General features: G+C 34.5%; 5 protein-coding genes, 1 long non-coding RNA gene, 1 other non-coding gene and 1 pseudogene across 11 annotated transcripts; 5 read left to right on the top strand and 3 right to left on the bottom strand.

The window, feature by feature from the left end:
- Positions 1-19279: 19279 nt before the first annotated feature.
- On the top strand, positions 19280-25483 carry LOC144566255 (DDT domain-containing protein). Of its 3 annotated transcripts, none has more exons than XM_078316228.1 (10): positions 19280-19522; positions 20356-20491; positions 21006-21178; positions 21414-21847; positions 21942-22322; positions 22714-23103; positions 23232-23393; positions 23891-23979; positions 24386-24536; positions 25157-25483. In XM_078316228.1, exons 2-9 carry the CDS (start codon positions 20379-20381, stop codon positions 24534-24536), a joined length of 1893 nt encoding a protein of 630 aa, XP_078172354.1. In that variant the 5' UTR covers positions 19280-19522; positions 20356-20378; the 3' UTR covers positions 25157-25483. The 3 variants fall into 3 exon arrangements, with proteins under 3 accessions (XP_078172354.1, XP_078172356.1, XP_078172353.1); XM_078316230.1 differs by having other exon boundaries at positions 19289-19522; positions 20337-20491; positions 23235-23393; XM_078316227.1 differs by having other exon boundaries at positions 19289-19522; positions 20337-20491.
- A 2484-nt stretch (positions 25484-27967) lies between these two features.
- LOC144566354 (protein THYLAKOID ASSEMBLY 8-like, chloroplastic) lies at positions 27968-29517 on the bottom strand. 2 transcript variants are annotated; one of them, XM_078316372.1, is made up of 2 exons: positions 29130-29517; positions 27968-28531 (listed from the first exon to the last, which is right to left on the bottom strand). In XM_078316372.1, exons 1-2 carry the CDS (start codon positions 29475-29477, stop codon positions 28142-28144), a joined length of 738 nt encoding a protein of 245 aa, XP_078172498.1. In that variant the 5' UTR covers positions 29478-29517; the 3' UTR covers positions 27968-28141. The 2 variants fall into 2 exon arrangements, with proteins under 2 accessions (XP_078172498.1, XP_078172500.1); XM_078316374.1 differs by having other exon boundaries at positions 27968-28510.
- Positions 29518-32513: 2996 nt separating this feature from the next.
- LOC144565961 (proline-rich family protein) lies at positions 32514-34454 on the top strand. The gene is made up of 3 exons (XM_078315815.1): positions 32514-32853; positions 33049-33183; positions 33891-34454. Exons 1-3 carry the CDS (start codon positions 32683-32685, stop codon positions 34242-34244), a joined length of 660 nt encoding a protein of 219 aa, XP_078171941.1. The 5' UTR covers positions 32514-32682; the 3' UTR covers positions 34245-34454.
- A 643-nt stretch (positions 34455-35097) lies between these two features.
- On the bottom strand, positions 35098-41672 carry LOC144565959 (uncharacterized). Its single transcript, XM_078315814.1, has 13 exons — positions 41239-41672; positions 40370-40491; positions 39426-39671; positions 39151-39349; positions 38957-39069; positions 38106-38829; positions 37382-37825; positions 37113-37301; positions 36751-36972; positions 36410-36643; positions 36239-36320; positions 35918-36107; positions 35098-35806 (listed from the first exon to the last, which is right to left on the bottom strand). Exons 1-13 carry the CDS (start codon positions 41425-41427, stop codon positions 35359-35361), a joined length of 3402 nt encoding a protein of 1133 aa, XP_078171940.1. The 5' UTR covers positions 41428-41672; the 3' UTR covers positions 35098-35358.
- Positions 41673-54748: 13076 nt separating this feature from the next.
- On the top strand, positions 54749-55889 carry LOC144566851 (uncharacterized). Its single transcript, XR_013515293.1, has 2 exons — positions 54749-55088; positions 55717-55889. It is a non-coding gene; the product is annotated as an uncharacterized LOC144566851 (long non-coding RNA).
- Positions 55890-61042: 5153 nt separating this feature from the next.
- Positions 61043-61806, top strand: LOC144566419 (uncharacterized). The gene is made up of 2 exons (XM_078316435.1): positions 61043-61416; positions 61573-61806. The coding sequence occupies exons 1-2, from the start codon at positions 61086-61088 to the stop codon at positions 61587-61589; spliced, it is 348 nt and encodes a 115-aa protein (XP_078172561.1). The 5' UTR covers positions 61043-61085; the 3' UTR covers positions 61590-61806.
- A 1141-nt stretch (positions 61807-62947) lies between these two features.
- On the bottom strand, positions 62948-63020 carry TRNAA-UGC (transfer RNA alanine (anticodon UGC)). Its single transcript has one exon. It is a non-coding gene; the product is annotated as a tRNA-Ala (tRNA).
- Positions 63021-63655: 635 nt separating this feature from the next.
- Positions 63656-64590, top strand: LOC144565958 (steroid 5-alpha-reductase DET2 pseudogene; annotated as a pseudogene). Its single transcript, XR_013515081.1, has one exon. The product of XR_013515081.1 is annotated as a steroid 5-alpha-reductase DET2 pseudogene (transcript).
- The last annotated feature ends 7499 nt before the right edge of the window (positions 64591-72089 follow it).

Genomic DNA, 72089 nt, shown 5'->3' with positions numbered 1-72089 from the left:
TGAGGTGCAGTGCTTGTTGGTCAATGGACCAATAAGTTGACTTGTATGTTGTAAATAATTAAATATGGGTTGTTAATTACTTTAAATATTAAATTGTTTTTTTAATCCACTATCTATTTGTGAATCATTATTACAATTTTAAATTTCAGGATAACATTTTTCAAATTTGAAGGTTTTGGAGTGACAAATAATCAATTTTCTCATTTTTTTTTTTAAGTTCCAATAGAGCAGATATTTATAAATAACAAGCTTTGGAAAAATTAATTTGAAAAAAATGGCACTCCAAAGAAGGTTCTGGTAGCCAGTACTGTTATAGAATTTTAGCTGCCTATATTATGGATTATATGAGACACTTTTGTTAAATGATTATGGATATTTACAGATTATATATAATTCTCAAAGCACTCTCAATACAAATATTAAATTTGGAATTTATAACCTTCTACATTAATATTAATATTCTAATCATACTATATTGGAAATAATATTTTAAGCAACAATTTTTTGTTTTCTCTAAATTATAATTAATTTATAGATCATATTGCAATCTCCAGCAACACAAATCATTACACATTTGTGCGCCATAGAGAGACAAAGATTTCATTTTCATCTGGTAGCTAGAGTAACATAGCTCAAAAGAAAATAAGATATTTCATGAGATTGATTAATTATAAAATTAATGACTCTTCAAACTTAATCAACAACATTTTACCTAACATACGTAGTCCAAACTTATTTGACAATAACATGTTCTAGAAACTATTTTAGATTATTTCTCCACATGATTCCGAACACGAGTGGACTGCATTTATGGAATCAAGTATATTATGAAACTAGAGCAAAGCTAGTTTGTAATGTGTTTATCAAGAGAGTTTTGTAAGTACAATTTCAAAAGTATATCAGATCGGCTTTAAACAATGAATTCAAACTGTTGAAATCTATGTAGTTTATGAGTGATATATGTACATGCAAAATTTCAAAAGTTTTGAATTCATTTGCTACAAGGTCAAGCGGTCAAAGAAATAGATCTTTTACAAGTTATTTTATAAGTTGTTTTATATATTCATTTTTCATCATTTCTTTAACTGCTTGACTTTGTAGCAAATAAATTGGAAACATTCAAAATTTTGCATGTAGATGCATCACTCATAAAGTACATGAATTTCAACGATTTGAATTCGTCGTTTGAAGCCAATTTAATATACTTTTGAAGTTGTGCTCACCAAATCTTCTTGATAAACACGCCACACTCTAGCTTTGCTCATGAAACTATATGGCCGGTGTTCTAGAAAATGATATATTAATTGTACTTTTCTGGTGATTTCTACCAAATTAAAGTCATTTGCATGTGTCTTTGTCATCAAGTAAAACAAGCTAAGTTAGGAAGACCACAAATTGACAAATTCATATCCTCTAAAGTAACTCAAAGTTTGAGTTTGGATAAGAATAGTTCGATCAAAATTTACATGAATATTAGAAAGGTCTCGTAAATTTTAATATTATGTCGGTTGATCTGGATCGGACAGTCTGAATATAAATTCAAATTTGAGTTCCTTTATGAGACCCAGATGCCAAATTGATGCTCTATCATGGTGAAAAAAAAGAAAACAAATACATAATATGGTTCTGGCCCTGTAATATTTAGAAGAGTTCAAATATATTTTTTTGAATGAGAGAGTTGGGATCAATCAAATATTCAAATACAAAAAAATTAAAAATATTTGAGTTTGATCATATAATATAAGAGTATCTCTTAGAATATTCTTCACAATTTAATTATTAAAGAAAAGGAAGGGGAAGAGAAAGGGAGATGAATGAGTTGGGACCAAATCTGATTGAAAAACTTGTTCTACAATTGAAAAATTCAAGAGTAAAGACGAGGGGAGAGGAGGGGAGGGGTGGTAAATGCTGTGTAGAAACTCAACAATATAGCTCTCTCAAATTGGAGCGTAGCCGAAGTGAACTCCGCGCAAATGCAATCTCTTTTTTCTTTCTCTGTGCGATAGTTCCGGTCTTCTGGAGCACAGCCTAAGGTTTGACAGTATAGAGTACTCACAGCCGGACCAAAATCGAGTGCATATTTAAAATTATGGAAAACTAGTAACCTTGTTGCGGCTCCGCCGCAACTGTCATTTTTGTTGTTGGTTTTTGTAGGTGGGCTTTTAGGTTTCCTTTATTCTTTTCAGCAATTATATTTTTTTTCAGCAATTGCATTAATCAAGTAAACATAATAGTGATCTTTATAGTAACCTTTATATATGGAAATAAATCTTGCTGTATATTCTTTTTTGCGTGTACGTTGGTATACATAAGGGTATTCTTGTCCCATACTGCAATGACTTGATTATTTTCTGTTGGCTTCACTTCTTTCAATTTGGGAATTTGATCATTCATTAAGTTTAATTATTTTCTAATAGATATAATACATACCAGAACACTATGTCAACTGATTCAACATCCATTTTCTAATCGTCACCCAAAAAAAAAAATAGTACTGATCCAAAATCCATAATATAACCATCATCTCAAAAGTAAATAAAATAAAATGAAAGATAAACTTTCCAGTGGTATGCTCCAAGAGCCCGTCTACATCATGGCTGAGAGTCAAGTAAGAATTTAGATTAGTGTTATGGACTTTCATTTTGACATCCTAGATGAAGCATCTCACCATCTACTAAACATTTACCATTTGCCGGCTTCATCCAAACTTCTTTCCCATTTGAGTTCGAGAACTTCAAATATGATGATGATAAGCCTTCTCATGAAGAATTCATCACCGGCCTCATCAGACCAAACGGTGCCTTATTCCACATGAAACTATATGAAACTATTCTGCCTTCTGTCATCTGCATCATAATTTACAATACATAATTGATTTTGTTTTCTTAATAAAAACAAAAAAGAAAGAATAGTCAATTTTTAATGCCAAGACTATAGGTGAAACTCAAATTTGAATGGTAAAAGAAGCATACTGTATGGGTGCTAACTCGCTTGTTATGAGAAGCATTGTTAATCCCAAGGGTTCTGCCTTGGTCACTCAAGTAAAGAAGTTTCTATCCTAGAACTAAACGTTTGAATGGTATCAAACCATAAAATTTCGTACCAGAAATCAGATCATGCATACCTAATCAGAAAAATGAAAGCATGCAGTCCTATATGACATTCAACTATTTTTGGATAAATGGAGAAGTTACACGACCCGCAATGTCCAGCAAGTTTGTGTGTCTAATAGTAGCCTTCATAGAATTTATTAAGGTTTCGTATGTGACTGCTCAACCCTCTATAATTACCTGGGTAAAGGCAAATGTCACGGCATCCGTTCAGGTGACCTTTGACAGATCCTGACAAGGTAAAGCAAATGCTTTTAAGAACATTTTTGTGGGCAAGTACGCAACTTTCGGGAAAAAAAAACTATCAGAGGATTTGCAAAGGGCAGAAGTTTAATGTTGTGACCTACAACACTCTTGTAGCTAGGCTGTGCAAGAAAGATGAAATTAGGAAAGCATTGTATTTTGTACATGTCATGAGTGACATGAGCCTAATGTAGTAACCTACAATACTCTTAGCTGTGCTGTGCAAGAAAGGTGAAAGTGAGAAATTGGATTTTCTTGATGACATGATTTCCAAAGGGTATGAGCCTAATGCACATACTGATCTAACATGAGGAAAAAGGAAAACAATATAAGCTTCGGAAGTAGTTGCCCGCTACGTCAAAATTGTGTATTCTTCTTTTGCTCACACGTACTCTCTTTGATTTTTTTTTCCCTTTTTGCAATACGAAAGATTATAATGGATAGTTGTTAATTATTTTTTACTATTATTTGATGTTGAAGTCTATGATATCTTTGTAACTGTTGAGAAGTTGGTAACATTATTTATGTGGTCTAGATGCTGCAATGGATATAAAGAAATGTAATTCTTAATTAAGAAAGAAAATTAATGAATTCATATGAATTATATATAGAAATGCTATATTAAATAATAAAAATAATAACAATATTAAACCTGTTGAGATAATAGCTAGAACTGAAGCATTGCTTTGTTCAAGCTCAGTGGCAACTGGATTCATCTCTCGACCAAAACCCTTCATTGTAGGAAGATAAGAAGACAAATGTTAGGCTTGTGTAGTATAAAGAACAACAAATATCCAACCTCCCACCACACCAAATCCATCTCCATCAGTGGCGGAAAGTGTCTTACCATAAATTTTAGTGAACTGTACATATAGAGCTTTTTAGTTTGTTCCTTCTATATCTCAACAGTAGGCCCAGTTCCAACTCCATATAGTTTTTTTTTGAGGGTAAGGTGACAACCTGCCATCTTACAAATTTTGATTGATAAAAAGTTATTTACATGTGCCCAACGGGCATAGTTCTATTACTAATAAGTACACTAATTACACCGCTCAATCTATTCTTTAATGTCCAAAAATCACTCTCTCTCAACAGTTTCTAATCCATTGTTGTATGTCCGACATCACCTCGTTAGTAAGTATTAGGACCGTCTTTGTTTTGTCATTGAAGATCCTATTGTTTCTTTCTCTCCAGATTGACCATAGGCCTGCCGCCCAAGCAATCTCCCACATACGAATTCCTGCTTGATCTCTAATCAACATATTGCTCTTCCATGCTCGAATGTGTGAGTTCATCGCAGGTGTTGGTATTTGACCCCCTAATCTAGATATCAGAGCTAGCCAAAACCCCGCAGTAAAGTTGCATGACCAAAAAAGGTGTACATCTGTTTCCCTCAAATCCGTCCCACACAAAACACATCCAACCGATGTTTGACACCCTCGTCTTTCTAGGACCGCCCTAGTTAGTAGTTTGTTTTTCAATAACACCCATAAAAAAAACCTCACTTTGGGCGGTGCCTTAATTTTCCATAGTCTTTTCTGATATCTACAGATGACACCATTCTGACTGAGCATTTTATAGGCTGAGGAAGTTGAGAACTGGCCCCTTGCCTCCCATCTCCATACCACCTGATTACTGTTATTTGTGACTGTGGAAGCCATGTAGAAATCTTTAAACTCTGTTAGTTCTCTTAAGAACAGTGACTGATCCCCTGAGTTCGCTAGGTCTGTCACCGTTTCTATCTCGTAAAGTAATCTCAAAGTTTGTGCCCAGTTACTCTGTGGTTTTGCTTGCAAAACCCATATCCATTTCGTCAACAGTGCGTTATTCTGTGTCTGTAATTATATGATCCCTAAGCCTCCCTCCTCCTTGAGAGAACAGGTCCTTTCCCAATTAACTAGACAGTTGATTGGCTTACACGTCTTGTGGCCTTTCCATAGGAAATTACGTCTAATCCTGTCTATGTGCTTGAATACCCACTTTGGTATTTTCAGTGCCTGCATGAAGTGTATTGGGATTGCCGAGAGTACCGCCTTGACGAGAGTCAATCTCCCCCCGAATGAAAGAAGTGCAGACTTCCAGCTGGCCACCCTTCTCTCCACTGCCGCAATGAGAGGCAGGTAGTCAGGCTTGGTCAGTCTTTTTGCCGATAAGGGCAAACCCAGGTACGTGATCGGTAGTGTTGTTGGGGGGCATCCCAGAATTCTTTCAATAACTCCAACCAGCGTGTGTCTAACCGCCACCGGTACAAACATGCACTTATTCCTGTTAATTTTAAGACCCGTCAGATTAGCATATATAGAAAGGATCAAAGCCAGTACCTTGAGTGTCCTCGGGTGCGCCTCAGCAATAATAATAGTATCATCCGCATATTGGATTGGCTGCGGTGCAATAAATATTGGCTGATGCGTCGATCTGATTGCATTTTTAATTAGCCAATTTAACGAGTCCGCTACTAATATAAAGAGCATAGGGGACAGGGGGTCCCCTTGTCTCAATCCTCTCTCGTGTTTGAAAAATGCAGTTAAGCTCCCATTGATCCGGACCGTTGAGTATGATGATTTGAGCACCAGCAGTATTGAAGAGGTCCACTTTGGAGGAAAACCTCTTTCAATAAGCAGGTTTGTGAGAAAACACCAACTGACCGTGTCGAAAGCCTTTTCAAAATCCACTTTGTACAAGACCGAAGGAATTTTCCTTTTGGTGCATGATGATAAAAATTCTCTAGCAACTACGAAAGATTCCATAATAGATCTACCCTTTATGAAAGCGGTCTGACTGTTTGAAACCAAGCTCGGTAATACCGACTGCAGCCTCATAGCCATGGCCTTTGTTATAATTTTAGCCGAAGTGTTTATCACACTTATTGGCCTAAAATCTCCTATCATCGTTGCCCGCTCCTTTTTCTGAATAAGCAAAATTGCCGCTCTGTTGATATCGCTCAGGTCCCATCTTCCCGTATGGGTGACCCTGATAATTTTCATAAAATCTTCACCAATAACATCCCAGAATTGCTGATAAAATTCTATTGGGAACCCATCAGGCCCGCTTGCTTTATTCTTTGGCAGCTGCATTATTGCCCTGTGCACTTCCTCATTCATGTAATCATCATCCAGATGCTCTAGCTGGTACCGCATATTTGGCCCGACCCTCCCCGTCAAGTCAAATGGGTTGACATCCGTTGGCTTATCACCCAACAGCTTTTTAAAGTGCACTATAATTTCCTGTTCAATGTTATGTGGCAATATGTCTGTTCCATCCTCCCTTTTGAGTCCCTGAATCGAATTAGAATTTTTCCTGGCGTTAGCCGAGGCATGGAAGAACTTTGTGTTTTTATCCCCGAGTTTTAACCACCTACAACCTGATCTCTGTTTCCATTTAGATTCTAAAACTAGCGCGAGACGAAATATGTGTTCTCTCAGTTTTATTCTAAGTTGAAACTCTAAGTCATTTAGGTTTCTCTTCTCCTCAACTCTATCTAGTTGCTGCACCACCCAATTTGATCTTGTAAGATATGTTTCTTTTTTGCAAAAGGTCACCTGTGCCCACTGATTTAACTTGTGTGCTACTGCTTTCAATTTGTTTGAGAAATCCCTCACTGGTTGGCCTGTTGCCTGCACTTCATTCCAAGCCTCCACTACTACTTCTCGGATATTTGAATGTCTCAGCCAATAAACCTCAAATTTAAATTCCCTCTTCTTTGGGTTAGTATGTGGTTTGACTTTGAAGAGCATCGGCACATGGTCAGAAGCGGTGGCCGGTAGATCGGACAGTGTGTGACTAACCCCCAATGAATTCCAAGTCTCTGAAATGAGTATCCTGTCGAGCCTTGTGAAAGTCGGGTTCGGTCGCTTGCTTGACCAAGTGTACCTGCGGCCTGCTAACGGCACATCAAATAAATTCAAGTCGGATATGAATCTGTTGAAATGAATAACAGGGTTCATGTCTGGATTGGCGCCTGTTGTATCATCCATTGATCTAATGATATTGAAATCACCTAATATTAACCACGGCAAGTTGTTTAAATTTCTTATTGATTTTAACTCATTTAGGAATTCAATTTTATCACTGTTTGATTGCGGCCCATATACACCCGTTATCATCATTGAAAAATTGTCTCTTTTTAAAACCACTGTTATGCTATATTTTTTTGAGTAATTAAATAGGTTCTGGTAGTCATTACTCCACACGAGCAAGACACCTCCTTTACTTCCTATCGCATCCAGTGCCGCAAAATTAATCAAAGCTCCTGGGCATATTTGCCTTACTCGAATTATTGAGTTTTCACTCCACTTTGTCTCTTGAAAACATAATATATCACAATGCGATTCAATCACAACATTTTTAATTACCGCGCATTTTTGCAAATCACCCAATCCCCTAACATTCCAGCATAATAGATTAAAATTAAAATTTAAATTCATTAATTAACTAGGAACGCATAGCTCTTACACAAAAGTCACCAGTAATACAGTGCATAGCCAAGTTGCAGTAGCAAGGCCACAATACTATCCTAAGCATAAAATAAATTACTAGTAGAACCAAAATCATAATCTCCAAATAGATACTAGCATAGTCGAATACTAGCATATCTAAACACATAAGCCTAAACACATAAAGAAAATTAAAAAGCAACAATAGGACATGGTTTATCATCATTAGAACAAAAATTGCACTATCTCTGGTGATTCGCTATGCGGAGCAAAACTGCTCAATCGGATAGGTCCTCTTCCGGCTCCTCTTCCATTGGCTCCACTTCCGGCTCCACCTCCAGTTGCTCATCCTCCATTTCTTCTTCATAATCCGTGAAGTCATCTTCCTCCGGGTTATATTCGAGTGATTTAAGGATTGACTCATCCATATCGAAACCCGCTGTTAGTGCATCCCGCAGTTCCTGATTAGATGCAGCCCCTTCAAGAGGGATTAATCTATCCCCCAAGTGCGTGCCACAGTAGTTACTTACCTCCTGAACCGTTACCTGCTGCAGCGGTACCAACTCGAGTTGTTCTTCTTGCAAGGCGTCAGTAATTTGCGCCACCAGTGCCGGGTTTGCCGGTTGCTTGCCCTTCCCAGATGGGTCCTTTGGTTTCCTTGTTTTCTTCGGCGAGTGTGTTTTAATTGCAGTAGAGGCCCTCTCTGAAATACGACGGCTTCTCCTTGGAGTTGGAGCGTCGCCCTTTGGTAACTTCCTGACCCTCTCGTTGCTATCATCCGAGCTCCCGTCAGCCGACTGTTCATCCTTGTCAGAAAGGTCTGCCATGTTGGTTACCTCTTCATTCACACCCTGGTAATCCATTGCCTCATCACCTAATTCTGATTCTGAGTCGCCTCTATTATCAGGTTGTTCCGTTCCCGTATTAAATTCCAGAGAGTTCGGTCCCTCGTCCGGTTCAGTGGCCGAGCGAACCAGTTTTGCCTTGTACGCCTCTATTTCCTCTTGTGTGTAGATCCATGGATGTGAGAGAGGTGTAGGAGGGAGAGTAAGGTATGGCTGAAGGCAACGGTGGTGCGGTCCGAGATTGGCAGCGAAGTTTGCCGCAATTTGGGGATGAACATCTGCTGGGAGCGATACGACGCCTGTTAATTCTTTTGGATAAAGATCCACCTCAATCAGACCCGTGTAGTTTTGTGGAGGCCTTGGGGGAGGGCTGTCAGCAAAGGATAAGTTTTTTGGGGGTAGTTGATTTTTTTGGGCTATGTTTTGCTCTAATTCTGATTGGGCCTTTGAAGGGCCCGATAAAATAGCTTTTAGAATTTTTGCCCCTGCCGAGTCCACATCTTCTGAGGTAATACAGCCTACTCCAGCTGTTTGTTGAGGAGGCGTGTCGGACTGACCTTGTAGTGTCAGGGCCGTTTGAACAGTGCCTGGGAGAATGTTTTTTCCTCTCGCACGCTGTACGGTTGCAGTGCCGCCATAAATGCTGTTGTGACCTCTTTCATTTACTGGATCCTGTCCATTTTCTTTTGGACCGTTCACCTCCAGTTCACCTGATTGTATGCCTTGCACCATGTCTATGTCCAAGTTTTTAGTGGAGGATGCCATCACCGTTGCCCCCAAGCGAGCTGCAAACAGAGGGCTCTTCTTTAGAATGCCCTCTATTTTACTCTTCTCCGTTCCATCCTCTAGAGTCGGCCATATGGCGAACAACGTATCAAAGTCCACCGTGAGCCTTTCCTGGTTTAGTGCATGCTCTGAAGGTACAGCAGGCAGTGGAGAGAAGCTATGCCTGACTTGCTCAAAGAACTCGTTTGTTGGGGTCGTGTCTGGTGGTGCACTGTTCGGTATCGGTTCTTCGATCCATGCATGTACCGTGACTAGGACCTTTCTCATGATACCTCTTACCCACACTCCTGCATATTCCGGAACTAGTTCAAGGCTCGGAACCGCCACCACTGCACGCATTCTTTCTAAAGACGCTCTATTTGCCATAGGCGCATGTTCTAGCACAATACCGAACGAACCAGCCGCATGCAAGAGGTGCTCAACCGTCCAAGAACAAGGGGACATACCCTTAAGTTCTACCCAGACCTTGTATGTCATTTGTAGAGGGGTGCCATTGACGGATGCACTCCATGGGAAAGCTACATAACCTGTTTCCCTCAAGTTAGCCGAGTGGGCCGTAAGGAAAGCCTCTCTGTTTATGCCGGGTGGAAGTACAAGGAGATATTGTGTGTCATTGGTTTTAGAGATCGGGAATGGGTACGGGGTAGCACTTGTGGCCATTAAAATGGATTGAAGGATGTGAAGGTTATGGTGTTCTCGAAGACGAGCATCTATGACTATGGCTCGAAGCATCTCACAAGCGTCATGTTGCATTTGATTTGTCTCCGGAATGAAGACCATGGTAATTTTAGGTCTGTTTTTGGGCATAGCTGAGTCTCCCATGTTTCCCCGCGGCATCAGGGGATCAAAAGGCGGTAGTTTTGACGAGTGGATAAAGGTGCAGCTTCTAGCCGCATGGCCCGTGTGCCAACACCTAGCGCATACTCTATCACCACCCGTGCATTCGTTTTGGTCATGCCCTATGACGAGGCAGTTGTAGCACCTCCCTCTCCAACGCGGGTGTGTTGGGTCGGGCGGTAAAGGAAGCGGCTCTGGCTGGTCCGAGATAATTTCTGAGGTAGGTAGTGCGTTTGACGGCGAGGCAAAGGTCCATGGATTTGAGTCTAGATAACTCTTCCATATCGGTTGTGGGTAACGGGAAGGGTTTTGGATGAGATGAATGTTATTTGGAGGAGTGTTGGTGTTAGGAAAATTCCTTCCTGGAGTTATCATGGTGTCTGATGTGTTTGTTTGCTTGGCAACTTGGATGTAGGTATGTTTTTTCTTAGTCATGGCTGTTTGAGTGTATGAGGGAGGGGAGTGGATAGTGTGTTCTGTTTGTAAAAGGTTTAGTATTTGTGATTTTGGCAAAGATATTTTGTTGGGTTGAGAGGGATATTGGTATGAGAGCAGAGAGTTTAGATAGCTGGACGTACCGTTAAGATGTGGAGAGACGTTGGTATTATCATATCGTTTGGTAAAGGGAGGTCTGTGCCGGTACTGTTTGTTACCGTTTTTTGGTACCTTGGGAGCATGTGCATTAAATGAATGGTACTTACCTGAGTTCCTTCTCTGATGTTGTACAGTAGCTGTAGGGAGATAGTTCTCTAGGCGAACTATTTTCCTCCAACCATCTCCAGTAGAAATCTCCTTGAATCGTCTTCCCATCGCCTTGTTTTTGCTCTCCGTACACGTCGAGCTCCAACTTTAAGGCCTATTCGAAATTATATATGTCCGACAATGTTCCCAACTCCATATAGTTAGCAAGTGACTTTAGATTGGGCACAATATTACAGAAACAATTACATTTGAGAGCAGTTGAGTTGAAATATTACAAATTAGTTGAGCAACAACTATGCTAGTTTTTCAACATTCGGGCATTAATAATTCAGGATTTTGGTGCTTCTTTCAAAATAATAATTATCTAAGAAAAAAATACCAATAAATCGCCTGTGATAGCCGGTTGAGGCTCTGGTTCTGATTCAGGGGGCTCAACTTCTAATCTGGTTCTTCAGGCAACTCTTCTTTCTCTTCCTGCACAGGTTCCTTGCCTTATTGAGGGGCATCTTCTCCCTCTTGATTGCATGACAACACACAAAACAGTTAAATTATCAAAATTTAGGAAAGATTTACAGTTTGATCAGATATGAATTTAAGGGAAAGGACAATTAGAGTTACAGGAAGTTACAGGAAGTTTTGTACAAACTTTTCTTTGGAGAGCTATTTTCAGCACTTCAAATTTATATGCAGAAGCTCATAATCAAGTTTTTATTACTAATAAACCTTGCCTGAGCTGATATGCAAGTATGATTGGTACTGTCAGATACTGGTAGTAGCTCGGATATAGACTTGACTGTATCCAGAATTTGGGGTTTCAATGGAAACCTCTGAAATTCAAACCCAATAACATTATCAACTTCTCATAATCTCTCAAAATCCAAACCAAGTATTATTGAAAGGGAAGCAAATGCATAGCGGGTTGACTTAAGGGTATCAGCTAACATGTATGGAATAAGGAACTTCATTATTGTCCATGCATATTTGAAATTCATTTTTCTTAAAAATCCAAACTGTTGGCGAAGCCATACTTTTTAGAAAATGTTCAAGGCAATCAACAAAACTAATGGGAAAAAAATGTAAAAAAAATAAAATAATAAGAAGGAAAATAAGGAAAGACGGATTAGAAAATTAAAACCAACTCTCTCTCACCTATGCATAATGATTATAATTCAAGTATTAATTTTACTATAAATGTGAGAAAGATACAAAGAGAAAATAGAAGTTTATCTATTTACCATGTCATCAATTAGCATATCCTTGTCCTCTCTGCTGAGATCTTTAGGCTCGTTGAATTCCAAAAAGTGCTACTCGACAAAAAAATGAAATAATGACCATTATCTTAGTAAAAATGGTTTGGCAATTTATTATATACAAAATGAGAAAAAGATCAGTAGTTTTTTTTTTATCTACCGTAAGTCTGATGTGCTAGTATTGAAGGGAACTTCAATTAATCTGAGTCGGATGCGCTGTCGGAACTATTTCTGCCACCTGTCATTATAATTTACACACACAGTCACGCACCAACCAATACTGGTATGGTCACAATAGGGCATATCTGATAATTCCTGCACTTTGCAGGTTACTGCATGATTTTCCTGTTTTGCACGGATATATGTAAATTCTGGAAATTTTTCGGTACAAATGAAATTGTATTGGGTCAAATTGACTTACTATGAGGTGACGTAACTTGCTAGTTTAGCAAACAACTATGCGGGACAAATATGTAGATGGATAGTAATCCATGAAGAACCTCTCGATAGTGTTAATGACAGAACCACCACTACGTACTGGTACTGGTATACCACGTACCAGTATCGTAAAATGGCGGGGCATGGAGCTGAAATTTGTGAGACAAATTTGGTAGGACTATACAAGGAAACGTTGTTTAAATTTGAAAAGCATGGAGCTGGAAGGGGGGTGAAAATTGAAATCATTACCAAGAATGTCTCCAATTACCGAAACCATTGGGGCCTGTGCAGCAGTATAGTGGAGAAGAACTTACTGATCGACGGAGAGGAAGACCGATGAGGAAGAGAGAAGGAAGGCGGGAGAAAAAACGAATAGAGAAAAGGGGACCAGCTGGAGGTGGGTGGGAGAAGGGAGTTCGATGTGTTGGATGGCGCAAATGAAAGAGGTGGACATGGCGGTGACGGAGGGAGGTAGTACTCAAATGGAAGGGGCACGTGGCGTGAACTGAGAGCCACGCGGCGAAAAAATTTGAAAGAGAACGAAGGTAGTAAATCGAAGGCAGGATGGAACTTGAGATACGAGCAGATTGGAAAAATTTTGCTGGTGACGTAAGATGACATCACAGGAATCAATCTATACCGTAGGATAAGAATCAAAGGGCATAGAATGGGGGTGTCACTGTTCCTAGCTACAGTAACACCCCATTCTCCTTTTATGATTTATGATTTATAATAAGGGGTCCGTTTTGAGATTCGTGTCAGATTAAAATGGACGACTCCTATCTCATTCTACACGGTCAGGCATTGCACTGTATCTGAATTCATATTACATCCCCCTCCAAATATAAATTTTGGGCTTGACGAAAAAAACAACCCACCGATAACAAGTTTAGATATGGGCCTCCATTTGTCAAAGGCTTCCCATGCTTCCTTCATCTTCACAATGAATTAATGGGCCTTTGTTGCATATAATTCATGCACCATTTTCCAAAGCAAATTAAACCTCCTGTATATTATAGCTACAATCATTTTATCTTACACTCCTAAACATTTTACTACATAATATGTTTTACAATTGATACGGCATATTATAACATTATTGTTCCACACTAATATATATATATATAAAGTTTATTATGATTGTTCCACACTACAATATAAATTGACAATAATTAGTTATAGGGAGCTTCTCCCCGCTTTCAATCTTCCATGCATTGCTTCCGCTTCTGATTTGCCTTTCCATTTCAATCTACATCAAATAAAAAGTTAAACAACACATTAATTGAAGCATATTACTGTTACTCAAAAAAAAATTTGAAGCATATTACATATAGATATCCAACTCAATAATTAAATGAATATGTGCAATACCATCTTCATATTCCAAAGAATTATCAACTATGAAGACCTTCTTAACCTTCACAAGAAATAACCTGCATTAAAAAGTTGTGTATATACAATATCAGGTTCTGCTATTTTTTCCTACATAAATATTGTGAAAAATAATAGATAATATAACAAAAGTATATTCAATGAAAAGGTGATGTTAATTACTCCCAAGGGATGTCGCCAACGAGTGCAGTGTTTCCTTCACTGTCGAGATAGTAAAAGGTGATGTCTGAATTGTAACGTTCTTCCTCGCTCGAGTCGTTGGGATCGTATACTGCACTCAAATTTGAAACAGCAAGTTATATATATATATATCCCTGTTGCTTGATTAGAGTACATAGTTAAGTTAACAGTAAATTTTGTTGCTAAAATTTAGCAACCATTTTTTTTTTTTTCCAAATATGTGATCAGGATGCATTTCATGAAAGAAAGACAACAACTGGATTAATCAATTTTCTTCTTTTTCATGGAAGTTGAATATCAAAAAAGCTTTTGTAACTTCACAACATATATATGCACATCTGATACTCTGTGAAAGAGGTGTTAAAACTACAATAGAGAAGATTTATAGTTTCACACAGATAAGCAATAAAATATTTATATTGCACAAAGATTCCCAAATCTTCAGATTTTGGTAATCAATCAAAGAACTATGCTATCATACACATAAAATGAAAAAGAAGAAGAAGAAGAAGAAGAAGAAGAAGAAGAAGAAGAAGAAGAAGAAGAAGAAGAAGAAGTGCACTCACCCTTGTCGAAATGCCGGAATAGCCTGTGGAGCCCGCAGTACAGGGAGTCGTAACTATCATGACTTGCCAGGTTGATCTTTCTCCCGGGATAATGGTAACCACAGAGAAACACCTTCACATGCATTGTCGTCTTGACTGTAGAATACGGATCGATCTCTCTAGCCTCCTAGATGTTTCCAGCTCGTTATGTCTTATAATTCAATCATCTCTTTTAGATAAGAAAACAATTAGATTATACATAATATAATTGGAAAAGAAAAGAGGATGCTGAGAAAGAGAGGGTCTTAGATGCATAAATTAAACCAATCAATCATGTTGATCATGTAGAACTTTTTTTAGGTCATGGCAAAATATTGAAAACTATGGTGATGCATGGTAATTAGCAAGCAAATTCTGAGCAGCGATTTTGGCATATGCTCACGTAGTATAACACGAACAAAACAAAAGTAATTGATTGTCGAATTTGTTTATGGAAAACAATCAGACGAAAGACGTTATTAGTTCGTTAGACATTAACAAACAAATAATGGCCATGAAAAAGAACATAATAATGACAAGAGGTGCGTGATTAAGCGAGAATAAATAACTCTCTAGTATATACCATACCTGCATGCCACTGGATGCTAACACAAAAGATAAACATAGGATAATAGATCCTACCTTCAATTTTTAGGCACCGAAATGAAAGTGAAGCAAATTTAGAGCCTGAGAGGATATATTTATAGATAGATAAACATCAATTAATTATGTACCATGTAGACAAAATCTTAGTTAGATTTACTTACAAAGTGCGGAGTAATATATATAACAGGGCATTTTGTATAGTGTGAATATGTGATATGAATTAATTGCATGCATTTATAAGCATATCTCTTACAAGTTTTAGTAAATTTTTCTGTATCATTTTTTAGATACACTAACAGAAACTTCCAAATTTACTCCAACAACTATTATATACAGATACAGTGATGAAATTAAGAGAAAATTCCAAATGTGGCTTCCTTCCATCTCGCGCCACAAGCCTCCTCAGTTCTGTCCATCTCCTTCCTCCCATCTCTCCGCCAGCAAGCCTCCTCAGCTCCGTCCTCGCCTCCCCCCCAAGGGGGAGCGGGAAATCCACACTGACAACTCTCTTCTCTTCTTCTCTGCCTTCTCCATTACCTCGTCTTCCATCTTCCACTCTCGTCCACCCCGTTTTCTCTTCAAAAAATCCTAGCTGCCAGTAAGGGTTACTCGTTCCTGCCCCCCTACCCCAGCACCTATCCGTCGGGAGAAGAGAAAGTTGACGATAATAGCCCTAGTCATCATCTCTCTTGTCTATCGACACCTTCTCTTCCTTCACCATTTGTTGGAAGAAGAGTTGGCGGTAATAGCCCTAGTCGTCGGCTCTCCTCTCTCTTTGCACTTCCACCACCTCGGCTGCCTTCTCCGCCCGTAACCCAAATAGAAAAAAAATGTCTTATTTCCTTTGGTCGCTAGCCAGCCAATACTGAAGGTTATCGGTGTCTACCACTAAAGGATATGGTTTATTTTTTTTTGTTGTTGTTTTAATTGTGTGTGTTGTTAGATGTCATGTTTAGATGTGAATGTTTTTTAGATGTTGATGTAGTTTGGATGATGTTTTGGATGTATTTTACGTTTTAATTAATAAAAATTATACTTGACACAAGGTTTCAAAAAAAAAAAAAAATTCCAAATGTGTATATCATATCGCTGATACAATTACAATTTACAACAACTTTTTATGTATTACTGAGTTGACGATTCATTTATTTCCTGAATGATTGATCCAATTAATTAGGCACTTCATTGTGTTTCTAATTGAATGAACTAATGAAGAATATCATGAAGTTGGGCTTAGCGTTGTTTAGTAATCCAAATTTGGTTTGAAGCCCATGGGCCTTAGTTGGATGTGGGATTTTTTGGTCTAAACAAATCGGGTTTATGACCAAATGATTCGACCCGATTGCTCAAAACCAAACTCCGATGCATTGACAGTCAGGTTACAGATTGACCAAATCTACCCTTCTCATCATTTCGTTTATACCCTTTGAAGAAACGTATATGAATTGTTTCCCCAAGGGGAAGCCAAAGAATATTTGTCAGTAACTCACCATTATAAAGCATTGAAGTTATCATGTAATTTTGATTTCATTGTTATAATCTGCACAAAAATATTAAAGAAAAAACAATAGAGAAGACCGTAAGATATAACATTTGTAAATCTTTGGATGTATACTTAATTTTTACTTTCTTCTGAGATCAAAATGTTTATGCAGAGCCAAACAATGATTTAATGGACCTTATTTCTTGCTGTGCAATTAATTCAATTTTATTATGTGTCGGCAACTTAATTTAATTCTTCTCTAGTATTAATTCAAGAGACTATGTTTTCTTTTTTTTAGGAATATATTAAATTACGAGGAGAGTTTTACTGCCTCAATTTTATTATTTCTTTCTGTGCAATTAATCTAATTTTATTATGTGTCAGCAACTTAATTTAATTCTTCTCTAGTATTAATTTAAGAGACTATGTTATATTTTTTTTCAGGAACATATTAAATTACGAGGAGGGTTTTACTGCCTCAATTTTTCAAACCTTCAATGTTTCTCTAAATCTTAACTGTACATCAGTATTGTTGATGAACTGAACAAATTAAAACACTCAACATCGAATTTTTTTTGTCCAAATTGTCTCTAGTTTGCTCCTCTACGTCATCATTTTTTTTCAATTTAATTAATAATCACAATATTTGTGAATTGCAAGCATTTATTACTATGATATCACCCCAACACTGACATTGATGATGTCGACAGTAAAGGAAATATCGAAATAGGCGATTGTTTTTTAATTTTATCGGGATATAGGTAGATCGGGATGAATTATCTCGTCCATAGGACGTGACTAATTATCCCATCTAAATTATATCTCTAATAACAACCCTTAAACAGGTTAGCGGTTGAAAAAAAAAGGCGGTCGGGAATAACCGTACCGTCCGGTGTTAAAAAAAAACGCAATTGAACTTCTACTAATGCGCAATTGAACTCAATAGTGGACCCCACAATTGTTGATACAAAAGCAATGGGTGTGTGACCTGTACCTAAGCATAGCTTTTGTTCCAAAAAAAAAACTTGGGAAAAAAAGAAGCATTCATACAGCTACGACTTTATATTTTATTTTATTTTTTAATCCCGGACGGGAATAACTGTACCATTTCATTTTTTTTTCCTCTCCGTTAATCTTAGTAGCTGTTAATTGTGATTATCCCGGTCTACCTATATCCCGATAAAACTAAAAAACGATTCCCTATTTCGATATTTTATTTATTTATTTTCTATTATTAAAAAATTCGGGGAAATTGAGAGTCGACTGACAGCTATTTTAATATCATATACTTAAAATCAAAATGCTATAAATACACTTATTTCACTTCCATACTTCTTAACAAATTTAATAAGTCTGACTCTAAATATATTTTCAAAACATAAAAAATCAATAACTTTGTGTGTGTATATATAGAATATTTTAAATTTCCTATTAATCTTTATGAAGGGAGACTATGGTAAATCAAAATGCTATAAATACAATAATAATCAGATGTATTTTTATTTACATTCAATGCGGATTTTAAAACAAATTCAACACCTGCTATATCAAAATATATTAGATAGATATACACAGTAAAACACTATACCCTCGCTCACCTTTATGTAATGCAATGTAATTTACAAAATTAATCTTAAGGCAAAAGGTTAACTATTGACTACATGTCAAATCGTTAGAATAAATCTTCCATAAAAATCACTCTGTGGAAAATTGTTTTTTAAGTTTCTTTTTATTTTAGGGTTACATGCGATAAGCATCCCACGTTGCTTTCAAACCGAATATGAGAAATCTTAAACAAACACATTACACATGACACGAAGTTATACTCCAGAGCAGCGGTTACTTTCAATGACTTCTGGGGCCCGCACCAAAGATTGAAATAGACCACATCTCATCTTCTCGAATTCATATCCTCTCCATTAACTCAAAAACGAATTTTTTGAGTTAATGAATCTCAACCATCCAATTTATTTGAAAATTCGTGCAAACTAAATCTGCACTAATATTAAAAAGCCCTAATATAGAGAAACCAAATTTGCTCCGTTCAAAATCAAAGTGTTGAGATTCATTAACTCAAAAATTCTCTTTTGAGTTAATGCAGAGGATACGCATTCGCTCCCCTCCGACATCCAGTCAAAATCCTTTAATTTGGAAATGCTCCTAGTCCATTTAAAAGTTCTCCACCGAAGATGGAAAGCAAGCTCTGGATATAACATATTAACTAAAATAACTGTTCTTTGGAAACTTGGTAGGCTAATACTCACTGATATGTGGACCCAGATACTTAACTGGGACCGCTGTGTTGTGAGAGCTGATTATAATAGACCTGATTGGCGGTGTACCTCTTTAAGGGAGGCAAATATAAAGACCAAAATGAGCGCTCACTCCTCGCTCTCTCATTCTCTCTCTTTCGCGAAAACAAGCGCGGTCAAGTTTTCGTTTTTCCCTCTTCCTCTTTCTCTCTCTCGCTCTCTCCCCTACGCGTCGTTGCCTGGTGCATAGAAGGTACAAATCTCTACATCGCTCAAATCTCCCTTTGTAATCCACTTGTCAGCTCGGCCGCATCCTGATGCGACCAGGATACTACTCGACTTGCTCTGAGTATAGCTGGGACATCTCTCGCAATTTCTAGGGTAGGTTGTAATCCTATGTTGACCTTTAAGTCGATTATCTTCTCTCGTGGATTGGTCTTTTCCTGTTTAAGTTAATTCTTGGGATTTACCTTTTTGAAATTTGTATTAATTGATCTGTTTCCCTACTGTGGCCTTGGTTAAGCTGATTTTGTTTATCTCTGCGAGAGGTTTTCTAGGGTTTGTGTTTTTTGGTAATTTGTTCAAGAAAATGGGGGTATGTGACATAGTTTTTGACTGGGATTATGTGAACTTTAAAATGAAGTTAAGAATTTTATATGGAGGGGAGTATTGCATCTGGGAAAACGATTCCTAGGGTTTGTGTTTGATAAAGATAAGAAAATTCATTACGTTCTTCTGGCTAAGTGTTACAACAACTAGCTTTTATTCTAGGGAACTAATTAATCTCCTTAATTTGTTGTGATTTGCGAATTAAGAAACTATTTTCTGAATTTAATAATATTTATGTTGTTTACATGATAAAATTATTGTATAATGTAATTTCTTAGATCATTATTACATCTTATTTACAATTTAGTGTACTACTTAAAAGGGAGATACATTTTATTAATTGCTAAATATGTCGTATGATTTGTGTTAGGTAGTCCTATTATTTCCATTAGTTTGGTGATTAAAAAATAACAAGAAACGAATCTATCGGGCTGCATAGAAGTGATAACAAAATTGTCAAACTTGTGCATATCTATTAATATCACTGTTACAACATGACAACTCTGGTATGTACTAACATATTTTTATTCATGCAATTCTCAATGTACTTATTAATGTTTAGTAACATTATCCTTTCACTTGACAGTTTGAAATCTTGGTGTTAGACATTTGAAAGTTGGAAGGTGCAATGCCACTTTTCAAGAAAAAGCCGTTTCCTCTTCTGGATCCACCAAAGGACTTGGAAGCTAATGAGTTGGTTTTTCAAGTTCGTTTCACAAAGGAGATTTTTCGGGATTACCAGTATCCTTGGTTCTTTGTTTGGCAATTTCCACTCAGTTTGTTTCCATTACTGTTAAATTAGTTTTACTTTTTTTCCTACTTATAAGTTTGTCCAAAAGAGGGTTATGAGCCTATGGGTAAACCAGAAAAGGCTAGGATTTTGCTCTGTGGAAAGGGCTCTTGCTATCATAATTGTACCATGATCGAGTAACAATGGGATACCAGTCTGATATGTCTGTCCTTTCTTATGTTTGATTTATGTTTTGCTGCTTCACTACAGTTCTTGTAATTTCCTTCGTATGAACACGTGTATCTACTTATTTTTGTGTGCAGGTTGTATATTTTTATGGGTTGTGGGGTTTTTAGATAAGATGCCTTCCAATAGAGAAAAAATTGAGCCAGTACCTTGTCAGCTGGTATATACCAGGGCTTGGTTTCTCATGCCTCAGGTTTAAAGGGCTGTTTGTATAATGATATATTGAAGGTACTAACAATACCAAAATATAGTATATTCTTTTCCTTAACCTAATCTCAGAGAATACTTAAAGAGGCTCAATTTGTACCGGCAAAGGATTTGGACATGTAAAGTAACTGGTAAATCGAATTTAACATATGAAGAAGCATTGGTGTCAGAGCATCGTGCCTATGAGAAGGTACAGCAGTTCCCCAAAGAATTAGTGGGGCCCGTTCTTCACATGATTCAATATAGTAAGTGTTCTAGTCTCCCTTGTAACAGTAGCTTTGCTTGATAAGACAGTAGCCATTCTTGATAGTTGCTATGCAATGTGGACTTGAAAATCAATGATGTATGCAACCTTAACGTTTTTATTGAAAAACAAATATAATTTATCTGATATGTTATTATGCATATCCAATGTGAAGGCAATATTAATAACATAATAAAGGTTTTGGAAATTAACATAGCAATGCTTTGTTTCTTCAGGCACCTTAAACTTAAGTGATCTTGTTGACAAGATATGGACCAAAATGCAAGAGGATACCTTTGAAGGGTCTGAGATGCATGCAAGAAAGGAAGATTCTACTCTTCCCTGTAGAATCCTAAAAATTATGACAGATGGCAGCACTTCTAAATATGAAGTTGGCTGGCTTAACAGAGAAAAAAAGGTCACAGGAACCTCAGTTCTCAATTTTGATGACCTGATACGCAAGAGGCCGCCTCTTAGCCGTAACATGCTTAAGGTTTTTATAAAGGAGTCAACATCCCAAAATGCCCCTTGGGTGATACGTGAAGATCTTGCTAAGAAGTTTGGCTTACCAACCAATCCACCTGAAGAAATGATGTCAAAGCTTGTTTTTCAAAATGGGTTTATACGCTGTACTAAACAGACTAAGAGGGCAATTCAGGAAAATAGTGAGGTATCTTTCCTTTTTGGTGATATTAGATTTAATTTTATGTCAGGCAACAAGTTTTTTGCAATTTAACTGAATGCATAAATTAATTTATTTACAGGATGGTGGGAATTTACCAAAGAGCAAGAGAAGGAAAAGGATGGTTGAAGAAATGGTGCCAGTGAAATACCCCATCGAAGACACGTTACTAGGGCCATCACCTGATGATCCAATTTTCACAAAGCGGCCCCAGCTTGTCAGAGATTTCAGGGTTCCAATGGAATCTGTGGGTAATCTTCTCTCAGTATGGGATTTCTGTTCTTCATTTGGGCGGTGTTTGCACCTTTCCCCATTCTCTCTGACAGATTTTGAGAATGCAATCTGCCACAGAGAAGGAAATGTGGTGTTAATAGTGGAGGTGCATGCGGCTATTTTTAATTTGCTTATGAAAGATGAAGGAGACTATTTCAAACAAAGCCCTAATAAGAAACGCAAACCTAAGGTAACTTTTTTCCTCTTTGGTACATTATGTGCTTGGATTTTGTTGCTTGAGCAATCCATTTAATTCCTTGAACACATTTGCTTCAAAGCTTTAATATGGGTTGCTTTTGTTCTTCCTGATTGGGTAGCTTCAGCATTAACACTCTCAGAAACTTATATGTTGATATTAGTGAAGTACTCAAATTAATCTCGAGGTGGAAAAAAAATAATAAGAAATTATAATAAACAATACATGAAATGAAGAAAGATCTTTCTCGCGGTTATAATAGTGATAACTAAATTTTTGTGTTCCCTTTTTTATTTTTTGTTTTTCATTTCAACTGAGTGCTTTATGATGTATTTAGTCATGTTCAAACTATCTACTAATTACTGGCCTTCTTTGCTATTGTCAGATAACACCAGTGAACTGGACAGAATTCTTGGGCGATTTCTTAGAAATGGAAGATCGTGCATCTATGTTCACTAATAATCTGCCGACCATAAAGAGGGGACATTATGGTCTTTTGGATACCCACGTGAAATTAAGGATCCTACACGAACTGGTTGAAGAGGCTCTGACAACTGCCTCTATAAGAGAAAAATTAGATGAACAAATCCAACAACAGACTGCTCTTAGAGCCACAAAACGAGAGGAGGCCAAGAAGAAGAAAGATTTAGAAGAATCGGCAAAATCTGAATCCGAAAAGGCAGAAATAGGTCAGGCTTCTAGCTCAGATAAGGTACAGGTTAAAAGGAAAGATAAGGAGAGGAGTTCAGAGAAGAAGAAACCTGACGAAGCCCAGGTACCCACATGGTCTCAATTTTGCCTAAATTAAACCTCAATTCACTGTGAATTTTGCAACTAAACATCAAGGTATGGTACGTATAATGCTCTTTGCTGAAATCGTTATTTTTTCCTTTATTTTAACAGCAGCAGAACATAGAAAGGGAGATTGAGAAACTTAATATTCGCACAAATCCACTGGGCAAGGATAGAGACCATCGCAGATACTGGTTCTTCAGGCGGGAGGGAAGGCTCTTTGTTGAAAGCTCTGATAGCAAACAATGGGGCTATTATAGCACTAAAGAGGAGGTGATTATTATTCCTTATCTTACTTAATTCTAAAAGAGAAAAGAGATTGGTTGTGTTCCAATAATATTACATCAATTGACCATATTTGCAAATGAGAACCAACACCTTTCAAACAGTACCATCTTCCAAACGAATATCATGAAAGATGTGTTTGTTATCAAATATTGAGAAATTTTGCAGATTTCCTGATGAAATCTCTTTCATTCCTGTCACAGTGAGAACCCAAAATATAATTCAATTCAAACAAAAGTAGTTTTGCTTGCTAGGTTTCAAGTTCTATGGAATCTGATTTGTCCTCCTTTTAGAGCAATTTGTTCATAGTTGTTTTTGACCTAACTTATTGTTCTAATGTTGGCTGATGTATTAAATTAAATAAACTTTGTTGGTTTTATATACAAATACAATCAAATAGTGGGCGTCTAGAAAATATCAAGCAGATTTATCCTTGATAACTCTTCAATCATCTCTTCTTACATGCTGATTTCATATTCTTTTAGCTCGATGCACTGATTGGATCGCTAAATCCAAAAGGTGTACGTGAGATAGCCATTAAAAGACAACTCGAGAAATTCTATCAGAGGATAAGGTACTATTTCATGTTTTAGTTATGTTGTTAATTAAATTATTTTTTATCATGTTTGGTTGTGGAGTAAAATTAATGAGGATTAAATTGCTCATATTTTACACCTTGTTTGGTAATTGAATTTATGAATAAATTTAATCTGCCTAGAGGAGTAAGATGTTGGAAAATGAATCTCTACCTATGACAATGGGTTCCACAGGTGGAGAAAGTGTGGAATAAGCTAATCCACCTAGAAAGGTGGAGTAACTTACTCCGAATTAACCCACCTCTTTCTCCATCTTACTCCTCTTTTACTCTTTGTTTGGCGACTTAAGTATGGAGTAAGGGGTATACTCCACCTCTTACTGCACAACCAAACATGGCCAGCTTTTTGTTGGAAGTTAACAAATTTGAATACTGTTTGGTACAGCACATCATTGGAGAAGAGAACCAAAGAAGTGAATCAAAAGATTCTTCTAGAAGAGGCTGTGCTACGCCGCTCCACTCGGGTGCGAGCCCAGCCGAAAGATAACCCCGGCATGTCGTTCCTCAAATATTCGAACAGATGGAAGGAGACCTAGGTATGAATTACTCTTTTTTCTTCTTCTCTTTAACACCACAATATATCTTTTGCAATTTGGAAAGGAGCCAACAATTTTTTTTTCTTTGCCTATAGCAACCTGCATTCCCCATATATGCAAGTTGCACCAAATCTCAAATTAACCAGATCCCCTCAACTCAAGTGACCATTTTTAGAACTTTTTTAAGACAAATAAAACGGAAATAAAATATTGGACGTGACTGATGGAACTAATGGAGGGTATTTTCATGTCAATGAAATCAGTACAAATTTGTACAATTCTTGTTTATACCAACACTGCTGTAATAGAGTTTACCTGCTAGTAATCCCAAACACGGCATTTGGAGAAGGATTTGGTTCATTTGCCAATAAAGGTAAAATAAGGGAAAGAAACTGATCTCTGACCAGTCTGTTCATGGTTCCAACTCAAGAGGGACTATTTTTTTAATCTTCTTCTCATCACGGTACAGACTAGAGAAAGAGATTTGAGTCTTGTTGCTGGATTTATTTTTGCTTATACCCATGTGCTATATATGAACCATCATTGGTTGAACCAAATAACATTATTTTGTTCTTTGCTTTGTGCCTGATAACTATCCCTTTTTTTTTCTGTCAGACCAGTTAGGTATATAAAATGGAAGCAAGAAGCCTGAACATGTTATGCAGTATAGATCAGCCAATAAGCATAGATTGAGACATTTTAGGTTCTCCATCCATTCTCCATGTTCCTGGAGTCTGTGTAGCTTTAATTTTTTTTTTTTAGTAACTAGTTGTATATCATCGACTTTGGTGGGCTAACATTGTACTTAGACCCCTAAGCTAAGATGTGGTTGTCAAGGCTTTTTTTTTTTTTTTTTCATTTTGCCTCTTCCCCTAGACAGACCATTGGCCATTGCTAAGGTCAATGCAGGAGCTATAGTTGATCATTATTTGCATGTTTGACAGCCAGTGCTTTGACTTTTGCCACGAAATGCAATTTGATATTTACAAATGCTGGATTGGAATCTGGGCTTGCTGAATTTCTTATTTTATTGTCGGAATATCTCTGAGAACGCTGCAATTGATTTTCAATAAGACGATTACCAATGCGACAAATTACTACGGCAACTTCGAACAAATTAGATCTTACCTTTGGATTTTCCTCTCCCGTAGATATCACAAAAGCTTCATTTGTGAAGTTATGATAAGTGTTTCATGTAGTAGTTTGATTTTAATGTCTCAGGTAAAGTAGTAAATATCAGTCATAATTGCATTATTTTACTTTTAGTATCTTCTTCTTCTTTAAAGCCTTGATTTCCAAACAAGTTGGGTAGGCTAGAAATAAAATCCAAACGGAATCAACAACACGGGGACTTTCCAAGAGGTCACCCATCCTTTCCAAGTCCTTTCCAAGGGTTTCATTTCCATAATGAAGCTGATTTTTTTATTGCTGGCTCACCAAGTCTAGCACGAACCCTCCTTTTTTCTGGCTTGAGACAGACTTTGTAGAAACTACACCGAAACTACACAGGCGAAGCTTTTTATCTTTAGTATGTTATTATAATAATAATTATTATTATTTGTAGTTTTATAGTTTTGGTGATAAAAATTAGAGTGAGTCTATGGTACTATGCATATCACGGGTTGTTACCGTGCTACGGCTCTATATTTGAGTTTTCAAATCCTAACGGTCGATCTGAACCGTTCATCTTGTTCTCCATATTAATATATGTTTGGAGACCAAATTTTACATTTTTTGAAAATTTTTTACTATTTTTTTTAGATATTTAGAAAATCACTTGATCTGAAAATTCTGGAGCATCCAAAAACAGTGATTTTCAATAAATCTAAAAAAATAGTAAAAAAATTTCAAAAAATGTAAAATTTAGTCTCCAAACAAATATTAATATGGAGAACAAGATGAACAGTTCAGATTGACCGTTAGGATTTGAAAACTTGAATATAGAGCCGTAGCACGGTAACAAATCGTAATATGCATAGTACCATAGACTCACTCTAAAAATTATTTATATCTTTACGTTGGTAAAAGAATAATTCTGAAGCTGTACTTTTATTCAATAAAATATTGAATTTAAATTGTCTTGCGATTATTCTAGATATAAACATTTTTGCACACCAGATAGAAATACCTGTAAATTCATATATAAATAATTTGCATGTTTATATTTAACTCTTTAAAGTGTAGATAAATGATACAAATCATAAGGCGTAAGAATAATTTATTTTCGAAACAACAAAGATTGTTTTAAATCTTACTAAATAAAGATATAATATATCGTTCTTTCCTGGTCCAACACGACAAACAGTATAACAGTATTATCAATCTAATTAGATGAAGAAGCTCAAAGACTTGCATCCAATATAAATCCAAAAAATTTCATACTAATTCATACTGTCATCTATGTAGATTAAGCAAGTGGTTTGATGACATTATCTTCGGTTTGATGATTTAAGGTTTAAATTTGGCCCAATAGTAATTAAAAACGTAAATAGACGCAACGCAACATAGTGTTGATTTGATGCATGAAACCGTATGCAAATGATTATGTTTAAAGACTTGGTGAGTTTAGGATCTCAAATGGAATTCAAAAGTTTAAATCATTAAATGAAGTATGCAAAAATGTGGTGCATCTTTTATGTTATACAATCAAGGTAATAAATAGAGGTTGACTAATATTAGAACGTTTGCACCATGACTCCCGTGCAACTAAGTCGTTTTCGGATTTTTAAAGTTCAAATGATCGATTCAAATCATTAGATGTGATCTCTATATTAAAATGTGATTGGAGACCAAATTTTACATTTTTTGGAATTCTTTTATTATTTATTAAGTCACTTTGAAAATCGTTGATCTAACGGTGTAGATCAGGGATTAAGAAGTGGTTTAATAAATAGTAAAAAAGTTTCAAAAAAATGTAAAATTTAGTTTCCAAGCACATTTTAATACAGAGATCACATCTAACAGTTTGGATCGATCATTTGAACTTTAAAAATTTGAAAACGACTTGATTGCACGGGAGCCATGGTGCAAACATTTTGATATTAGCCAATCTTGTAATAAATATACAGCAAATAGAATAAAAATATCTCCTGATACAAACCTACAATGTTGTTTCCTTTGCGAAAGGATAAATGTGGCGCGCCTTTTTGTATATAATTTCTTACATATTACATAGAAAAATTTGGAATTAAAATTATGTTACGAAATATCTCATTATTTCATTCAAGGATGTTTCATCATTTTGATACCCTTTTGAATTACGTTGATAATTAATGCTCATGATCCTGTTATATTCTCAAATCCAGACGTAAATATCACACGTTGAAAACAAAGCTTAGAACCTATACCTTTTTTTTGAAAGGCGCTTAGAACCTATACCTAGTTTGGTATATCATGTAATGCTTCGTATTTAACATTGTCTGATACTGTGATACAATAGTAAAAAATAACAGTGATTGTAGTAGTTTAATATGAGAATCAGTACTATCCTCAGGAAACTAGTGGTAATGTTTTTTCTAGGTACCAAATGATGAAACATTACCAATAAATGTAAAACATTTTTTTAACAGACCCAAAACAAGGGAATTTTTTTATTATTATTATTTCTAGTGCATACCGAAAATTTCGTCGGGTGGATCATACATATGCTTCTGCGGGAAAAGCTCCTCAAAGTCCTGTTTAACCCTATTTCGCAACAATGGATGAGGTAACAACCCCTTCAGTAAAATCCTAAACGGTAAAACCTCAGGCGGGTCAGGTGATTTCTTCATATCTTCATATATGTTCATGGCATCAGCTGGAGACCCGTATCTCAGAAAACCGCGAATGACTTCACCGTAAGTTTGGCTGTCGGGAAATAAATTCTCCTTTCGCATGCTACTCCATACATCCATTGCTGCCTCCATTTTTTTCGATTTAGCCAAGGCAGTAATCAGGTCTTTGTACAGGAACACATCTGGTTTGTACCAATCATCCTTTCGAATGATTTTAAAGATCTTAAAAATACATAAAAATGGAAAAAAGATTTAGATAAACTTACAAACGGGAATTTCTTGAATACCCCTTAAAAACTTCAAAATTACGTATTCCCCCTCTAAAGTTTATAATATCATATTTACCCTTATATATTTCAAAAACTTACGAATTTACCCATTTTATTATCTTTTCTATCAAAAGTTCAAAACACATTTTAAATTTATAGAGTACCCATTTTACCCTTCATTAAAAAAATATATGTAGCGTATTTAAGAAAAATGTCAGTCTTCTAATTGGTCGACTTCCAAGGGCAAATGATTAATTTGTCTACGTTTGATGAATTATAAGTAGGTACAAATTCATTCCAGTATATAAGTGATACATAAACTGTGCTGCTATGGTAGTGCTGGTACAGGAGTCCTAATGTACCAAACCTCACAACTCAAATAACCAATAGTGAGTTTGTGATTCCTACTTAATCTCTAATCAAAGACCAATGCAGTGCTCAAAGTAAAATTAAACACAAAAGAGGCATTTTACTAGGGCCAATTTCAACAAACAGACTACCAAATAGAAAAATCACACAAACCCTAGGTTGATTAAAAGAGAAGACGATACCTTTAGTGCCAAATCGACCTCTTGTTGCCTCTCCAGTTCATTGAGCACTGCAATTTTGTCCGATTTGAGAAGTCTTATAACATGCTTCTTAACAAAACAATGCATCTTTTCTTCGTCTCCTTTAAACCTCTTCAATCCCATAATTACAAAAACCGCCTCCTTTCCAATCATTTTCTTGCCTCGCCACAGAGGGCCCCTTGGCCTCCCATCGTGATATCCGCATATGGAGTTCAAATGGGAGAGGCAATGGGGCGAAAATCGATTCAAGTTTTGGGGATTTTCTGTGAATTTTGTCGGAGAGGAAATAAACCTCCCGAGGTTTGATCGAAGAAGAAACCGAATAGCCATTAGAGAAGCGTGTACTTGCCTGTAAAACCTCAAATGTGGGTTTAGACTTTAGAAAGTGGGAGACTCTGCTTCTGGTAAATATTTAACAGAGTACTTTTGACTTCATGCAGCTCATGAACCCTATACATCACTGTTTTGATTCTATAGTCCGTGCGCTGCATAAACTCAAAATTACTCTGTTAAATCTTCCCTGGTCTGCGATGAAAGAAAAATCGGGCCTTTAGGGCCTTATGTTGGGCCCAAAAATCGAAGGACGTAGCTGAATTTCTCCGGCTCTTGAAATTTTTTGGAAAAAAAATATTTTCAGAGAAAGGTATTAGCTAGCGCATTTCTTATTGTTGCATTCAATCTTACATCTATTGCATTGCATTGTGGACAGTTGGATTTTTTTTTTTTTTTTTCTAATGTTTGCCCGCTACGAACTTTGAACAATTTTTCTACTGATCAATTTAGGGGTGTTCATAGCTTCGGTTCGGTTTTACACTTTTACTAGACAAATTAAAGTTATAATTTGGTTTTAAAAATAGATCAAACCAAACCGATTTATATTGTAACCGAACCTAATCAAATCAAAGTTTTATTTCGGTTTGTTCAGTTTAAAATGAAATATATTATTTTATTATTTAAAGCAATTGATTTACAATAAATCGAAATATATTAAAAAAATAAATCGAAGTATTAAGAAATAAACTGAAGTATTTAAAGCATTTGATTAAGAAATAAGCCGGAGTATTAAAAAATAAATCAGGTAGTTAGGACTAAATTCATAACATATAAAAATTTGGTCGGTTGGGTCATTTCAGTTTTGAAAATTTTCAAACCGAACTGAACTATTAAACTGAAAAAACCGAACCGTTTGATCCAAACTAATTCAGTTCGGTTCAAAATCGACTTAACCGGACCCAATGAACACCCCTATTGATCATGCTTTAGTTGTTTTTTATTCAAAGCAATATTCCAAATACCGCTACAATTTTAGTCATGTAGGAAGAGTAGAACTAGGTGTTCTAAGTTCACTAAGCCTTTTGGTAAACTCAAATCTAAAACTCATTGAATCAGCTTCAAACGACAAATTTAAACCATTGAAACTCACATATCTTATGAGTGATGCGTCTATGTGTAAACAAATTTAATTTTAAAATTAATTTTGCATAGAATTAAGTGGTAAAAAATAATTCAAAAAAGAATGTATTAAATTAATTTATTAACCTTCTAATTTTGACCGCTTGACTTTATACTAAATTAATTCGAATATTTAAAATATTCACATGTAAACGCATCACTCGTAAAGTAGGCGGATTTCAACAGTTCAAATTTGTCATTTGAAACCGATTCAATGAGTTTTAGACTTAAGTTCATCATGGAACTTGATGAACTTAAGAACACCCTAGTTTTACTCCATGTAGCAATATGCCATAAAATACAGGTCCGGATCCCCTAAAGTAACTCAATCTTTGGGTTTTGGATCGATACAATCCGATTCAAATTCGTCGCTTTAGATTGTTTCGCAATTCAAATTCATCTCTCGGGATATGTGCACTCTACTTGGGATAGATTATCATGGATTCAAATCAGACGGTTCCGAATCAAAACCCAAATATTGAGTTACTTCACTGGATCTTAACTCATAAAATACCGCTCAAAATTTGGAGTAGGAGAAAAATAAAAGAAAAAAATTCTAATATTTGTGGCTGCAATTATATTTCCGGAGTAAGGGCTGTAAGGCTATGGTGCTATGGGTTGCATAGAGGGTTACGGTACTACTGATCAATATTTGAGTTTTCAAAATTCTAATGGTCGATTTGAACCGTTTATCTTGTTCTCCATATTAATATGTGTTTGGACACCAAATTTTATATTTTTTGGAAATTTTTTACTATTTTTTTAGATAGGTAGAAGATCAAATATCTGAATGGTGCAAAAAATTTTAGATCAAGTGATTTTTTACCTATCTAAAAAAATAGTAAGAAATTTTCAAAAAATATAAAATTTGGTGTCCAAATATATATTAATATGGAGAACAAGGTGAACGGTTCGGATCGACCGTTAGGATTTTAAAAAGTCAAATATTGAGCCGTAGCACCGTAGCCCTCTATCTATGTTATCCCGATACGCCATCTAGGGTCCTGTACCCGTATCGAGTGTGTATCGGATATGAATACGCACCAGATACGGCACCGATACGTGTTTGATACACCAGCTGGCGTATCGGCTTACGTGGCGTATCCTACACAACTCCGATACTCCACTGATACGGTCTGATACTTCCCGATACGCCACATATACTTCTGGATACGCCAGAGATACTTGTGTACAAGGTAAAATCCTGTGGACCGCACCCGTACACTCCACGCCCTGGGTGTACCATGAGCCGCGCAACAACACAAATTTTTTTCCATTAAGCTAGTAGCGTGAATTGAACCTAGACTTGGTCATTGAGAATCAAAGATACTACCACTAGACCACACAAGTCTTTGTTAACAATACATGTAACTTTGGTACAATATACATGTTTAATTAATAATATAATTAAAATAATAAAAAATAATATATATAATAGCCGTATCATATCCTAAATTTTTGAAAATTATTGTATCACCATATCAGTACTCTGTGTAATCCATAGCACCGTAGCCTTATGCAAATCATAGTACCGTAGCCTTGCTCGTATTTCCGGATATGAATCTGCTGAGAAAAGCAGCGTGCTGCTTTTCCCATTCTAACCACTTAAAATTTTCTATTCATGTTTCTCTATAAAAAAAAAAATTTTATGCACAAATCTCAACAAATTTGAATAGTTGAGATCCGAAAAGCAGCAGAGTTCATTCTCAAATTTCCGGGCTGGGAATATAAAGAGTTCCTTATTTAACCCAAAAGAAAAGGATCCCAAATCAACACTGTCCCTTTTTTATTCGTCAAGTACACGGTACACCGATTCACCAATCACCAAATTTACCAAAATTGTTGTATATATTTTTCTAGTAGCAAAAGAGGCTCCACGTTTACCTAAACAGAAGAAAGAAAAAGAGGCTCCACGTGGCCTGTTCATATCCACTCAAGATCATCACCACAGAATTCCCAACCTAAGATTTTCTCTTCTACTTCTCCTCTACTTCTCATCTCTTCTAAGCCATTAAAGAGCAGGAATAACTGGTAAAAACCAAGAGAAGAATTATTGGTAATCTCCCCTTCAAAATTTTGTAGAATGGCATGCACAACTCGATCCCTGATATCATTAAACAGCTGTGCATTTCCTTCTAAGAGGATACCAACATGGCCCCAAAAAATGAGGAATTGCTCCAAGAATTTCATAGTTCATGCTTCAACAAGCACAGATGATGATTGCAATACAGAGGAATGCGCTCCTGATAAAGAGGTTTCTTTGATTTTCTTTTTATTCAATATATTATTCAATAATTGAGAGACCCTTTGCTAAAAATCCAAGGAAAACCTTTGTATTTCAAAATTAGAGCACTTGCACTTGGCCGGGTACTGCAGTACAATTCGAGAAAATTGTTGGTGAAATTTTAGTTTGTGAGACATAAATTGAGCACAGTACTGTTAATTGTAGGTTGGTAACTTGAGCATGCAATGGGTAGCCGAAGAGCAAACAAAGGTCGTCGGCACATTCCCGCCTAAGAAAAGAGGCTGGACTGGATATGTCGAAAAAGATACTGCCGGGCAAACTAACATTTATTCTGTTGAGGTAATTTCCTTTTGCCTATTTAATTTGATTTTCACATCTCCTTTCTTAACATCTCATTTCATTTCCTTGTGTACCCTCTTCCTCTGTGTAAGGTCTTGTGTTGATTTGAGAATTTGGAATTTAATTAATTAAAAAAAAAAGTTTGGTATATCAGAGAACTGACAGGATTTCGGTTCCTTCTTACTCAATGTCAATGTGGGCAATGTAAATATCATGAAATGCACGGTCACAAGTGATTTTTGCCACATTACATAACACTATGGTCAGAACTAATTTTCTATAGAAAAATATAAAAATAATTCAGCAGAGTTAAAAGAGTTTTTTTCATTAGTTACTCAAAATAATTGTTAAGTGTCATGCATTTCACTACAATTTTGCCACTCAAGCCCCATATTATCAACCAAGGATTTATTCTCCCCTTCCTTTTTTTCTGTTTTATAACAACTTGCATCCAAGGATTTACTAAAAGAGAAACCACCTCATTTCCTAGGAAAAAAAATGTTCTCAAGTGTAGAGGAGAAATAACTGCGGGCTTAGCACAGTGGTGTGAGCTTCGTCTCTCTACGTAGAGACGCGTGTTCAATTCTCATGAAAAGCATCTAAGAGATGCCGGGGTGTTCCGGGGCCCTTTAATAAAAAAATATGCAGAGGAGATCTGAAAAACCACAGTTATTTACTACAACTGACGCTCGTTTAAATTTTTACAGCCCGCTATTTACGTGGCAGACAGCGCAATTAGTTCTGGTGCCGCTGGTTCATCATCTCAGGGCTCAGATAATACTGCAGGTCTCACTGCCATCTTAGCACTGATCTCCATTGCAGCCGCCTCCTCAATCCTCCTTCAAGTTAACAAAAACCAAACAGTTGTCAAAACGGTCCCGTATACTGGTCCGCCGCTCAGTTACTACATCAACAAGTTCAAACCGGTACAATTCGTCGAAGCCTCTATTCCGGTTGAGACGCAAAATGCACCATCCGTAGAGGCTTCATTGCCGCCCAGTAGTGAAATACAAAGCACCGAGACCACCACTTCGGCTTCCGCCAGTGAAATACAAAGTTAAGGAACAAGAGGAAGTGCTAGTGATACCAATTTATCTTGAGATGTGTATTGGGTTGCGTAATTTGAGGTATTAGGTGCAGATTTTGGTATATACAGTTTTCTGCCTGTGATGTAACCAAGCCCACAACAATTTGATAGTGATATGTAGAGTTAGTGTGTTTCGGTGTTTGTAAACTCGAATTAATTCAAATTGTGTAATATTTATATACAATAATTTATAAATTTTCAAATTTATTTAATATAAACGTCAATACTCAATAGTAAGAAAATGATAAAAATAAATATTTAAAATAACTTAACAATTATTATTTTTTATTATATAAGAAGAGAGAGGCTACTATGTATATTGCACAATGCACATTGTTCCGTACTTTAGACAAATTTTTTCATGTACGATGTTCAAATAGTCATCTAAATTGTTTACATAATCACTGTATGAAAATGTGTTTGTAGATCAAATTTTTTATAATTTTTTACAATATTTTTAGATTGATAAAAAATTACCTAGATCTAGAAAATTCTAGACCATTCAAAAATAGTTATTTTTACCTACTTGTATAACAGATACTATCTAAAGAAGTTCCAAAAAAATAAAAATAAAAATTGAATAGATTATTTGAACTTTAAAAATGAAGACATTAATTCAAAATACAAACCAATATATGCTATACATAGTACCCAAGCTTCACTCTTATAATAAATTAATTTATAAATTTTATATGCTTAACATCTAATAAATTTTAAACTTAATTTCATCAAGAGTACACAACTAGCATTGAACGCATTGAACTCAAGTACACAACTAGCATTAGTGGTGATATGTACAAATTAACTGCCAAGATATTCAGCATACATTTAAAAAAACTAGCTTAAACTAGCTCATGAACAGCATCTTCTATTGACAATTACATTATTTTTCATGGCTTTTACTAACTTACAACCAGAAACCTTAGTCCCTTGCGACTAAATTCATTTATCCCTTTCCACTATATTTCATCCATTCATAACCCTGGCTAAACCCCTTCACATGCATAACATAACACACATCAATTATGTACAATCTTTCTAACAAATCCCAATATGCACAACTAACACAACAAACAACCAGTTTATTTTCACATCAGGCACCTGTACCAAGGCCCATGGACCTGACCTGTTACAACCGCCATTTTGACTAGTACCTCACCCGCCTTCATGACCCGGTCCAAAAGAATAACACCCCCAACTTTCCGTAAAGCCACTTCGGCCAACTTCCTTCCCTTGACCCCATTTCCTGCAAATGCAACTGCACGCAAAGCTGAGTAAACTGAAGCAGAGACTTTGTTGAAGATGATGTCCCCATTTTGGAGGCTCTTTAGAAGAACTCGACCCATTATTTCCTTTTTAGATTCCATGTTTTCCGGAGATGAGGTCGCAATTAGAGTATCTACAATCTCTTCTAAGCCTACATCAGCTAAGCTGTCTACCAGTGCTGTCAGCTTTTGCACAGATTCTGTGATTACAGTTTCGTTGTATGAATTTGGGCCTTTTTCACTTATAAGGATCTGCCGTAAAACCAACATACTGTAAAAAAAAAAAGAGACCTTCCAGATGTTAGCTCTTATTATTTTATTTCCTTATTTGGTTGTTTTCATTCATTATTAGTATTTATATAATTTCCTGTAAGAAATGCACCTTGTTGCAATAACTATGATCTTTTGGTACTCGCTTTGAATGGACCTCAACCGTAGAGCATTCAATTTGAGCGTCTCTGGCACTGACTGTAAAGTAACTCCCTCTATGCCACAAACCAGTTTCAACAAACCCAGACGTACCAACTTGTCTATAATATCTCCAGTGCATTCTGGTAACTCAGCATTTTCACCTGACAAAAGAAAGAATGATTGTGTCAGCAATTTAAAAATGATTATATATCAACATAAGGGACCTTGCCCTTCCAAAACATTAAGTAATTTGATTTATTTCAATTAATTAAACACTGGTACGAGGAAATACCTGAAGAAACACTGGCACGAGGAAGAATCTGATTTCCTGAGATAGCTCCACCAGTCCTTAGTGTCATGACAAGAGGCAGAGCCTAAAATTATGCAAGTAATAGGTGAATAAATATATATGTTATTACTGAACTCATTTTTCTTTCCCAATTCAAGTGAAATAACTGCTCACATTGTTTTCTACTGACAAGGCCAAAAGAGAATTTACATATTCGCCCCATTCTTCCTCCAAATTTACACTGATCGCTGAAATCCACCGTGCAGTCAGAGGAAGGGAGACTGACGCGTCAGAGGGGATGCCATAGTGGTCAGTGAAAGCCTTCTGTAGGTACTCTATACCAACTGTTCCCTGTACCAGTGGCTCCAGCATCTGTATGCGTGCCTTGCTCACCTCACTCTTCAATTTCTATTTTTTACATACAAAATTAAGGTGTTAATTTAATTGCTAAGCAGTTTTAAGCAAATCAAAGGCTCTAATACATGCCAAGAAGGTATAAGCAAAAGAAAAGGCACCTTTATTTCTTCAAGTGTAAACCGAAGACCCTTGACTATGGCAAAAACAAATGAGCTCTTGGTTTGGTTCGTGGATTCCTCGGCTAGTTCACTTAACAACTTTTGATGAGCCTCTTTTGCTGAATCTTCGCTCGCACGTGAACCTAACTGCCGTAACATGCCAAGTGAGAAATCCAGAATTTGGCCCAAATGTTGCCTATCATCTATTCCTGAGTGAAGTACCTTGTAGAAAACAAAAATAAGAAAACAGTTAAAATAATGCTTAGAAGCTGTTATATCTCAACCCTCTCATTTTTCTATTTATTTATATTTGATATGATCTGAAAAATGAGTAATAATAAGTTAAGGTTTTATTTATGCACCTGGGACAAGATATCAAGGTCAATGCGGTCCAAAATTTCCTGTCGCAACTTTTGAGGGGCCAAATTAGATAATTCATCTCTGACCTCCTTCACCAGATCCATAACCCGATTGTAGTTTGGCTTATCTCCTTTCAACGAATCCATTACACCATCCCAAAATGCCTTCTCCATTGTCTCTATCACCTTTGCCTAACATTTTTTCAAAATAACAAAAATTAGTCTGCTAGTAGATACCAAAAGAATTTAAAATAACAATAATCACCAATTACCTTGATCTCCATCTCATCACCATTGCTAGAAGTAAGGCTGCCAGCAATAGACCCATCTGTTTCATGAAGGATTTCATTCACTAAGATTTCATTCTCTGTCGGCATCTTCTCACTTTCGGCCCTTAAAACACCGGAATTTTCAACAACACCCTCCTCAGCAGCTGCTATTTCCTTACCAGATCTGAACAAAGACCGTGCTACACGCCTGGATGAGTCGGTCGTTTTCAAACTTGCATCAGGGGTGGAAATAGAATTTTGCGCAGATGAGGAGGGCTCTGAGTCGGATGGGGATGGAATATGAGTAATTGGGCTACTGGAGTTCTTCTCTTTAGATTCAAAGAATTTGAATCGGGTATTGGATAAAGCAGATTCCATCCTTTCTAGACCTGCATTCCCGCTCAAGTGGTGCACCTTCTCTCTTAAAAGCTTCTGATCTTCTGTGACCTAAAGCCCCAAAGATATAATTTATTCATAATTTTCACAAACTAGATAGTAAAACTTTAAAATCACTCCCCCCCCCCCCCCCCCGCCCCCCCTCCTCTCCACCTCTCAAATTACTGAAATAATACAGAATGTAATCGTTTTGCGCAGATACCAGAAGTGTATTTTTAAGCTAAAACTTAAATATAAAAAAATAATATTCCATTCCGTACACTTCTTTCTACAAAGGTCCATCTCACTTAATAACGAAGATCAGAGAACTAAAAAAAATGCAATTAAGTACCTGCTTTTGTACAGCTTCCATGTCATGGGTAAGCTCTGGCATCTCACCATTTGCTGTGACCTTGCAAGTCTGCATCATAGACAGCTCCAACTTGCATGCCGCTCTGACGAGGTCCTCCTCCAAAGCCCTCGCATCCTTCACCTTCCATGCAACAAACCGGTACAAATAATTACACCATCCCGCATCAAATGCTGCCAGCTGTTTCCTGAAGGACTTCTCTTTGTCAGGCCCATCCAGTACAACCTTCACCAGTATTTCAAACTCTTGAATGAATCCTGAGGCAGCCTCCACGAGTGCATTTTCCCTTTCGCTGTTCCCACTAAAAACAGCATTCGGGTGACCTAATATCATATATGCACAGAGTACTACCCGTACTGCGTATCTAGAAGATGACTTCTTTGTTGATTTACCAGCATTCCCTTTCTTTGGTGTGGGGCCTCGAGATCTGGACGGTTTTCTCGGGGAACCAAGGTGCTTCAATAGGTGGTCTATGTTTTGGGGAGCTGGTACTGAGCGGGTGGCTGTGGCAAGAGAGATGACGAATCGGCTCTCAAGCCGTTCAAGTAATAACTTTGTGGCCTCAAGTGTTGCTGGTGACTCAATTAGCATGGCGAGCTGTTCAAACGGCATTGATTTCACAGATTTTGAGTTTAAGCCCAGAGATTCATAAGATTCGGTCAATGACAAGGTGGTACGCTTCGATTTGACAAACCTCCTCCAACACCTGATAGAACATTAATTGCTACTAATAGTTAAGGGCTATTTTTTTTCAAGTCCAGAACTACAGTTTGAAATTTTTGTGTATAAATGTAAGGCAAATTTGAAGCACTGAATTGGATAAGTATACAGACCTTGCAATTTTTCTAGCAAGAATATCTCCGTGCTCTTCTTCCCAAGTGAAGCTAGGCATACAGCTACGAGGGCTGCCTCTCTGCTTCATACACTCTACTCTATACGCCTCCGCCTAAAATCAAAACATTATATTTTGTGATTAGAAAGACATACTTTTGTGTGCAGAGAGAGCAAGAAAGAGAGAGGAATGTACCCTCTGAAGCTTGTCTTTAAGCTGCTGCTCTATCCTCAGTCTCTCACTCTCTCTCTGACTACAGACGGCCTTAGCAACCCGGCGGGCACGCATCACCCTTGCATGGGCCCGCCTCTTCTCAGCTTCCAGAAGGGCCAACCTCTTCTTCTCTGCTGCTGATCTTTTTTGACTGATTGCTGACCTCACCCTTTCTTTATACCTATTAAACCATAACATTTTTTTAGAGATAATCACCTGCATACCATCTTTAGATATACAAACACTTCTATGAGTACCTGCTCTCCCGCAATAATCGTTGAACAAGGGAATGAGCGGTCCTCTCTCTAAGAGCAGCCCGCCTCTGCCTATGTGCAGCAAGTAGGCGGAGGCGGTTCTCCTCAGCCTGGCGGGCACGGGACTCAACACGGGTCCCCAGCTCCTCCCTCTCCTTCTCAATCCTCATCTCCACACCATTTTTCGCTGCCTGCCGCAGCTCGTCCATCCTTGCAAGCCTCTTTTGTGCCTTCTCCAACAAGCTCAGTCTGTAAAATTCAAATAATTTGTTAAATAGAACTGGTGCATAGTCAGTCACTGCTACAGGTAACTAATATCAAGTACTTTCTGGTACTGTCATACTGATATGGCCTCTTATCATTAAAAAGCATCCCATACCTAAACAGGAAACTATAAACTCAAGTTATGCAACTAAAATCACCTCCCCCTCAATTTCACAATCACCTGTGTAACAAAATCCTGATAGAGTAAGGCTATAGTACTATGCATAGCTTGGATTGGTCCGTACTATGGATCAATATCTTTGTTTTATAAGTCAAACAGTCTATCTGAACCATTCAACATGAATTTCCATATGAAGATGTACTTGTAGATCGAATTTTATATCTTTTACAAATTTTTAACTATTCTATTAGATAGGTAGAAAATCACTTGATCTAAAAATTCTAGACCATTCAAAAGTAGTGATTTTCTACCTATCTAATAAAACAATAAAAAAATTCTAAAAAATGATAAATTTAGTCTGCAGGTACATTTTCATATGGAGATCATGTTGAACTGTTCAGATCGATTATGTGAACTTTGAAAACGAAGACACTGATCCATAGTACGGATCAATCTGCGCTATGCACAGTACCATAGCCTCACTCATCCTAATATACTACTGTTGCCTAAACAAAAACTGTCATTATGCCACTATACATGTAATAAAATGAGAGCATAATACCTTTTTTGCTCAGCAGCAAAAAGTCTGGCTTGGATTCGTTGGCTGAGATCTTCCTCTTGAGAAGACCATGAAGGGCTTCTTGGTTTCGGCCTCGCTTTGCAGGATAGCCACTCATAAAATCTCTGTCAATGGTATATCATATATACCAGTATATCAATGCATAAGCTTCAACGCCAGGAAGGACTAATAAGGAGATAATTTAAATTCTCACAATAATTTTGCTTGGCTTACTTAAACTGATTGCTTGACTTAATTAAATCACTTTAAGTTGGTACACTTTTCCTAGGAATCATAGAAACGACAAAACAAAATTGAAAATACTTTTAATTACAGATTCTAAAATTAAGTAAGACTTGTACCTAACCCCACACTGAAAAGTTTATAATAAAAAATTTCATGTCTGTTTTCAATAGAAAAACACGACAATAAATAATAAGAAAACTTTTTTTGTGTAATCAACAGTTCAACCTAACATCAAGCAGCAAAACCAAAGGCTGCAGGAGTTCGGGATTTTTTTTTATTTGACAAAAGTGGGATGATACCCACGGATTTCTATTGAAATCAAGAGTGTTATGGTACCAAACAGCTAATACCGTTACAAAATCAGATGATGTAAGGTTTCCGAAGTTATCATGAAGTCCAATTAAAAACCTCGAGAAAAAAAGTTCGGAAATTTCTTTAACAACGAATTAGAGAGAGCCCAGTCGAGGATTCCAAACCAGATTCCAATTCTTTATATGGGAAATATCTACTTGAAAAGGATTGGAAAAGTAGGACCCAAACCGAGTTTTCTCCAACCGAATTCCAGTGAAATATAAGAAATTCAAGAAAACCCGTGAAAATAAGCACCAAGAGCTAACAAAAGTCACCTGTCTTCTAAGATCAGCTTCTCTGAGCTTGGCCTCAATCGCCTCTGCACTAGATGGCGAGCTACCGCTCTTCGCCTCAAGCAACCTCCTTCTAATCCTCCGTGGCACCCTCGCCGGGGAATCCGCCGGAGAGTTCGTCGGAAATTCCATCACCACCGGCTCAGGCCACCCCCTTCCAATCGATTCCATGGATCAGCCCCAGTTCAAATCAAATTTCTCTGAGAATTGAATTCAGTTGCAGCGGTGAAGGATTGAGAGATTGTTTTGAGAGGAAAGTGAAAAGACAGGATGGGAAAACACGCTTCTTTTGCTTCCAAAGAAAGAAGAGTCGAGAAGAGAGTTGGACTTGGTTTGTTTCTCCTTTCTCTTGATTTCTTTTCTATGTCATGTATCGAGACGATGCGTCGTTTTATGAAGGAGAGGCGTGCTGTTGTATGATTACATATATTTATAGGGTCTATAGTCTTTAGACTATGGCCATTATAAAGTAATAAATAAAAAATAGATATTTCTTTAGATACCCCTGTGGATTTATAAATTCACTTCTTCGTACAAAAATACAATTAAGTAAACGTCTGGAAAATAATAAAGTATTGAAAATTCTATCCATATTCCCCTGTCCAAATTAAAAGGTTGCTTATCAGATGGAAAAAAATTATAAACCTCTCTTGTGTTTTATATAGTTATTAATCATTATTCTTTTCACGATTCATTACTACATGTCATAATATGTATAAAAAATAATATTATATGTTGATATAATAACTTGCTAAACATATTTCAATTACGTATATTTAATCATGCTAGTTATTATTCTAGCTTCATAACTACATATAGTATCGTAAGAAATAGTAATTTTTAAAAAATTAAAATTAGGTAAAATGAATAAAATATATCGTAGTTGAAGTAATGCGTATTATAAATAGTATTATGTAAGTGTGTTGATAAAAATAAAAAATAAATTTAACAAAATATCAAACTATCCAATTTCCTCACTAAAATTAAAGATTCTTTCTTTCATCTTTTTCTTAATTTTATCATCTGTTAACTTTTATTAAAACAAAACTAATTCGACTAGTTTATCCCTCTTTTTCAATGGAAAATTAATCATGTTGGTGCATTCATGTCTAAGTATTTAATTAATTAGATATTTTAAATGTTTTATGGAAAATTAAAAATATTGAAATTCTTAAAGGAAACATACAAATTACAAATTGACGGGGTTATTCAAGAAAAAGTGTTAGTAACGGCGTTAGACAACGGCTCTATTGACGAAAGCTCAGCTCCTTTAGGTGGGGTTTGGTTTCGGACTTTCGGGACCGGTAGGCTCTCTCTGTGCAAATTGACAATAGCACCCTTAAGCTTTTATAAATTTACAATTCAGATTTTTAACACCAGAAAATATGCCATGTTGCCACAGTTTTAGCACTGCACCACGTCAAATGCTTCTGTTACATTTTTGTTTTGAAGGGTCCCTCGTGATTTGGCCAAACTTTGATAGAACATGTGTAATGCAACAGTGCATAAAATGTGTGAAATATTGTGCAGAAGAGCAATGGTTTACAGCATGAATACATGTTGCTTTCCACGGAGGTTTTTTATTAGAATCCCACAACTTTATTTTAAGATACTTTTCAAAGCATGCTTTTTACTTTTAATTTCGTCTTTAAAGTAATTTACGCGTTAATCCTTGCTTTAAAAAAAACTGAAAATCCCATTGGGTCCTCATTTGAATGGAGCAAATATCTCTTGCGTTACCGTTGAGATAAAATATTTTTAATCAGATAAAAAAAAAATCACTTCCAGTTTGTAATATAGGGAGATTTTTTTTTAAGATTTGTACAAATTTAAATTAAACAGTCCGAATTTAATATAACAAAGTCTGAACACCTAACCTGATCTGTATTTCATTCAATGGCGGTGTAAATACTATTTTCCTCACATTTCATGGAAATGTTGGTGCCACGTGTTCGTCCCTGTCAGAGATAAATTTTGATGTCCTTTGCCTTTTTGCAAGCTAGATCCAACCACCGATAACTTCTGTTTGGTGATATAAAATTGAAAAGCAAATCCGGTTCTAAACGGGTTCTTTGGTCCTCTCTTTTTCATTTTTTTTTTCTTTTTATCTCATGTAATGATTAGTTAGCTGAGTTCGGATCTTCTAAGGTGACTCAAAGTTTGAATCTGGACCGTCCGATCGACTTTGACACAAATATTAAAGGGATGACGTGAATTAAAAATTGTTATATTGCATAATAAAAACAGTGCTTCTTGAAACTATTTACTTTAAAAGAAAAGAAGTAATTTTTTTTTTATTAAGAAAAAAAAAACGTTTTATTAATGGAATAGATCCGACAATTCTAGTCGGTAGCACAAGTTAGGAAGAAGTTCGTCGATATTAAGTGCGAAAGGACAATTTCATTATGTTCAAAACAATCACAATCCTCGTAACCACTTTTTATAGACTCACTCTTTTAACATTTCACGCACTATAAAATTTAAAATACACACTTCTTTGTTTATTGTGTGTAGGGATGTTCATCGGTTCGGTTCGGTTCGGTTTTGTTTCAACTGAATCAAATTAGGCAAATCAAAGTTATAATTCGGTTTCAAAAATAAAATTGAACTGAACTGATTTAGCATTGTAACTGAACCGAACTAAAGTTTTATTTCGGTTTGTTCGGTTCAAACTGAAATATATCAATTTTTTTATTTAAAGCAATTGATTTATAATAAACCAAAGTATATTAAGAAATAAAGTGAAGTATTCTAAGCAATTGATTAAGAAATAAATTGGGGCAGTCCGGACCAAATTCCTAATATATAAATTTCAGTCGGTTTGATTATTTCGGTTTTGAAAATTTTCAAACCGAACCGAAGCGAAATTATAATGCGCTTGTAAAAAACAAACCGAACCATTAAATCGAAAAACCCGAATCGTTTGGTCCAAACTAATTCGGTTTGGTTCAAAACAAACTAAACCGGACGCAATGAACACCCCTAATTGTGTCGGTATATACTGACTTATTTCATCAATACACATTTATCTATAGTATCAAGACACATATTTTTTTATATCAGTTAAGACATAATGGTTGATAACCGTATGAGTTTTCAGACTAATTTTTCGAACTTCTTAAAATACACACTTAGTTATTACTCAATACACAATTGAGCATTGTTCTAATGCACGTTTGGCTATTGCAATTCAATTTCTAACATCGAGTCACACCTTATTTGAAATATAATCTATAATTTATAAAAAAAAAAAAAAAAATGAACCAATGCTGATAAACCCCATACAAAGAGAATTTTTTATTCATAAAAATTATTAAAAATTAAGAGAGAGAAAAAAAAAAGTATTGTTGGATTTCGACCGTAGTAAGATGGGAAGAACTTTTTCCTATTTAAAGTTTGGATCAAATAAATTCGACTGATTCAAAGATTTTTTTTTTTTTTTTTTTTCTGAGATCTTTTGTGAACGAAACCTGGCAACTTATCTTCCTGAGCACCAGTGATTAGTGAGATGGATAACCAAATAATTTTTCCACAGAAGATCCAAGGTAGTTGGACAAAAGCAAATTTATTTATATCTTCGAAAACCAAAATTTGAATCGAAAAATATTTATTACATTTTCCTGCTACATCGGAATTTTCTTTTTCTTTTTCTTCTTAAAGACGAAGACTGAGTCTTCAAATTCCATACTCTTATTATTACAACAAAAGATTTTTTTTTCATCGAGGTTTCGAATCTATAACCTTCCACGTGAAGATTTGTTGTCTCTAACAGCATTTAGGAACAAATTCTTCCGCACTACAACGGTTCATTATCCGTCTGGTACCATTCAATACATTCCGCACTGAATGGTTTGCGTCCATACCGAACAGATAGTTTCTAAAATCAACAATCTCAAATATACTTTGCTTTTCTATTTGATATTACAATTTATAATTTTAATCTTCGTAAAGTCTTGTTGATTCTATCGATTCTTCAAACTTTAATCTTGCAATTCTAATATTTTTGAACCTGCAAACTCAATCATACAATGAAATCGTTAAATGCAATCATTGTATGTTTTGCAAATTAATCAAACAAAATAATTAGAAAAATGCATAGACAACAAGACTATGTGCCTTGCTATATTGAAAATCTAAGATACTCTTTCTTTTTTTCGCTCTCTTATTTTATAATAATTTCTATGAATAAAAAATTCCCACGCGCACAAATTCTTTTAACAGAAAATTAAACCATCACCCACTTAAATCTTCCCATTTGCACATTTAACTCGCACCAATTCTTGCAAGCGATCATTAATGAAATAATTAAATCTTCCAACTTGCACATTTAACTCCTCACTTAATCTTACTTTGTAGTTTGTGTTATAATAATCCATTGACATATCACATCTTCTTTAGTAACATCACTGTTGAATGCAAACCACTTTAAAATTGGCTCTATCTATAAAGCTTGAGCTTTCAATTTTTAGTACCAAAACTTGCACATCACTTTCTAAATTATTACATCATTATGATTTGTAAACAAGTCAAAAAATGGGTGCACCATCCTTAATAGGTAAGTGGTTACATGTTCAATCACTCAATTACAAAATAACAGCACAATTTATTAACCACTTTTTCCTTATTTGATAACCCCGTATTATTAAAAAAATATTTTTGATAAACAAAAGAGGTATAGATTAGAGGAAAGTGATTGCAATATATTTTTCTAATAGATTAAAGAGAAGTGATTGAATTGTATTTATAATTTTTCGGAAAGTTTATATATCTCATGACAATATTATTTACATCTTTTAAACAAAATTTTAACCAAAGTTGAACATGCATATATTTTATTTTCTACAATCCTAATCTAACTGGCATATATTCATACCTACTATGCAAACACATGTAATTATCATCCAATATAAATATAGTTTAAAAAAATATAAACAAATTTTAAAATGCAATTAAGGTGTATATACAAGGGGGTGCGAAAATAAATTTACAGAATTAAATATTTAGGAGGACAAGGTACCATAATTTTAACAAGTAACCATAAGGAACACTGACGTGTCAGTATCCCACAAAATATGGGAAGCAAAGATGATTAATGACGAGGATAAAGAGGGATTAAACTACTTATTTATTTTATCCTTACCATTTTACACAACAAAATAAAATAAAAAATGATTGAGAGAAACTTAAAACAATACAATATTCATTAGATCCAAACTTGTTTAATAAGCCTTTTAACCATACAATTCCGAATAAAATTATTTCTTAACGATTTTTTATATTATTAAACTCGTTAATCTCAACTATAATTTAATGATCAAACAACTAGGCGCATATATGACTCGAAATCTAATCCAAGAGCATCAGAATATGCGCTTTGACGCTTTCCATATAGGGGATGGATCCAAAATATTCTAAAAATTGAAGGGGTATTCAGAAAATATGCAATTCCAGAATCTTGGCGTGGCCGCTTGCCGCCATGTCGCACCCACAAGGCCACAACGCTTCTCTACCGTCACCGTTAGTTGTCGATGACAAGGATAGGTAACAGATAACGATTTCGCCACGTCATCTATGTCCTTCCCTAAAGGACGCATCGCGTGGACTTGTGGTGTTGCCTTTCCCTTGAGCCGCCTTCAATTTCTCTGCAGGAAATTCAGGCACGTGTTAATTTTTCCATATTCCCATAATACCCTTGGCTATTGGAGACTCGACACTCGGGAGTCGCGCTTTCTCCCTTCTTAACCTAGAATTCGTATCCTCTGAGATATCTCAAACTTTGCGCGACTTTATGGAAAATCCCAACCGTTTAAATACGTTCTGCACGAATCTCAAAGCACACATAATACTGACTACTACACCCCCGAATAGGCACCGACACGTCGGTCACGCAAAAGTTGAGATATCTCAGTGGATACGCACTCAACCGTTAATTATGATGAGTAACAGATAACCGAGGGGTAAACTGTAAGAATACGAATCATCATCCAAGTTAATTATGATGAGTAGAACTAGGGTGTTCTTAAGTTCACTAAGTATTTGATTAACTCAAGTCTAAAATCCATCAAATTAATTTCAAATGACAAATTCGACTGTTGAAATTTGTTTACCTTATGAGTAATGCATCTACATGTAAAAAAAAAAAATTTAAAATTAATTTAGCATAGAATCAAAAAGGTCAAAAAAACGTTAAAAAAATGAACACATTAAAATTAATTTTTTAATTTTGACCGCTTAACTTTATACTAAATTAATTCGAATTTTAAAATTTTCACATGTAACTCGTAAGATAAACGGATTTCAACGATTCAAATTTATCATTTAAAATCGATTTAATAGATTTTAAACTTGAATTGATCAAGAACACACTAGTTCTACTCTTGATTGATATTGGGTTAGGCAAACCTATAGGCTATAGCATAGCAGCGGCTTTAAAAATCCATTAAAAATTAAAGTACATCAACTCCTATCCACGTGGACTACTGTGTAGTTTTATAATTGTCTTGGGGTTGATATTGGGAGTTGTGACCGACAAAAAAATTATGGGAGTTACTATAAGATAAAATAAAGTGTGAAAACGTGTATGTATTATTATTTGAGCATGAAAGCACTATTAATTCGTTTTTTAAAGATAGAAAGATTTTTACAATACCTTCTTTGTTTTGCTTTCGCAAAGTCTCTCACGTATTTGTCTAATGAGATAACAAAAATGAATTTAGAATGTTTTATATTCTGAGAATTAAATCTATAAATACAGCCTAACCAAATTCTTGATTGTCTTATTAAGTCATTATTCGCTCATTATTGTTATTGAATATTTCCTTTAAGTTATATACATTAAAAATCTACATTCTATATGACACATTAATATTTAAAAAAATGATAAATTTCAATGATTTCATAAAATTGAAAGCATTTATAATTATTTTACATATTAATCTAACGATAGATTAATGATCCAATAATTGAATCATATAGGAATAAAGCGAGTTACTAATGCGTTGATGATAAGGATCAAATAAAAATACCACGATGGGACATATAATTCGTATAAACCCTTATTATATAGATGTGAATACGACTGATCAAAATTAGCTTTGATTCTCCTAATATAAGAAGCCAATATGAAGTCAGCCAAACAAACAGTGCGACTAATTTATATTTAATTAATAAATACACTGTTATCCTAGTGAAAGGAATGTATGAGGTAACCAATGCGTCACCAAATAAAATGATTTCATCTCAGACCAAAAATCCAAAATCCATCTCGTATTCTCGTGACCCATAAAAGGTAAGATGTAGCAAAGAGAATATGCATAGGTACTAGAGATTAGAAACTTGAAAGAGAGGTACAAATGGTGGTCCAAAATGATATATAGAAAAAGGAAAACCACAAAATATAAGAAATATAAATAAAAAGTTAGATACAATTTTTCTGGTTGAAGCCTAGTAATATTTGATACTTGATTTTAATTTTAAATTTTACAAATGGTTATACTATCGCTCAAATATTTGATATTTAATTTTAAATTATAGAAGTGTTATTTTAGTCCCTTTTTTGAAATCTGTTGAAAAATAATCGTGACCGTTCGATCTGTAAATGAACGATCTAAAACAGCTGGGAAGTATCCAGTACCTGAACTAATGGAGAGGAATAAAATGGCGCAATAGTCAATTTTTGGGTCAGTATCACTGTAGTAGTGCACAAAAGTTTGCGTCCCTACTGGTCCCATTTCACAGTCACGTGACAGATTTTGTGTGCCATAACTCCGAGTTCACCAAAAAAATAAAAATAAAAAACTAGTTCAGTAACCTTCAAATGAAAAGATAAAAAATGGACTGAAGCAGAATTTCTACTAACATCTGCGGTGTTACAATGCGTATGGCAGGTTGAAGAGCAATGGTCAAACAGAAAAGGCAAGTAAGATTATGCAAGATGAATATTTATTATGTATTATAGTGAGCAAATTTTGATTATATTCTTGATTTTCTGAACCTATATCAAATAATTAATTAACTAAACCCTGGATTCTAGTTTTTATTTTATTTTTTATTTTTTTATTGAGCTCCTATGTTTTGTCCAAAGAAATAAATTTATCGTTCAATAAGCTGCATGAATTAATTTAAATATGTTTGAATCAAGAATCGACTTCTAATTTAGTAACAAAGATAATACTCTTCATGTGAGATGTCACATATGTTGAAATATAAATGAAAATTTTCTTGTGGATATTAAATAGTTTGGTAACTTTGACATCCAACTTTCACTAAAAAAAAAGCAAGAGAAAGATGCTTGAATTGATGAAAGTTCGTTATTAACCGTGAATGTGATTTGTGTTGTGTTTAATTGAAACTTATATTTTGTTGATTCAAACTATGCACTAGTATGTGGTAGTAAAAATCATCACAAACATGATGTGGATTCTATTTTATTGAATGTCAAATAATTTAGTTTATTCACCCTGACAATTAATCTTTAATTTAGTGGCTATAAGATAATTTCCTCTACGTGAAAATGTAGGTTCAAAATCCGATTAAAATTTCCTATATAAAATTTAAAATTGAAATGCTTGATTTATTTTTTATCTAATTTTTTTTTGGTTCATTCACTCCATACATAGTCCATATCCAACCCAATGATCAATTATTATGAATCAAGCATCGTGCGCATTCATTTGGTAGGCCACAGAAGATCCGGTGGCAAATTATAAGCCAAGAGAAGAGTTGACAAGGATGGAGGGTTAGGTATATCGTGCAAGTTGCTTGCAAGGCACAGAGATACCATTACTTGTTGCTTATGTTGCTTTCACCGTATCCATTTCAACATTTTGAATCCAATTCCTTTTTTTTACTTTTTATTTTTTTGGTGAAGGTTTGGATGCTTGGAATGTGATAATGGTTTTGGAATAGTTGGGATCAAAGAAGAAAACTATCACAGTGTTTGTTATTACCTTCTAAATATAACAAGGGTGGATGGCCAAGAAGTCCCTATAAATTTTAAATTTTAATATTTTTTTACCAGTACATGAATTAAAAATTCATAATTTTCATATGTATCAATACTTTTGACCTTTTAAAAAAAATAAAATTACAATGCACTTAATTTTTAGCCATCCCAATTTCAATTTTCTAATTTACCTCTGAATATAATAAGATGAACATATAATTTTTCTCTTTCTATCTCAAAAGAGAAAAAAAAAATGTTTGATAAGAAGAAAAAACATGAAGTTGTTGTCACCGAATTGGTATTTCATTGGCTGGACTTGTCGGACAATTTTTTTTTATTTATTTTAATTTTGGTTGAAGAAAGTAGGTCTTTCTATTTTAAAAAAAAACATTCAACACTTTTTTTTTTCAATTTTTAATGATAGAATTATAGAAAAATGTGCAAAAAATGTAAAATAGTTAAACTCTCAAAGCATTGTAACAAGTAAACTATAAATGATCCTCAAATTCGCATTATTTTTTCATTTTAGTCCCTTAACATTTTGAAATCTTTAGTGGGAAGCTTCCTAATCTGTACAGTTGGATCAAATTAATTCTCACTTGCCTTCCATCAATGTTAATTTGGAATACTACCTTCAATTTTTAATCAACAATTTCATGAACTCCTGTAATTTTTTAGAGATGGAAACTGGGAAAATAAAAGTCTAACCTTCCAGTTTTTATTTAATGTTCATAAATAATCTTTCATTCGGATTTTGAAACCATGTCTTCTCACACAGATTGTTTAACCTTTGCCAATAGATCAAAAGTTAATTCTTGCTGTTGCCACATTGAATACCTTATTTATCACATGTACTAATTATTTTTCATCTATTACCTTTGTAAAATATATTTATACATACCACCAGAAGAAATAACACACTCTTTATATTCCTAATTTTTTTTTAATTAATGTACCCACTTTATAAGGATGGGAGGCACGTCGCACACTTTTAGCGCATTTTATGTTGATTTAGGTGTGTGGTTGTTAGCTACATTAATTTGTGCATGGTTTGTAAATATAGCATCCCTAAAATAAGGGACTGGTTAATTAATACTTGTAGACTTAGTAGATTAGGCATTAGTGCAAGATTCTCTTCACAAAAGGCTTCTAGGTGGCCTAATTAATTATTGATTGAAAAAGCTAAAATGGAAGAAACATGTAGGTTTTAAGGCTACTAATTGCAAAAGATATATACATCCTTGTTTGGTCATTGCTTTTGTGACATAAAAATTCCACTTTTTGCAAAATAAATATGGGGACCATCGAATTGACACACACAAGTCCAATATCTAAGCATATTTTGGAATAATAATGGTTTAATTTTCTAAACAAATTTGAGATATAGGTGGCTAAATATACAAGGATGTGTGATTTGAGGCTATTGAGTTATATGTTCAAATCCTCTTTTTAATTTCGTCATGAGAAATTGAATTTGGTTCATTCAAACTTCAAAATTCTTTCAAGGAAATAGTCAATGAGATTGATTAAAATTCATGGAACCTTACAAAATGGTTTGAGTGAAGAATAAAATTATACTACAGTTTAGAATCAAAACATTGCTTGCAGGGAAATATATATTATATCTATTGATTATTTTCTTCTTTATATGTCTACTTAAAAATATATTTTGGCGAAACCAAATGGTGCAAATAAAACTCTACAACTTTGGGTTTGCACACATCTTACCTCACCGGACAAAAAAAATGTTCAAATTTAAATTCATAATACAATCAACAAGTTTGGATAGTCACGAAAGATGACATATTAAATAAATAAATAAATTGCGTGATGAATAGATAACACAAGATGCTTGCAGAGAGCGATTTGTGCAGTGCTCTTACTTTTTCTGAAATATTCCAGATATGAAATGAAAATTATGAAAGAAATGAATCTACATCACATTCATTTCACACTCACATTTGCTTTAATTTGTATTGGATATCAAAAAAGTGATGAAGTTGCGTTTCTTTGTATGATTATGTTTATATCCATCCAATATGGGTAGCATTTGTGGGGTTTATACAAGAACCAAATAGTGGCAAACAAACCCCACTAAATGTGGAACCACACAGATTCTCTGCTTAATTAGGATACATATATTCATTCTGTATGAACTTCTACTGATTTGTGGGCCCTACAAAATTAAAAAATATAAAATACACTTTACAAACAAAAGTATAGAAGCAAATATTTTGAGCGAGACAAATTATAATTATTTTGAATATTAAGTATAATTTATAATATTTTTTTTTAGAAAAGCAGATAAATATAAGTATATTTTGGAAAAAAAAAGATTTGAGCATGAGGCATTTATAGTTTTTGAATCATCAGTATATTTTAATATTTTTTTCTTTCTAAAAAAAACATGAAATAGAAGCATATTTCTGAAAGTGTAGTGTGCATCCACCATAGTTGTCCATAGAAGATATGAATCAATAGATGTATCACACTATAAATGAAGGCTCTTATAGGAGCCACAAACTAATGTGTAGGCCACCTATTGAAAGCATAGTTGTCAATATCTTCCTACATAAAAAGGAGGGGGGTCATATGTATATGCAATTAACGTAAATTGAGGAAAAAAAAAAAAAATCAAGGTATCCAGTATATGCATATGATATTATGATACTCCAAGTTACCCAGAAAGAGATTATACAGCTTTCCATTTTTGGGCTTATTGTTTGTGGGTGGACCGGATCATATCATTATCCCATGCAATTAGTGTTACACAACTACACATTGATATGAATTAATGTGTAGGACACCTATTGAAAGCATAGTTGTCAATATCTTCCTACATAAAAAGGGGTGTCATATGTATATGCAAATAAGGTAAATTGAGAAAAAAAAAAAAAAAAATCAAGGTATCCAGTATATGCATATGATATTATGATATTATGATACTCCAAGTCACCCAGAAAGAGATTATATAGCTTTCCATTTTTGGGCTTATTGTTTGTGGGCCGCATCATATCATATCATATCCCATGCAATTGGTGTTACACAACTATACATTGATATGAATTAATTTCACTTTTCCATAAGCTGAAAAAGGCCCAAATTATTCTGATTTGTTGTCCCGGTGTTTTGCCAAAATTATTCTCACTCCATGATGATTGATTTGTGGGATCGTAGAAACCCAAAAAAAAAAGAAGAAGAAGAAGGGATCGAGACCCTTTTGTCTCAGAATGGGTGGTCAAATTCTAAAGAAAAATTGCTCTTGATTTGAATTAATATACTGATTACAGATAACACTTGAGGCCATTACGTGAGCGTTTTGCAAACAAAAAAGAAGAATGGCGCCAATGTTGAAATTAGTCAATTACACCTGAGGTCATTTCTTTGTACAAGAGCACTGATTTTCTACAATGGCGGTTTAATTTGATTGCTTGTTATAACACTATCTTCAATCGCGGGTTAGGAAAAAGCAAGGTTCTAAATAACGATTATCGCATCATTACAGAAATGCTAAAAAAAATACTATAATTCGGCTATTGTGCCGCTATAGCTACTATAGTGATAAAAACGGCTGATAGCACTACAACTTTTATGGTCCGAAAATAATATAGTTAGCTTTTTATAACATTGAATAAAATCTATTCAACATATCACTATTAATTACTTAATTTAGTGCTTCATGATCCAAGCCTTCACTTTTTTTTTTTGATAAAAGTGGATAAAACCACCGATTTCTTATATTATACGAGAATATAATATATGTTACAGAAATGTCTAGCTAAGATATTATTTTTTATATAAGAGATGCATTTCCGAATCTCAATTTAATCTTAAATCTATCGGAAAAAGGGATCTTGAGCCCTTGACTAACAAAATAAAAAGGTACAATAACGTGTAACAGCATGAACAAGTTTTATTGTTTAATCATTTAGGTGATAGCTAATATTCACTGGACCAAATTATGTTGAAATGTATAACCGATTACCAATTTTAGCACTTTATTGTAACAATCAACACTCTTTTAATTTGCAAATTTTGATGGGGCAATTAAGACAGCTGAGGTGTATTTAGAAAGGCACCAAACCTCTCCAGTTCCTCTGATCTCATGGAGAAATACCTGAACCTTGCATTGGGATTGGGTTCCAGCTCATGTCGACTGGGTATTTTTGATTCTACATCAAGTTTTTCTTAGTTTATTTTTTTCCTCTTTATTTGAAATTTTGACTTTAAAGTCTTCGTCTATGCTATATATTTACATCGGCAGTTCCGAAATTTAATGATTTAATACCACAATAGCAAATTTTCCCTCCGTTTACCAGATGACCAGCTTCGTAAATACAAAAAAATTGAGTAAAAATAAACCGCAATTTTTGAAAATCAGTACCTCTAGTACAAAGAAAGCATGATAAGTTGATAACAAATCATAAAAAAGGTGACTTACACTTTCAACAAATTATGACAATCTCATTTTTCTCATTGACTTCAAGTCTTGCACCAACCTCAATATAAATCCATCTCTACATGCAGTAGTGCATCCAATATACTATGAAAATGATGAGTAGAGGTGCTTCGAAATATACCATGTTTGCAGCGGCGATCATGGCGGTGCTAGTGATGATAATTGTACAGGGAACAGTGCCGGCGCAAGCGCGTTTGAGCGCCGCTGATTGCAAAGCGGAACGCCATGAGATCGTCAATGCATGCAAACCCGTGTTGTATGGTATGACGCCTAATGCAAAGTGCTGCAAGTGGATTCGGAATGCCCACCTGGAGAAATGCGTGTGCCCTGTCATCACACCCAAGCTGGCGGCATTGGTAAATGTCAATCGAATGGTCAGGCTTGTTCAAAATTGCGGCCGTCGGGTCCCGCACCACTTCAAATGTGGCAGTAAGTCTAACCAATCTGTACATCATCTCTTTTGGTATAGTAGCTAGTGCCTGCTCAAACAACAGTAACAGTTTAGATCAAAACATCTTCCCTTTATTTACTGTATCAATTAATCCAACCAGTCTGGTCTCTTCAAACAGGATTTAACGGCTATTAATTAATTTGCTGTTATGTACATAATCATATGAGTGAGGCTATGGTACGACTTTGCAATGCGTGGATCGTTCCGTGCATTGAGTTCATATCATTATTTTTAAAATTCAAATAGTCAAATCCGAATCGTTCAGTATTATTATCATAGAAAATATATTTGGAGACTAAATTTTATATTTTTTGGAATTTATGTACTATTTTTTTTTATAGGTAGAAATCACTACTTTCGGATGGTCCAGAATTTTTAGATCAAGTGATTTTCTAATTGTCTAAAAAAATAGTAAAAAAAAATTTCAAAAAATATAAAATTTGATCTCCAAGTTTTATATATAATAATAATGTTGAATAGTTCGAATTGACTATTTGGACTTTGAAAACAGAAATATGAAGTCACTGTTTCAATCTGAATTGGTTTGGTCCTTTTATTGGGTTTGATCTTTATTCTATCTTTTTTTTCCTGTTTTTTTTTTTTCAGGCATTACCACTCCTTAATTAACTGAAGGGACAGCATGTGGGGGTTTATTAGGATGCTGACAGTGCAAGGGGATTAAAGCATATTGAGAAAATAAATTTATATAGAATAAAGTCACTGTTGTAATTTAATTTACATAGAATGAAGTCACTGTTGTAATTTCAGTCATAATTTTAAGAACTCCCTGCTTTTATGTAATTTAAAATGCTAGAATAAACTTGTTCTATGTATGATATATCCCTTTTCTTATAGGCAATTAGGATTGGCAAAAAAGCTCATAGTTCGTGGCTCGATCGTGACTTGTATTTGATTCGCTCGTTCGTTACTGGATCGATTTGTTAACGAGCTAGCTTGCTACTAGCTCGGTCCAGAATTAACGAGTTCAAGTTAGGACCTAGCTTGCTCGTCATCTTGCGAGCTAGTTCGGCTTGGCATCGATTTTTGAATTTGTATGAATGTGTGTGCATTTTATACTGTCCAGCTTGGTAAAGTTTGAAGAAAATAAAATCTTGCGAGCCAACTTATTAGCTCACGAGCTAGCTCGGTCTAGCTCGTGACGATTTCAAGCTGAGATTTCAGCTTGAATCTCTAAAGTCTAGCTTGTGACGATTTCAAGCTGAGATTTTAGCTTGAATCTCTAAAATCAGCTCGCTTGTAATTCCGACGAGTTCAAATTAGACCCCGCTCGTTGCCACCCTAATAGGCAATAAAAAAAAATGATGACCCTGGTTCAGAAGCTGCCTATCCAGAAAGCATTTTTGGGTTGGAGTATTTTGAAAAAATTACATGAAATTAAAATTAGAAAAAACAAAGCGCTCTAATCATGTCATGCCTTGCCAAAAAAAAAAAAACAGACAAAGAAGCACAATTCTCCAATTTAATTTTGGAACTAAATAAATCATCACTGTTTTGTATGAGACCAAGTGACCAAGGCAACAAGGATACTAAAGCTATCTAGCTCCATAGAGGCACAGAAAAACCAACAAAAAATAGATATGACACTATCATCTGACAATTTCTATTAGACGGATCATTCTTCAAAACGATCCAATTATTCCATGCCATCCCAAAAGTCAAAACAAAAATAATTTTCCAATATGCCTTTGTAAGTACTTCTATCTACATGATTATTGATCAAATTTAAAAAAATTATATTCGAAACGTGTAAAGTAGTTCAGTAAATTGGATGTATATTAAACATGTAGAATATTAATTTTAACTATTTTTTATGATTTTTAAAAGACTGTCATTTTTGACATACCAACAATGCATCAATATGCGCACAAATATTTATTTTTTAACTGCTTGACTTGATATTAAATGCATTTAAAAATTTAAAAAATTATATGTAAATGAAGCTCGCTTGAAGGATATCGGTTTGAACGGTTTGAATTTTTCATTTGAAGTTGATTAAATTGATTTTGGATTGGAAGCATATAGCTATAGACTGAAATGCTACTGAAAACATATTAGCTGGACTCTCAATTGATATATTGGGTTGTATATTTTGCACGAATACAATCAGAAATCCTAAGAAAATCTTGAAATTAAGATGGAGCTTTTAGAAGAAATATTTCATATATAATTAATATAATTATTTTTATTTCTTATAAGCGTTTTATATACACTAATTAGTCATTACAATATTTTCTAATTATTCTACTAATTGCTAGGCTTTCTTATTGCCAGTGTTATTAAAGCCAACAGGACCGGACGGTTGAAATTTTATGTTAGTGAAGCTGTTGTAGCAACAGGCATCCTTTGCTTGTATTGTTTGGTCTAACTGTAATAGTTTCTGGTTTGAATGTACCGGCAAAGTAAACCTATTCAATGCATATGCAACGTGCTCGTTGACATTTCCAAATGAAAACTTTGTTATTAGTCGGACTTGGAAAGTATAATTCTATAATGCTGATAAGATAAATTGAGTGAAAAGAAAATCAAGGTATTTCATATATATATACATATGATATTATGATATACCGAGTTACCCAGAAAGAGATTATACAGCTTTCCATTTTTGGGCTTATTGTTTGTGAGCCGGATCATATGCAAGAAAGGCCGAAATGCATCCTGTTTTGTTGTCCTGTGTCTTGCCAAAATTATGCTAGGGTGTGATGTGTTCACCAAGAGAATTTGATGAGCACAACTTTAAAAGTATATCGAATCGGCTTCAAATGACGAATTCAAACCATCGAAATCCATGTACTTCATGAGTGATGCATGTCCATGCAAAATTTTGAAGTTTCGAATTTATTTGCTACAAAGTCAAGTAATCAAAGAAATGGTGAAAAATGAATATATAAAATAACTTATAAGATAAGTTATAAAAGATTAATTTCTTTGACCGATTGATCTTGTAGCAAATGAATTTGAAATTTTTTAAATTTTATATGTACATGGATCACTCATGAAGCATATGGATTTCAACGGTTTGAATTTGTTATTTAAAGCCGATTCGATATACTTTTGGAGTTATGCTCACCAAACTCACTTGGTGAGCACATCACACCCTAGCTTTACTCAAATTAATCTGACTCTATGATAATTGCTCTTGATTTGACTTAAATCTTAAAATATTTTTGCACGGTAGTTTTAAATTCGCACACAAGGAAGTAATATACCCTTGAAGATCAAGATATATTATTTTATTATACTTGAGGTTATTAAATGAGCGTTTTGCAAAAAAAAAAAAAAAAAAAAAAAAGAAGAAAAGAAAAGAAAAAAAGAAGAAGAGAGATTATTAAATGAGAATTAGGTTCTTGAGCAAATCACCCCCTTCTTTTGTCCAACCAAGCATGCGGTGTAAAGACCTTTCAAACAGGGGCGGAGCGTAATTTTGTAATTATTTTGAATATTAAATATTTTTTATGATTTTTCTGAGAATAAGAAGTAGGCAAAATTTATTTTTTATGCTTAAGTATATTTTAATGATATTTTAAAAAATAAAATAAAAAGTAAAAGTATATTGTTTACTCTGACTCTACTTAGCTCAGCCTCTGAATACCGGAATCGTTTAATAGTTTGTGAACAACCTCAATTGTTCGTTTTAATTTTCGGATTGAATTTGCCTAATATAACAATTGGTGTCTCTCACGGTGATAAGGCCATGTATGAAAGTCTCATAAAGCCCTTCCTAAAAGCCCACTTAAGCAAAAGCCCAAAAGCAATACATTCAATCTCTTCCGAATCTGGAGGCCCGGCCTGCCAATCAAACTCATAAAAGACTTAAATCAGGAACCAACTAAGAACAGACCCGGCCTGTTGGCCGAGCTTATAAAAGCCTAAAAACCAGAAACCGACACAAAGCCCTATAAATACCTCAAGGCTCCCAGAGAATCCGGGACCGAAAAAAAAAGAAAGATCACGTATGAAAATGACATAAAAGAATAAAGTAAACGTACCCACAAAATCCAGACTCGTCCCAAATCAGACACATAATAACTACTCACTTAAGCAGCGAGAACAAAGCACCCTTGCTTAGGACTCGCTAGCCTGAATTACGTGCTAATCTCCGGGAGCATAGGACGTATCACATGGAGAAATACCTAAACCTTGAATTGGGATTGAGTTCCAGCTCATGTCGGCCTAGTCCGAATTGACAAATTTAAGTGGTTATTTTTTATTTTAAATCAAGTTTTTTTTTTTTTTTTCTATTAGTTCTTTTTCCTCTTTGCAATTTGACTTTCATAGTCTGACTTCATCTGAAAATTCCTTATAAGATGTACTTTGTTATTAACCTGTCTTTCTCAGTGCTATTTATTTACATTAGCAGTTCCGAAATTTCAGCATTTAAAAACAAGAACTTCCGTTTACCAACAGATAAGCTTTGTAAATATAAAAATATGTATAAATATAAACCGCCATTGTTGAAAATCAAAGCTCTAGTACAAAGAAAAGCATGATAACAAAACATAAAAGGTACCCCACACTTTTTTCTCATTGACTCATATAAATATGTACTTGCATACCGAATTTTATATTTTTTTTTACTATTTTCTAAGATAGAAAGAAAAATACTGTTTTTGGATGGTCTAGAATTTTCAGAACAAGTGATTTCCCGTGATTTTCTACCTATCTTAAGAAAATAGTAAAAAAAATTCTAAAAATAGAAAATTTAGTCTGCAAATACATATTCATATGTGAATCATGTTGAACGGTTCGGATTGACCTATACAATTTTGAAAATGATAATATTAATTCGTATTACGGACCAATCCGTGTTATGCATAATACCATAGACTCACTTTTTAATAAATTAGGATTGTTCTGGGATCTTGAATTTTGCTTTGAAAAAAAAACAATATTTATAAAATAAGTTATTTTAAAAATCAAAATTTCTATAAAATATTTTTACAGTCTAGTATAATTTTTGACATAAGTAATTATCTTTTTATAAAATTCTAAAAATTTATAAAATAAAAAAATGATCAACTATATGAAAATTTCTACAAAAAATAAGAAAAAAAACACAAGGAAATACGAGTTATCCAATTAATTACAATAAATAAATAAGGAGGGAGAACAAAACCGAATGGTTTTGATAATGTGACATAGATCTTAATCACATTTTTAATCTAACATTAATTATTTGATGGCGCAATAAAGATATAAATTCTTTTATGAAACATTAAATAAAATATAATTAAGTCTTTAGCTCCATCTTTTATTAAAAATAAAATAGCCGAAGCTAGTAGAAAATACTAAACGTCTCCAGTTCCTCTTATCTCAATGATAATTAAATACCTGAACCTTGAATTGGGATTTGGGAACTTTTTTTCTTTTTTTGCTTCAAGGGATTTGGGATTGGGTTCCAGCTCATGAGTCATGTCTACCAAGTCCAAATTGACAAATTTAAGTGGGTATTTTTTTTTCATTTTCAATCAAGTTTTCTTTATTAGTTATTTTTCCTCTTTGCAATTTGACTTTCATAGTCTGACTTCATTTTAAAAATTCCTTATAAGATATACTGTGTTATTAACCTTTCTCATTGTTATTTATTTACATCGGCAGTTCCGAAATTTAAGGATTTAAAAACCCGAAGAGCAAATTCTCCTTCCGTTTTCCAACAGATAATCGTTGTAAATATAAAAAATGTGTATAAATATAAACCGTCATTGTTGACAATCAGACGATCAGTACTCATATATAGTTTCAATCATATATAGTACAAATAAAGCATAATAACAAGACATAAAGGTACCCCACACTTTCAACAAATTGTGCCATCCCATTGTTTCTCATTGACTTCAAGTCTCACTTCTTGTATTGTACCAACCTCACTATAACACCAGCTCTGTATATATATGCAGCTAGTGCATCCTAGTACCGTAGAAAAAAAATATACTCACAAAAGCACACACTGAAACATAATGGGTAGAGGTGCTTCCAAATACGCCATGTTTGCAGTGGTGATCGTGGCGGTGATAGTGATGATACTTGCACAGGGAGCAGTGCTGGCACGAGCAGGTTTGAGCGCTGCTGCTTGCAAGGCGGAACGCCGTGTGGGTATCAATGCATGCAAACCCGTGCTGTATGGGATGGCGCCTAGTGCACAGTGCTGCGAGAGGGTTCGGGTGACCCACATAGAGTGCGTGTGCCCTCTCGTCACACCCAAACTGGCAGCGTTGATAAATGTCGATCGGGCTGTCAGGCTTGTTCAAGGTTGCGGCCGTCAGGTCCCGCACCATTTCAAATGTGGCAGTAAGTCAAAACATCTTCCCTATATTTACTGTGTTAATCCAACCAGTCTGGTTTGTTGCAGTAATTAATGGTTCAAATCCTTTGGTTTTTTGGTTTGATCTTATTCTATCTTTTTGTTCCTGTTTTTTTTTTTTTTTTTTTTTTTTTTTTTTTCAGGTATCACAACTCCTTAACTGAAGGGACAACATGTGGGAGTTTATTAGGATGGTGACAGTGCAAGGGGATTGAATTAAGCATATTGAGAAGAGAAATTCACATAGAATAAAGTAACTGTTGTAGTTTCAGTCATAATTTTAAGAAGTAGAACTCCCTGCTTTTATACATGTAATTTCAAATGCTAGAATTAAGTTGTTCTATGTTCTCTTACTTTGCATTCAAAAATATTTTTTGCCCCTGGTTCTGAAGCTGCCTTGCCAGAAAACCTTTAAAGTTGAATTATTTTGAAAAGTTTGATTTGTCCCTTTTGAGTCACTCAACTTTGTTATTTGTCCCAATCAAGTCTTTCTATATTTTTTCATCCAAAATTTTAACGAAGTATTTCTATTCCGTTCAAAAAATTAACAGAATGAGCATATTCTATCCAAAATACTAACGGAATTAGCATATTTCGTTAAAATTTTGCATGAAAAAATATAGAGGAACTTGATTGGGACAAATAACAAAGTTGAGTGACTCAAAAGGAACAAATCAAACTTAAGTAACCAATTCGTGACAAATAACAAAGTTTATTGACTTACAGCGAAATTTACCCACACAGCATAGACAAAAACCACAAAAGCAGATACACACTATTCATCTTACAATTTGTATTAAGACTTGTCCATTCTCACTACCAGCAAAACGATCCAATTATAGCATGCCATCCCAAAATGACAAAACAAAAGCAATTTTCTAATTTAATAAATATATGGGTCATATATTTAATTTGCACAAGGCCAGCCATAATATAACCTATATAAACCTCATAGAAGAACAGGAAAACCATAAAAGCAGATAAAAATACTAATTATCTCACAATTTATATTAATTAGATCGATCATTCTCTTCACCTGGTCAGCCACGTCAGCATAGGAAAATCCTTTATCAAAATTATCAAATAAATTTCACGGTTCAAATGCCTCCATTATTAAAAACTTTAATAATTTAAAATTTAAAACTTAAAAGTAAAAATAAAACCGTTGAATATGATCTACATTATTTTTATCTGCACGTGTAAAAAATTATGACATTTTAATTTTATTTTGGTTGTCTTCAAGAGCTTGTAAAAAACGTACTAATGTGAATAATTTTTATACATTGATTTTTTAACTTAGTGATGATTCACATAAAAATAAATTTAAAATATGATAATTTTTTATGAGCAAATAGAAAAAATAACATATATCACGTTTAACGGTTTTATTTTGACTTTTAAGTTTTAAATTTTGAATTATTAAAATTTAAAAAATAAAGCATGACAGAGACACAAAAAATAGAGGCATTTGAATCCCTCTCAAATTTCATTGCGATTTAGGTAGAGGAAAAAATTAGGTGGAGATGCGGGGTATCGAACCCCGTACCTCTCGCATGCAAAGCGAGCGCTCTACCGTTTGAGCTACATCCCCACTCGTTTTAGAGAAAAACATTATAGTAATTATTAGAATAATATCTCTTCTTCGCTCTGGAGGGACTTCTCTGTCAGTCACTCCCTTACTCCGCTCCCTGCTCTCTTGCGACTTGCGAGAATATTAATCCGAACCTTCATCCTTGATCCTGTCTCTCTCTCTCTCTCAAACAGCGCGGTTCTTCAGGCCTGATCTCTTTCTCGTATTCTGTGATCTTTTACTATTTCCGTTCGGTAGTGTAATTTAAAAAAATGGACGGTCTAGATTAATTTTATCCGGATCAAACTCAATCCGATCGGTTCAAACTTTAGAGGTTTGCTTTGAGATTCGTGCAAGTTAAAAGAACGGTCCGGATTTATGAATTGCACCTCAGTTACCTGGGTTGATACGGAATTACGGATTCAGCAAACGAATGGTTCTACTGCTGAACACATTGAAAATGGGTCAAACTTTTAAGTAAACTACTACCAGAACCACTGGCGCTAGCAGACAATAGTTCACCGCTAATTACTGTAACGCCTAATCATGGCGGGTAAATTCTAGACAGGTCTGATTAGATATTTAGATCTGGATTTTGTTAGTAATTGCTTTACATACATCTTAGAGCATATACATCCCTGAACTGCACATGAAATATATACAAACAATCGCTCTTTCTATTATCCCCCAAAGGCCAAATCCCTCGACCTTTCTTGGTGCAGAGGCAATCACGCAAGGAACAAAGCAGAGCAATGGATTTCTCCAGTGACGAATCCCTCTACAAGTCGCTCCTCCTAACCCTCTACATCATCGCCCCTCCAACCATCCTTTCTCTCCAGCTTCAACCGTCGCCGTACGGCAAGCATTTCCGCCCTGGATGGTGCCCCACCCTCCCGGCCCCACTCGCTTGGTTCCTAATGGAGAGCCCCACTCTTTGGCTCACCTCTCTTCTGTTCCCTCTCGGCCAATTCCGTTCCCATCCCCTCTCTCTCTTTGCTCTCTCTCTCTCTCTTCCTTCTCCATTACACCCACCGCACTATCATCTACCCTCTTCGCCTTTTCCTCTCCAGCAGGCCGTCTTCTCCAGTTCCACTTTCCATTGCCATGTGCGCCTTCTGTTTCAATCTCCTTAATGCCTATGTGCAGTCCCGATCCTTGTCCCACTATGCAATTTACCCTGCCACCTGGCCCTGGCCAACTTGGGTGTGGGCCCGGGTTATCATTGGAACTGCAATTTTCTTTTGGGGGATGAAGGTTAATATTACGTCGGATCGGATGCTGGTGCGGCTTAAGGAGGAGGCGAATGGAGCGTACAAGATACCAAGAGGGGGCTGGTTTGAGGTGGTGAGCGTTCCAAATTACATGGGGGAGATGGCAGAGTGGCTGGGTTGGGCTGTGGTAAATTGGTCACCTGCTGCGCTCGCATTTTTTGTCTATACATTTGCAAATCTGGGACCGAGAGCAAGAGCACATAGAAGATGGTATATGGAGAAATTTGGAGAGGAGTATCCTGCTTCAAGAAAAGCGGTCGTGCCGTTTGTGTATTGAACACTGTTTGGGATTCAACAAGAAATTTGAATAGGAGTATCCTACTTCAAGAAAAGATGGTTAATTTATTCCCTGTTGTTTGTTCTCTTGTTGGAATAATTGTTTGGTTTAAGTTTTTAATGTGTTGGAATCATTTTTTTAATTTAATTGACTGCTATCCGAGACACTGATAGACAAAGTCAGTGTTAAAAAGACTGTAACATGGACCCACCTTGTCAGATGCTCCATTCTTAGTGCCTAATACTAAAGTCGAGAGACTGGCAAGTGGGTTCCTCATTGAGACTGTCAATACTGGAGAACTGGAGAAGAAGAAATGGTTATGATGGGGGAAGGAGGATGGTTTTCTTGTGACATTACTGCTGTAAAAATAGGTCACCTACAAAAAGGGATACAAAATTGTTGTAAAGAATATCGTGTTGAAACACAACTACATCTTATCAGTATCTTAAATTCTCTTTGCTTATCCTCTTTCCTCAGTTCATTTACCAGTTTATACCAATTTGCGCCAGACCAATTTGAAATCCATTTGAAATATGAGAGAATTCATAATAATTTTATTGCCTCTCTGTTTGAGGCACAATTCATATATAAACTATGCCCAGGAAATTTGGAGGGGGAAAAAAAAAATCAACAAATCAACCTTCTATTTTAATTTCCACACTATGCTGCTCAGACATACTGAATTATGTTCCAACTTCCAAGGAAATGAATGTTCACCACAAATTCCGTAATATAAAATATATGCTTAGCTGTGTTGGTTTTAGTACAGACCAGTGTAAGGTTAAGTTGATGTTGCGTCATTACCGATAGAATGGTGAGCTTGTGGGGAATCTTTTTTAATTAATGTTTGTAGCATTGATTCTTTCTTAAAATATCCAAGTCATGTGAGCAGCCTGTTATTTTATTGTTTTTTGGGTCTCTTGAGATTGGCTTGCCATTTGCTTTCATAATTTGGAGGAAAGATAGGAAACACTGTATGATCTATATGCAAAGATATTATTGGTCTGCTTTAATCAACCATTGCCGTCGATAGTCTGAATGAGTATGATCACTTTTTGTATTGATTTTATATGTTATTAACAATATAAAATTTATGGAAATATCAAATTATTCCTACTTTTTAAAGTGATTATGTATTTATGTTTTGCTATCCACTTTTTCTTAAAAACTTTTAAATTTGAATGTATCAGGCTGACAATTAGTTTTGGAGGAGCCTCTTGTTCTTGCCCAAATATTTAGAGATCCTCTTTTTCAAAATTGCATTGTTGTGCATAGTGCATTTTTAGTATGTCTACCTATGGAAATTTTGTTATTGAATTGCTGGCCAGGCTTATATCTATAAGAGGAGTCTGAAGCCCTAATTGGTGGCCAAAATATTGCCTTTACAATCAGGTCACACACACTGGTATGTTGTAATGTGCTTTTACACTGATTTTCTCCAATAGATGTGCATGCATGCGATTCGATCTGCTAGTTTTGCTTTTTGGAATTTGTTTTAGATTTATCACAGCGGTGTACAGTACCAGCAACTACATGCAGAAAAAGCAAAAAAAAAGAAAAGAAAAGTAAAGCACCAGCCATTGTGATATTTTTGGTAATTCTTGTATTTTTTAACATAAACAAATAAGGTTATATGTGTCGTAATAGTCTCATAAAATTCAGATCAAACAAGCACCAACATTGGAGACTTGGAGTTATGATGATGTGATAAACAGATAAAATTGCCTTGATTGTTTGATCATATAAGCCAGGAAAAAGGAGGGTTGCGATAGGCATGGCGAACCCTTCATTATCAGTTTTGTTGTTGTTGATTGTTTGATCATATGATCATATCTCTTGCACTGTGGGTACCAAGATCTATTAGCATCTTCTGAAAATGCAAGTGGAGCGAACCCTTCATCTGCACTAGTAAATGCTTTTGGTGGACCATTGGAGTATGCTAATAAATATAAAAAAGTTTGTTGTCAGTTTGCAGCAATAAGTCTTACTGTGTCGTAAAGAGTTCCCTTTGCAAATTCCATCATTTTAAATCACATAAATCCACTGTGTTTCTTTTTGGTCAATTAGTTTCTTAGCCAAAAAATGACATATTATACGAGGCAAAATTTTGAAGACCCAAGGCTTTGTTGCTTATTTGATATCAAGATTGGAAGTTTTGTCTGATAATCTCTGCGGGTTGAACATGTGCTGTTCATTTTGTTGAACAATTTAGGTTCTAGCTGCAGTTAGTAGTTCTAGTTTCTTAGGTAATTAAACCAGTATAGTAAGCGTAACGTGTGGTTACTTTGGTACCAGTCAGCATAAAAGTTGTGTTAGGTTTGTAAAACTTCATTTCTATGTTCTTCTTTTTTGAAATTGAAAACCGCTTTGTTAAAAAAAAGAGAGAAAATAGTATGGGTACAATTATCAAAATTCAATCACATGCATGCGTTATTCCCCTCATACTTTCTATAATCAAGTTTATTTGTGAGTACGTGGAATGGTTGGGTGCCCGCCCCAAATACGAGAAATACTTGGGGTTCATATGCATATATTTCTAATATGCTAGTTTCTTGTAATTTCTTGCTTCTGTTAATAGAACCGAAAGAAAGGAAAAGCGAAGCCTGGACATGGAAATGAACTTCAGTTCTGTCTGTGCATTTGTTGCTACTATTAATTTTAGTATCCCTTAACACAAATATCTATATAATTCTGATATACACTAGTTTCAGGAAGCGGTGAACTATAGTGGAGATCGCCTTGCTAGATACTACTACAACAAATCTTTTGATAGGCTTCTCACGGTAAATACATATATTATCGTTCTTTTTTCAAAATATAATTCCTCATTTCTGCTAGTTTACTGCACTGAAGAAGTTACTGTGCTCGTTACGTTACAATGTTAAATTGTAAAGCTCAGCCTACAACATGCCATATCCTTGCCAGTTTGGAGTTGAACTAAGATCCTTTGGGTATTTCTTTTTGTTTGAAATTTGGGGTGAAATGTGATACTTTTGGCCATATATGTTTGGTGTTCTTTTTTTCTATAGGGTACAGTGGGTTTTGATATCCTGATTCAAAAGATCACGAGGCCTAAATAGTTCCTTGCCTTGAGAAGCTGCCAGGCAGCTGACTGTATGCTTAATGGAAGAAAACAAGTGTTATTTTATGAAACAGGTGCTGGTGGTGGTTCTATTCCCTTATCTGGTGTAAATTGTAAAGTGATGACCTGTGATTGTTAGAAATTTATTTTAAAACTCAAAATTTAAATAATATTTATTTTAATATTAATGGTTTTTAATTTTATGAATTATGGAGCTATTTGTGAATTAGTTGTATGATCCAATTTCCATACGAAAGCTCTCTATTCCATTGCCACAAAAGATCAAATCAAATATATGTGGTATTTGAGCTGTGCATGACCTTTATGTTACCATTCTCCGGTTACTATTTATTTTAATCAATTGAAGAATTACTCAATTGAAACATGCAGAAGCAATTAAATCATTTGTCCGTTTTGAGTTTCATTCATCAATCTCAACGTTCATTTGCTTTAAATCATTCAAACGGTAATATAATTGAATATCATTTTTAATAGTCATGAATGCATAAATTGATTGATATCTATGATTTTGCCTATAAATAACACATATCATTTGAAGAGCGCTATTATCCAATGATCAAGGTTCTAAATAGCGTTTATCGCGTCATAGCGGGGAGCCTCCAAAAAAAGCTATAGCGAATAGCGACGCTATAGCGAAAGCTATTCCAAATAGCGTTTTTTATTTTTATAAAAATTATATTATATATTTGTACTAAATATCAACATTATTTACTCTCATAGAACAATAAATAATATCAAATTAATTAAAAAATTATAATATTCATATTGAACCAATACAAAGTCCAAATTGCGACTCAAAATATCTATAGTAATACTAATATCATAAACTATCGATCTTTTTCTATTTAAAATATCTTCAACATCATAACATAATTTATCTTTTTTTTTATTTAAATTTCAAAATAACCTAGAAATTGAAAAGAAAAAAAAAATCATACTTCTAGTAAAATAAACAGATGATCCTTGAAGAAATTCTTGTTAGTCCCTAAAATTTTCATAATTTAGCAATTATTTATTTGATTTATCATTAGTTAAAAAAAAACCAAGAGCAAAATGAAAAAAAATATTATAGCGGACTTGAATTTGATATAATGTAATATTCATCAAAATTAAACAATATCTTCACCATATATTTATTTTAAAGCTCATATAAATTGAAAAAAAAAACAGCAAATGTTGCATAGCGCGCGCTATTTGCGCTACATGCTATACGCTATAGCGGACCGCTATTACCGCTATAGCGTCTGTAGCGCAAATAGCGTGTTTTAATGCCATAGCATAGCGTTTGGTCTCCAAAAACGCTATAGCGCGCTATTTAGAACACTGCCAATGATTGATCTACTCTCTTTTTCCTGTTAGCTCCATATTTCATAAATTCAATTTCTATTCTCCCACAAACAAATATTTTCTTTATAAAAAAAAACATATTATTCAGTTGCGCCCGAAGGTAGAGGAATACCGGCGTAACTTGGGGCAAGCTTAACCGATTATTCCTGCGCTTAGGACGGGAAGTTGCCTTAGGTCCGCATTTTGTAGCTCCGGCTAATAAAGTTTTAATTATATTCTTGATTATATTTTTTAATATAATTGTTATTTATTTAATGATCAAAATTCAGATTTAAAATTAGTTGGTTAGTTAATATTTTCCAACAATCTAAGGCAAAAACCTGTAATCTGAATTTGATCAAATTAAAATTCTGTTTTTAATTATTTTATAAATTGTAGAATCAATTAGTTTACCAAAATGAAAGATAAACAAAAAAATCAATATCAAAACTTTGATCATAACAAAAACTGTTCCTGATTCGGATGGTATTTTGTATGAACTATTACTATGATTTGTAATATAAATTTAGCAGTTATTATTACTATGAAATTGTATTCAATCATTATTATTTGATTTAAATCACAATCGGAGAAGTTAGGAATATAAATTTGAGTTTGAATAGGTGTTGTGATTTATGAAATTAAATTAAGTCCCTTATATATGAATTAATGTATTGAATGCATTAGGAAATTATATTTGTTAATTAATTTCTAAGTATGACAATGGTTTCTACTATAAAAATAAAAATAAAAATAAAAACTTTGTCTTAATTTGTTTATCTTATTTTGATCCCAATCATAACCAGAAATAAAAATCCGTTTTCTTGCTAGACATTCTAGATTTCTTACTAAAATATAAATTTGATTTTACTAAATGGAAATTTGAATAATAAACTAGATGATTCAAGTTGATGTAGTTGTTGATTTATGAAATATTATATAATTGCACTCGTAATAGAAAGTTACGAAGAATAAATTCAATATTAAATCAATTAACACAACACTTAATGACAAAGGTGTTTTGTTATCAGGAATCTTAACAATTGTTAGAATTTATTGATATTTTGAATGTTATCAACAAAATTCAGAAATATGATTATTACTCCTAATCCAAGTAATTAGATTTATAGATTATTTTTCTGACAAAAAGAAAAATTAAATTACTAGAATTATTTAGTATTTAGGCTTATTTGTAAATAAAATAAATTTAGGATCATTGGCAAATGAAATTCTAAGACTTCCAGTTCCGGTGCAAAGGAAAAATGGCACAAATAAAATAAGCCATATTTAACTAACAAGTATATTTGAGTTATTTTTCTATTTAACTCTTTCCGATAGAAAAAAAAAATAGAGGAATACTGATGGTTATTTCTAATAGTAACCGAAAAAATGATAATTAATAAAAGAAACCGTAGCTCACTTACATACGGTTACAAATATATAATTAATCTAGATCCTCTTAAGCCAATTCCCTATCTGCATCAGAATTGAAGAAAATACATATAGATACTATTTCTATATATATATATATAAAAAGTTGCAATATCAATTTGGCATTTATTAAAATTAAATCTATTGTAGATTTATGTACTGATCAATATCTAATAAATAATCATAAATAACTTATACAAAATATATATTATTTTGATACTCTTTTCAAACTGATTTACAATATTAGAAATTTAAGGTGATTGGTGATAAATTACAATTAAAGTAAAATCATAGTAAATTATGATAGAAAAACCAATTCAACCAATGCCTATTCTTCCTGATACTATTTTTGATTTACCGATAAAATAAAAGTGAAATTTTAGAAATCCTATCATAACCGTTTTAATTAATTTCTTAGTTATATTATTAAATTCAGGTAATAATATATTATAATTTATTTCCAATAAATTTTGTTTGATACAATAATATTAATTTAAATAACGGTATTTTTTTTCAATTTTTAAACGCCATAATTACATCTTTAATGTTCATAATTATCTTTAATGATATGAAAAATTAAATGAATAATACAGGCATAAGCAAATATTGATGTACACTTAAATGCAGTAATAATTTGTATTCTCAAATTTTACCCAAAGAACTAAACTATTTCTTTATTTAAATATATATATATATATATATATAGAGAGAGAGAGAGAGGTAGGCTAATATACAATCGATTGTTCTTAGCCTCCCGTGCAACCAAGTCGTTTTCTGATTTTTAAAGTCCAAATGATCGATCCAAACCGTTAGATGTGATCTTCATATTAAAATGTGCTAGGAGACCAAATTTTATATTTTTTGGAATTTTTTTACTATTTATTAAGCTACTTTGAAAATCGCTGATCCAACGGTGGCTTAACCAAACAGTAAAATCAGAAGCTACTGTTGGATCAGCGATTTTCAAAGTGGCTTAATAAATAGTAAAAAAATTCCAAAAAATGTAAAATTTGGTCTCCTAGCACATTTTAATATGGAGATCACATCTAACGGTTTGGATCTATCATTTGGACTTTAAAAATTGAAAAACGACTTAGTTGCACAGGATGCTAGGAACAATCGATTGTATATTAGCCTACCTCTCTCTCTCTATATATATATATATATATATATATATATATATTTCTTGACTATATACTGTAGTATAGGTACTAAGACTCTCTAGGTCTTCTATAGTTCTATGTATACAAATAAGAAATAATATGGTTATTAAAATTTATAAGTGAAACAATTGAGTCACTGTATTTGCTCAATATATACTTTTTTATTTTTAGATTACATTAAAGTAATTGACATCTAAAATAAAACAAATAAGAACTCCAACATACAATTCTCGGATTTAATTAATATTATAGGATTCCAATTTTATAGATATAATAATAAATCAAAATACTTAAAATTTATTGTCATATGAGATAATTAAATATATATTACTATAGTCTGAAAGATTACTAAACTAAAATTGAAAATATTTAATACTTCTGAAAATAAAGAACAAAGAGAAATGTGGGGGGTATAATTAAAAATAATAATTAAAATAATTGTGATCAATTTTATTGATTGAGATTCATTTTAATCAATTAATCCTGATGACTAATTAGCATACATGATTCATAAGATGT

Source organism: Carex rostrata, chromosome 15 (genome assembly GCF_964058835.1).
Source record: "Carex rostrata chromosome 15, lpCarRost1.2, whole genome shotgun sequence".
NCBI classification, from domain to species: domain Eukaryota; kingdom Viridiplantae; phylum Streptophyta; class Magnoliopsida; order Poales; family Cyperaceae; genus Carex; species Carex rostrata.
The sequence above is the reverse complement of the archived record's forward strand: the minus strand, read 5'-3'. Positions and strand labels throughout refer to the sequence as shown.

Coding starts and splice junctions, on each gene's coding strand:
- LOC144565961 (XM_078315815.1), top strand. CDS start 32,683: ATGGCATGCACAACTCGATCCCTGATATCATTAAACAGCTGTGCATTT. Junction 32,854..33,048: donor AATGCGCTCCTGATAAAGAG/GTTTCTTTGATT, acceptor TGTTAATTGTAG/GTTGGTAACTTGAGCATGCA. Junction 33,184..33,890: donor CTAACATTTATTCTGTTGAG/GTAATTTCCTTT, acceptor AAATTTTTACAG/CCCGCTATTTACGTGGCAGA.
- LOC144565959 (XM_078315814.1), bottom strand. CDS start 41,427: ATGGAATCGATTGGAAGGGGGTGGCCTGAGCCGGTGGTGATGGAATTT. Junction 39,070..39,150: donor TTAAAGACAAGCTTCAGAGG/GTACATTCCTCT, acceptor TTTTGATTTTAG/GCGGAGGCGTATAGAGTAGA. Junction 36,973..37,112: donor ACCTTGATATCTTGTCCCAG/GTGCATAAATAA, acceptor GTTTTCTACAAG/GTACTTCACTCAGGAATAGA.
- LOC144566354 (XM_078316372.1), bottom strand. CDS start 29,477: ATGGCTATTCGGTTTCTTCTTCGATCAAACCTCGGGAGGTTTATTTCC. Junction 28,532..29,129: donor AGGTCGATTTGGCACTAAAG/GTATCGTCTTCT, acceptor TGTATTTTTAAG/ATCTTTAAAATCATTCGAAA.
- LOC144566255 (XM_078316228.1), top strand. CDS start 20,379: ATGCCACTTTTCAAGAAAAAGCCGTTTCCTCTTCTGGATCCACCAAAG. Junction 20,492..21,005: donor GAGATTTTTCGGGATTACCA/GTATCCTTGGTT, acceptor ACCTAATCTCAG/AGAATACTTAAAGAGGCTCA. Junction 22,323..22,713: donor ATAAGAAACGCAAACCTAAG/GTAACTTTTTTC, acceptor TGCTATTGTCAG/ATAACACCAGTGAACTGGAC.
- LOC144566419 (XM_078316435.1), top strand. CDS start 61,086: ATGGGTAGAGGTGCTTCCAAATACGCCATGTTTGCAGTGGTGATCGTG.